A 61,892-nucleotide genomic window follows, 5' to 3' on the forward strand; every position below is an offset into this window, starting at 1 on the left:
CAAATTCCACTGTCGAACAGCTCTTGCTGTCAGGAAGTTCTTCCTAATGTTTAGGTGGTTCAGCTCTCACTTGCATACATCACTACTGGGAAAACCATAGCTTTAACTATACGGACAACCCCATAGTCGCCTTTGAATGGACTTAACCGTCAAGGGGTCCTTTACCTTTACCTTCTCCAAAGTGTCAGGCAGAGAGATGCTCTGCTGCCAAACTGAGGCCCCTGGACTGGATGCCACCATGGAAGGGAGAGTGTGTTCCTGCACTCAGGTCCTACTTGTGGGTTTCCCACAGACATGTGGTTGGCCATGGTGAACCCAGGATTCTGGAATAGGTGCCCACTTGATCTGGCAGGCTCTTAATTGTGTGCTTCAAAGCTGCCTGCCTGCCTGCAGCGAGGGGCTTGCTCCCCTTGTTGCATCAGAACCAAGACTTGGGCATCTGTATCTCTCTTGTGATGTCTCTGCTTTTTTTGAAAAAGCAGAGACATCTCCTTGCCAACAAAGGTCCGTATAGTTAAAGCTATGGTTTTCCCAGTAGTGATGTATGGAAGTGAGAGCTGGACCATCAAGAAGGCTGATCGCCAAAGAATGGATGCTTTTGAATTCTGGTGCTGGAGGAGACTCTTGAGAGTCCCATGGACTGCAAGAAGATCAAACCTCTCCATTCTGAAGGAAATCAGCCCTGAGTGCTCACTGGAAGGACAGATCCTGAAGCTGAGGCTCCAATACTTTGGCCACCTCATGAGAAGAGAAGACTCTCTGGAAAAGACCCTGATGTTGGGAAAGATTGAGGGCACAAGGAGAAGGGGACGACAGAGGACGAGATGGTTGGACAGTGTTCTCGAAGCTACCAGCATGAGTTTGACCGAACTGTGGGAGGCAGTGGAAGACAGGAGTGCCTGGTGTGTTCTGGTCCAGGGGGTCACAAAGACCCGGACACGACTAAACAACAACAATCTCTCCTGTATCTTCATTCCAAATACTGAAGGGGAACATTGCAAGCCGCATCATGTACTCCTGACGGTAGCTACATTTTTCCGGTGGCAAGTTTTCTCTTTGTGGAAGTCGGAACCACAGTCAACTGCACGAAAGCCAAGGGGCGCCTGCTGTCTCTGCGGGCTGCATTAGGCTCAAGGCGAGTTCAGGTATCCTGCAAATCCTGGCCTGCCCCGGCAAACTCTGAGAAGCTGCTCGTGCCTGGGCTGAATAGCTGCGTGGGTGCAGCTCCTGGGTGCTCGCCAGCCTCTGAACAAAGAAACGCAGGGCTTGAGGTACAAGGAAAAACAGACCTTAAGGGAACACGGTCTTCTGTCCTCTGTTGACTTGCTGCAGCTTGCTTCCCACTCTGCCCTTTTGGTACCTGGCAAGGTTGAAGCACCTGGCACACGACACACCCAAACGGCTGGGTGTGTAACAAGGGGAAGCTGTGTGCACAAAGGGAGAGGGAGGCTTGGCTGGGGAGGCACAGGCCCAACACTGCGGGGCTGCAGTTTTTATTTCCCATGAAATAAAAAATTAAGGTCATATATATATATATATATTATAAATGTTCATGGATTTGCCAGGCAAACACATACATAAATGTATAGGTCACATGTCTGAGGCAGCACAGGAGGGCAGTCCTGGAGCCATTTTGGCTCCCAAACTGACCAAATGTTTTCTCTGCAAGGTCAAGGAAAATGGAAAAGCCTCCCCATTGTCTTTTCCTTCACAAATCCTGTCTTAAGGGTATGTCTGTGTATGAATAGGGTGAGCCTGTGATCTGGCTCAGGAACTAAGTATTTGTCACTACAAAAGACCGGCCAGGCTCCCCAGGCAATCCAATCAAGTAAGCATTCACAGGTAACCTGCCACAGGAGATAAACAAGGCACTCAGATTTCTGCTGTAGACCGCCCTTTCTGTGATGTAGGTATGATGTGTCGGGGGGATGGTCTTGGACTCCAGGGTGGGCACAACTGGGTTCTGGGTCGTCGTCCTTTCCTGCATGTGAAGGGGGGCACCCTGTTGCAACAGTTCAATAAAGATCAGGCTTACAAGCTGCTTTGCTTCTCAATATTCTCTGGTTGGCCTCTGTTCTTTTCTCCGACCGATGGAGAACCTACAAAGGACTCTATAAGGGCTCTTGTGTCCCCCATAAGGGAATAAGGGCATATTTTTGTTTATTACTCCCAAGAGAAGAGCCTAGTTAAAGCAAAGGCAGACCTCTGTGCCAGAGCTTGGGAATGATAGGGAACTGCCTTATATTGTCAGCCTGTTGGGTCTATTTAGCTTAGTATTGTCTTCACGGACTGGCAGCAGCTCTGCAGGCAAGGCTCTCCCAACCCTATCTGGGGATACAGAGGATTGAACCTGCATGCAGAACAGTTGCTCTGAGCCATAGGCCTTCCCTTGTTGACAGCCAGACATCAAGAGTGCTGGGCTAGGGGGAATAATGGTTTGACATGATAAACTCCCTGTTTTGTACCCATTTCCTAGATTGTCTGTAGGGGATGATGAGAGCTGGAGTCCAATGGCATTGGGAGGACCATGCTATAAGCTACCCTGAGTGCCGTACAAAGCAAAACAAACACATTCTGGCAATGCATTTATTGTGCCTTTGGCAATTGGGTGACCGTCGCCCAGAAACGGGGCTTAGCTGTTGATTTGTGTTGAAATGCTCAGAAGAAGAACAAAAGCTCACATGGATAGTTTTACATAAACCATAAAACTGATGCAAAATCGGAGAACAATCACATAGGGTTTTGCCTCATTTAAGTGTGGCCCAATCCCATGCGTGTTTGCTCCGAATTATATCCCGCCCCCTGACAGCAAGAGGACTTATTCACAAGCTAAATTAATCCCCCAAACAGCGTTGTGTGGCTTTCCAAAAACAACATTCAGGAATTTATTGCCCTTCCTAGCAGTGACTCACTACAATTTGCCTTGTGTACAGCTGCAATGGGCATAAAGAATTTCACTGATTGAGCTGAAACTCGGCCCCTCTCATTTTAGAAATCTGGAGTCTCATGCAAATTCTGAAGACAAGAACAGCATCGCTGGATCAGGCCAGCGACCCATCTAGGGCAGTATCCTGTTCTCACAGTGGCCAACCAGAGGCCTGTGGAAAGCCTGCAAGCAGGACTCTGATGCAACAGCCCTTCCCCCTTCTGCAGTTTCCAGATACTGATATTCAGAAGCCTAACATCTCCCACTGCTAATGCAAAGCATAACCGTTGTGACTAGTAGCCATTGATAGCAAAAGATCCTCCATGAAATTCTCTAACCCTCCTTTAAAGCCATCCAAGAGGACTTGGGGGACGGGGCGGGCTGATGTGGGGGACTCCCTGGTCCTGAATGGAGTAACTGTGCCCCTGAAGGACCAGTTGCGCAGCCTGGGAGTCATTTTGGACTCACAGCTGTCCATGGAGGCACAGGTCAATTCTGTGTCCAGGGCAGCTGTCTACCAACTCCACCTGGTACACAGGCTGAGACCCTCCCTGCCTGCAGACTGTCTCGCCAGAGTGGTGCATGCTCTGGTTATCTCCCGCTTGGACTACTGCAATGTGCTCTCTGTGGGGATACCTTTGAAGGTGACCGGGAAACTGCAATTAATCCAGAATGCGGCAGCTAGACTGGTGACTGGGAGTGGCCGCCGGGACCACATAACACCTGTCTTGAAAGACCTACATTGGCTCCCAGTATGTTTCCGAGCACAATTCAAAGTGTTGGTGCTGACCTTTAAAGCCCTAAACGGCCTCAAAGGCCCAGTATACCTGAAGGAGCGTCTCCACCCCCATCGTTCTGCCCGGACGCTGAGGTCCAGTGCTAAGGGCCTTCTGGCGGTTCCCTCATTGCGAGAAGCAAAGCTACAGGGAACCAGGCAGAGGGCCTTCTCGGTAGTGGCGCCCGCCCTGAGGAATGCCCTCCCATCAGATGTCAAAGCGGTAAACAACCACCTGACATTCAGAAGACATCTTAAGGCAGCCCTGTTCAGGGAAGTTTTTAATGTGTGACATTTTAGTGTATTTTTGGTCTCTGTCGAAGCCGCCCAGAGTGGCTGGGGGCGGGGTACAAATAATAAATTATTATTATCCAGTTTGGCAGCCATCACTACCTCTTTAACTAGGCATGGAGAGACTTTTTTGTCTGTCCTTAGAATCATAGAATCATAGAGTTGGAATAGACCACAAGGGCCATCGAGTCCAACCCCCTGCCAAGCAGCTAGACTGGTGACTGGGAGTGGCCTTAATCTTAGGCCCATTCAGTGAAACTGGATCTTGCAAGGGTGATGGCAGCTGGCAGGCTGGAAGAGTGGAGGTTTGTAGCTTCAGTGTTTTGGGACACTGTCTTCTAAGGAAGCTTGAGGGCAAGGCTGCTGCTGCCCTCTTCTGGCCAAAACTTCACACAACCTAGCAAAAAGCTGGGCGACAGGTGAGGTAGAGACGCTATCTAGATCAGGGGCAGGCAACCTAAGGCCCGGGGGCTGGATGCGGCCCAATTCCCTTCTCAATCTGGCCCACAGACGGTCCGGGAATCAGCGTGTTTTTACATGAGTAGAATGTGTCCTTTTATTTAAAATGCATCTCTGGGTTATTTGTGGGGCATAGGAATTCGTTCCCCCCCCCCCAAAAAAATATAGTCCGGCCCCCCACATGGTCTGAGGGACGGTAGACCAGCCCATGGCTGAAAAAGGTTGCTGACCCCTGTTCTAGATCAGGCTTCCTCAACCTCGGTCCTCCAGATGTTTTGGACTACAATTCCCATCATCCCTGACCACTGGTCCTGCTAGCTAGGGATCATGGGAGTTGCAAGCCAGAAACATCTGGAGGGCCGAGGTTGAGGAAGGCAGTTCTAGGTCTACCCCCTAACGTTAACTCTGAGCTGTGACGTTTAGCTAAGGATTAGATCCCAGATTGCATTTGTAGAAATCTAGTCCTTGGCTGGAAAGGAACTGCAGCGCTCCCTGCCCATTTTCACTTCCAGCTCAGCGAAAACCCACTTCCTTTTCAGGCCCGTCTGTTTCCTGCAACAGCAATGATGTTTCCTTTCTCACCGGCTTGCTTCTTTCCTTACTGCTGCCTTCCATCTTCTCTGTACACAATTTATGTGGTAAATGCAAGCCACAGATACATTTGCTGAAAGGTAAACTGCCTCTGTATTAAAGGCCAGGCAGGAGCCAGGATTAAAAAACCCCACAACTCTAGGATTATTGAGAGAGGGTAAACTTCAGAGGCGGCAGTAATTGGGAGGGCAGATTATCAGCTGAAATCTCAGGTCCTGGAAAGCAGACATCCGCTTTTGTTTTTCCTGCGTCTGTGGTGCGAAGTGGGAGGGGGAACATCTATGTTGTCTACAGGGGACATTTAATTTCAAAATATCTCTTCCGCTTTCTGAAGAACACTAGGCGAGCATCATTAACATGAATAAACCAAAGGTCCACAAGGCATTGGAGTCTCGTGACGCCAGAATTACCGACACCCAAACGTGTGCAAAAAGAAAATTTGAAAGTGCAGGATTGTCAATACCATAAACTGGGTCTGTAATAGTTTCACTGCCATGGCCCTTCATCCAAGATACCCTGGGAAATCCACTTTGGGGCAGGTAATAATTCTACATTGGAGTTCTCTGTTCCCCTTCTGAATTCAAGTTACACGAAAGGAGATTTCAACTAAGCATCTGGAAGAACTTTCTGACAAGCTGTTCGACAGTATAACAGACTCCCACAAGAAGTGATGGACTCTTCTTCCTTGGAGGTTTTTAAGCAGAGGTTGGTTGGGCGGATAGATGCCTGTCACTGTGATTCCTGCATTGCATGGGTCATGGGTAGGCAAACTAAGGCCCGGGGCCTGGATCCGGCCCAATCGCCTTCTAAATCTGTCCCGCGGAGTGTCTGGGAATCAGCATTTTACATGAGTAGAATGTGCCCTTTTACTTAAAATGCATCTCTGTGTTATTTGTGGGGCGTAGGAATTCGTTCATTTTTATTTTTTTCCAAAATATAGTCCGGCCCCCCTCAAGGTCTAAGGGACAGTGGACTGGCCCCCAGCCGAAAAAGTTTGCTGACCCCTGGCCTAGATGATTCTCGGGGTCCCTTCGCACCCTACAATTATATGATTCCACCCTTTCAACCCCAATCCTCAGTGTTGTTTAGGGAAAAGGTGGAAGAGAAACAGAGGACATAAAGAGGGGCAGAGGCATTTTAAGAATTAAATCTGGGTGCCGTGGGTTCGGGTTGAAAGTGAGTTTGAAAATCTGAAGACTGGCTCTTTCATCTTCGGGGCAGTCAGGATACGGGCTCTTGATTTCATGCCAAAGGTCTGCAATTAGCTACAAAGCCTCTCCTCAAGTGACCCTGGAGATTGAAGGCTGCCAAGCTGTGCATGTGAACTTGTAAATTGTGCTTGTGACGATGCATTCACGGCTATAAGGAAACTGCTTGCAGGGAGGTGAAACAAGGTGACCATTGTCTGCACGACTTTTGGTACACTAGCACACAGCCGGAGAGGGACAATGAAACAGGCACCTTTGCACCCGTACTAAGTGAGACACCTGCCACAGACGCTGCGTGGCCCCAGACAAGCCCACGATTGCTATGGCTATGCTGTGGAAGAGTGGGCTGCGGTCACGTGGGCAGGTGGGGCAGAGAGCCCAAAAGTGTATACCTGAAGGAGCGTCTCCACCCCCATCGTTCTGCCCGGACGCTGAGGTCCAGTGCCGAGGGCCTTCTGGCGGTTCCCTCCCTGCGAGAAGCCAAGTTACAGGGAACCAGGCAGAGGGCCTTCTCGGTAGTGGCGCCCGCCCGGTGGAATGCCCTCCCATCAGATGTCAAAGCGATAAACAACTACCTGACATTCAGAAGACGTCTTAAAGCAGCCCTGTTCAGGGAAGTTTTTAATGTGTGACATTTTAGTGTATTTTTGGTCTTTGTGGAAGCCGACCAGAGTGGCTGGGGAAACCCAGCCAGATGGGAGGGGTACAAATAATAAATTATTATTATTATTATTATTATTATTATTATTATTATTATTATTACCTGACCACCTTCAAAACCGCTAGCCACCCTCCCCAGGCAGTTCAAGCGGGCTAAAACAAAAGCAAAAACACAATGGGATTCTTTATGTTATTTCTCCTTCCTTTAGAGTTTTCCTACATTTCTGGTATTTTCTTTGGCTTAAACCAACAACCCCTGAGGAGGGTTAAATTTTTTTTTAGTTTTTACAATGCAGTTAAATACAAGAAGCAAACCAACAGAAGCATTGCCAAGTTAAATGCGAGTGGCACAAGGTTTGTTTTCTTTTTAAAAATTTAATAACGCTGCAATCATAAAACGCAACCCCGAAGCGAAATTTATGCAACACCCTGCTCCCACCCACCCCAGCCCTGTCAACGACTTTCAGCGAGGGGAAGTGAGGTGTCTGCACAAATGACTGCAGAATGAGTCTTATTTCCTATAGGAGTGGGTGGGTTGCAACTCTGCCACCACCCACCCTGCCAGGCAAGGGTATACAGGCAACCCCCCCCCCCCATTTATGCACGCTCAATATATGTGTGATCACATATATGCGCTGAACGCAGAACTGACCTGAAAACGCCACAAAAACGTCGTGGAAAGGGGCAAGAAGAAAGGGGTACTTGCAGGCTTTTTCAATGTGTTTCGTGTCTTTCGCTCTATAGGATGCACTTTTCCCCCTCCAAAAATTAAGGGGAAATGTGTGTGCGTCCTATGGAGTGAATAAAGGCTCCTTGGCTTCAGCAAAAGCAACGCGAAGCCTCCAAAGCGCAGAGGGAGTGCTCCCTCCGCGCTCCGGAGGCTTCGCGTTGCTTTCGCTGAAGCCTGGAGAGCGAGAGGCGTCGGTGCATACCGACCCCTCTCGCTTTCCAGGCTTCAGGGATAGCCCCCCGAAGCCATCGGAGCTTAGCGCGAGTTCCCGCTGCGTTCTAGAGGCTTCAGGTTCCTTTCGCTGAAGCCGGGAGAGTCTTGCTCTCCCGGCTTCAGCAAAAGGAACCTGAAGCCTGAGGAGCGCAGCGGGAACTTGCGCTGCGCTCGGAAGGCTTCAGGGATAGCCGCGCACAGCCCCTCTGTCAGGGAGAGGTTGCACGCAGCTAAAGAGGAAGCCAAAACAGCGAGCGGGATCCATCCCGCTCGCTGTCTTGGCTTGTGCCATAGCCGCATGCAACCCCTCTGGCAGGGAGAGGCTGCGCGCAGCCTATACGCTGCTCTTTGGGGCTGGGGGGGGGAAAAAGATTTTTTTCCTTGATTTCCCCTCTAAAAGCTAGGTGCGCCCTATGGAGCGAAAAATACGGTACGTGATTTCACTTATTAAAGGCGCGACACCTCAGAACGTAACCCCCACGTAAATGGAGAGTTGCCTTTATGTCTTTGCAACGGCGCCTTGTCTCTAGATTATCTGGCCGCCATTGAAGGCCTGGCAAACCCCATCACCAGAGGCCCTTTAGAAAGCTCCGAAGATGCATCTAGGAGCATAACGAAGATGCCTTATCAGACGACTGGTCCATGTAGCTCAGCCTTGTCCACACTGACTGGCAGCAGCAGGTCTTCTGGGTTTCAGGCAGGGGTCTGAACATGGGACCTTCTGCATGCAAGGCAAGTGCTCTCCCACTAGGCCACGGCCCATCCTCCTTTCCTTGGCCTTCTCTTGAGGGGTTCTTAGCGGACGGAAGGATTTAGCCATATCTTGTCGCCAGATTTTAACATTTGGAGGCCGGTATTTTATAGTGCTTTTATTTATTACAGTGGTTCTGCTCCTTTCTCCTGGGCCGTGTCCAGAAAGTGGTGTTGGGGGATGAGTGTTCAAACCCCATGGCTCTCACTTGTGGATGCCTCAGGGTTCTGTCCTCTCCCCCATGCTTTTTAATATCTATATGAAGCCGCTGGGAGAGATCATCAGGGGGTTTGGGCTGGGTGTCCATCAATATGCAGATTATACCCAGCTCTACCTCTCTTTCAAATCAGAACCAGTGAAGGCGGTGAAGGTCCTGAGTGAGTGCCTGGAGATGGTTGGAGGATGGATGGTGGCTAACAGATTGAGGTTGAATCCTGACAAGACAGAAGGACTGTTTTGGGGGACAGGGGGCGGGCGGGTGTGGGGGACTCCCTGGTCCTGAATGGGGTAACTGTGCCCCTGAAGGACTAGGTGTGCAGCCTGGGAGTCATTTTGGACTCACAGCTGTCCATGGAGGTGCAGGTCCATTCTGTGTCCAGGGCAGCTGTCTGCCAGCTCCATCTAGTACGCAGGCTGAGATCCTACCTACCTGCGGACTGTCTTGTCAGAGTGGTGCATGCTCTGGTTATCTCCTGCTTGGACTACTGCAATGCACTCTACGTGGGGCTACCTTTGAAGGTGACCCAGAAACTACAACTAATCCAGAATGCGGCAGCTAGACTGGTGACTGGGAGTGGCCGCCAGGACCATATAACACCAGTCCAGCGAGATCTGCATTGGCTCCCAGTATGTTTCCGAGCACAATTCAAAGTGTTGGTGCTGACTTTTAAAGCCCTAAACGGCCTCTGTCCTGTATACCTGAAGGAACGTCTCCACCCCCATCGTTCTGCCCGGACACTCAGATCCAGCGCCGACAGCCTTCTAGCAGTTCCCTCATTGCGAGAAGTGAGGTTACAGGGAACCAGGCAGAGGGCCTTCTTGGTAGTGGTGCCCGTCCTGTCGAACGCCCTCCCATCCGATGCCAAGGAAATAAGCAGGTATCCTATTTTTAAAAAAACATCTGAAGGCAGTCTTGTTTAGGGAAGTTTTTAATATTTAATGCTGTTTTGTTTTTGACACTCGATTGGGAGCCGCCCAGAGTGGCTGGGGAAACTCAGCCAGATGGGCGGGGTATAAATAATAAATTATTATTATTATTAAGTATGTTTTGCTGTGTTCTGTTTTGTAAGCTGCTCTGAGGTGGCTTTTCCTCTTCAAGGCGGTTTAAACGTATGTTAGATAAAATCCAATTAATCCATCCAATAAATGATCAGTTTGCAGCAGCAGAACCAAGCAGTGGGAAAAGAGGGATAGCGCCCCACCCAGTTCTGAATTCTACAAGGCAAGATCCTCGCATCTATGCTGCATTTGTCTCCTTGCTGCATTTGCACCAATGGCATCTCTGCAGGAAGGCTGCCAGAGCGCGGCTGCAATCCTCAGCTTACCTCCTTTGGGGTACACCCCGCTGACTTCACTTGAGCATTCAAAACAGTGTGATCTAGTCCCCGACATCCTGTTTGAAATAAAAGTCTACTGGTCCCCCTCAAAACCTGACCCCCTCGTGCTACAGCCAGCCCAGCTTCAGTGAGGAACAGCAGCTGCAGTGAGACAGGCGCTTCCTGCATTCCAATCTACCAGTAAATGGGCAGAAGATGAGAACTTCGAATTTGCAATTCATGACTCTGTGAATGCTTTCTGTCTGACTTCAAAGGGTGTATCACACCAGCAGTGCTAATTCTTTTCCCTTCCTGAAGCCCTGGCCATTTATTTTCTACCTGCTTTCTGCCTGCTTCCCAGAGGGATATTGATGGCCTTGGCCACTGTGGTACAAATAGGATGCAGGGCTCTTCATATACAGTGGTACCTCGGGTTAAGAACTTAATTTGTTCCAGAGGTCCGTTCTTAACCTGAAACTGTTCTTAACCTGAGGTACCAGTTTAGCTAATGGGGCCTCCCGCTCCCGCCGAGATTTCTGTTCTCATCCTGAAGCAAAGTTCTTAACCCAAGGTAGTATTTCTGGGTTAGTGGAGTCTGTAACCTGAAGTGTCTGTAACCTGAAGCATATGTAACTCGAGGTACCACTGTACTCATAGGAGCTGCCTGTCCGATTCTCAGCATCTGACTTTCTCCTGTAGAACCTGCTGCTAATGCTGTTGGTATGATCTCCTTATCAAATTCTTCCTGGACAGTTTTGAGGAAGCAGGACGTTGAATCCTAAGCAGTCTCATTTTTCAGTCACGAAATAACTGACCGCACTGAATTTGCTAGTCCTTGAGGTGCCACAAGACTCATTGGGTTTTTTGCAGCAACAGTCTAACACAGCTACCTCTCTGGAAAATGACTGCTTTGTGAACGCCACTGCAGCTGCTTGCTCTGTTGCGTGACTCTTGCTGAAACAAGCAGCTGTCGACAGCGGGGGGGGGGGATTTTTCCTCCTGGGGTGACGTATTTTGAAAGGCAACGCTGCAACTCACTGCAGCAATGGTCCTCCCTAGCCTTTCCGTTTTCAAAGGGTTCTGTTTGCTATGGCTCAGCAAAATGAAACCTTCAAGCACCAAGGCAGTCTACCTCTGAGTACCTGCTGCTGGGAACCAACAACAGCAAAGAGCCATTACCTTCATGCCCTGACTGTGACCTTCCCAGACGCACCTGTCTGGCTGCCATCGGAAACAGAATGCTGGACTAGATAGGGCTTTGAACTGATCCAGAAAGGCAGAATGTACATTCAGTGCTGCTACCGTGAAACAATTCACTGTTGCAAACATCTCCTCCAGTATGGACAAGACACCGAGGTACCTGTAACGGGCGGGTAAATCACCTGACTGCATAATCATTTGCATGGCATCAAGAGTTCAAGGAAGGAAAGCTCTCAGCTCCGAGATACTCGAGAACCTCTCCTTTTAAGGCTTGGGCCTTCACGAGGGCTCTTTCACTTTCCCTTCTCCATGCTCTTCACAGCTGGGTTTGGATATTCTGGGTTTTCAACCACCCCTTCTCCAAACTTCAGCTCCAGGAAGCTCCAGTAATCATTGGGCGCCATAGCTAGGAAGCCGGCAAACGGGATGGGAACCAAGGGCTTCAGGAAATGCTCCGGGAACTCAATGTCCTGCCGGTGGTCCATCCACGTGTCCTTGGTCATCACGCCGTTCTTGGGGTAGAAGGGCCACAGGTCAACGTGCAAGTGGTTGCGCTCACTGTACTGCACCCGGTAGAAGTCCCCCTCGATGGCTTTCTCCCAGACAAAGCCCTTCTCGTCCACGATGGTGCCGGAATCTGCGCTCCGGAGCAGCTCGCAGTTGGGGATGTCTTCCAGGTAGACGCCCAGATCCACGTCGTAATCCCACGGGATGATGTCTTGGTGGCGGGCGGCTCCGAGGAGCGTCCCCCCTTCCAGCCAGTAGCGCACTCCGGACGCCTCCAGGATGCCGATGACGTACTTGGCCGTCTCCCTCAGGGCTCGGAGGCAGCAAGGCGGCGTCCACCGGTTCTGGTAGAGGTATTCCGGCGTGTCATCGCGGATGGTGCCGAAGCAGCGGGGCGTCTCCTTGCTGCAGCCAAACCACTGCTCCTTGCCGTCCTCCAGGACGACCCGCTTGATGCCAAAGTCGCGGAAGAGCTGCAGGCGGTTGGCCTTGGCCAGGTTGTCGGCCTTCCACTGGTTGTGGGAGGAGGTGAGCAGAGGCTGGTGGAGCGCCGAGAAGGAAACGTCGAGCAGGCGGACAACCCATCCCCGCAGGGAGGCCTGGATGAAGAGCGAAGTCAGCAAGGGCTTGGCCAGGGGCATGGAGAGGTTGAAGAGGTCCCTGGTGCGCAGGAGGACAACGGCCTCGCCTTTCAAGGCCCCACACACCTTGGAGGAAGGCGGAGCTGCTGTGTAGTCGGCCGTCCATTCTTTAAGGTTCACCTTGAGGTTCAGGCACTGGAGGGGAGCTAGCGACTGCACTGGAGCTGCCACCATCTGCACCTGAGCTTGGCTGGCCTTAAACTCCTCCAGCATTCGCTCCAGCTGGGATGCGGAATCCACCCTCACCCCATCCGGCACCAGCGCCACGTATTCCGTCTTCACGTAGGTCTCGGGCCTGGAGACGTGGGCAGGCTGGTCAGGGGACGGCTTGAGAACAACGACCTGGATGTTAGGAGTGCCAGGGAGAACCATAGGAGGATAAGGCAATCGGTCTGCCGCCACCACAACGGGCAGCTCGGGTTTGTGCTTCACGAAGAGACGCACCACGTCGGGGACGTAGTTTTCAAAGTCTTCAAACTCCCTGATGAGGACGGTCACACCTGGCCTCAGCAAGCCACGGGGCTGGTGGGCACTGGGATGCGGGTGGTCCCTGTGGCGGTGCAAGACACGCTGCTGCAGCCTCGAGATGTAGAAAAGGATCAGTAGGTTTATGGTGATGGCAACAGCAAGCACGCCTTGGCAGAAGGTGATGCGCATCTTGCGAGCGCAGGGCAAGTTTGGAAGAGCTCTCGTCTCTGGCCGACGGAGTGTCTCGCAGTTCCAGATTCATCCATCCAAATTTAGTTCACCTGGAAACCAGGGAGAAGAAATAATCAAAAGATCGTACATTTAGGAAATACCATTTTACCATCAGCTATAGTGCTCTGGTCCATGGGGTCACGAAAAGTCGGACATGACTAAACAAATAGATTACTCCAAACTTCTGAGACCAAAAGCAAACTTTTTACCTAAAATGATTTCCTTTTAGAGGGTCTTACTGTCTTCCCGCAGAGAAACCCACCTCTATGTTTCTGCAAGGGTCATGGCACTGGGGCGCATGTCAAGATGGAGACACGTTTAGGGAAGGCTGTTCTGAGAGCAAGTCATTCTGTGGTTCCTCCTTATGAGGCATGACCAATGATCCAATTGCACCTGGTGCATAGCTGAAACAGAATTCTTCTGCACCGTAGAACAAAAAATGTTTGGTAGGAGGCCAGTTAAGAACAACAATTCATGCAGAGAAGCAACGGGCAGCCAACTCTGTGGGTACACAGCACCCTTTCATTACTGAATTATTTAGTTCTCTCTCTCTCTCTCTCTCTCTCTCACACACACACACACACACACACACACACACACACTGTTGCGCCCCAGAATGCAGCGCTCTAGGCAAACCAGACTGTGGCGTGCCACCACCACAAAGAAGAAGTGTTCTTGAATGAAGGATGGGGAACCTGTGGAGCCATTTTATCCAGAAAAACGTAAGAACAACAGAGGACCCTGCTGAATTAGGCCACCATAGTCCAACATTCTGTTCTCACACAGGCCAGCCAGATGCCTATGGGAAGCACATAAGCAGGACCCAAGAATAAAAGCACTCTCCTCTCGTGATGTTTCCAGAAGCATGCTGCCTCCAACAACAGAACATAGCCATTCATAGGAGACAACTTCAGTAGCAGAGCCCATGCTCTGGAAGTCCGAGATTCAAACCCTGGCAACTCCAGTGTGGGAGTTGCCCGAGACTTTGGATTGTTTCTGCTGGCCAGAGCATGCAGCGCTTATCTGGACTCTGGTTTCATACAGTGGTACCTCGGGTTAAGAACTTACCGTATTTTTCGCTCTATAACACGCACCCAACCATAACACGCACATAGTCTTTAGAGGAGGAAAACAAGAAAAAAAATATTCTAAACGAAACAGTGGGTGTATGATTTTTGTGGTTCATGCTGTGGCCACAGACATGTGATCTGACAGTGAGTTTGGGGTAGCCCAATACAAAAATCCTGAGGATCCATGCTTTGTAACCACGTTTTTGCACCACTGCGGCCCCAGGCAACAGTGGGTGCGTGATTTTTTTGGTGCAAGCTGTAGCCATGGACATGCTATGTGATCTGATGGTGAATTTGGGGTGACCCAGTGCAAAAATCCTGAGGATTCATGTGGATCCGTGCTTTGTAACCAGGCTCTCTGTCCCTCTCTTCTCCCCACTCAGTGGCTCTTCTCCCGCTTTGCTGTTTCAAAGCAAGCCACGGAGGACGGAAGGAAGGGGAACCATGGATCCTCTGCTCACGACTGCAGCAGATCCCCCCGCCATCCGTAGGCATTCGCTCCATAACACGCACAGACACTTCCCCTTACTTTCTAGGAGGAAAAAAGTGAGTGTTATGGAGCAAAAAATACGGTATTTCATTTGGGAGGTGTGTTCTTAACCTGTAGAACCACTTTAGCTAATGGGGCCTCCCACTGCCGCTGCACGATTTCTGTTCTCATCCTGAAGCAAAGTTCTTAACCCTAGGTAATATTTCTGGGTTAGTGGAGTCTGTAACCTGAAGTGTGTGTAACCTGAAGCATATGTAACCCGAGGTACCACTGTATATGGATTCAAGTGACCTGGCATGAGATGGAACACATTCAGATCTCATGGATGAGGGCTGGTGAATTCCACAGCCAGTCTTTGCAAATGAATTGCAAGCTGCCCTTCCATAAGAACTGCAAAATGCCAGAAGTAGTATTCACAAGCCGGGTAAATGGCGAGGTGTGTTGGGAACAGCGCCGCCTGGAGAACGGTAGCGCCGCCAGAAAATGCCAACATGCTTTCAGGCGTGTGCAAGCATCAAGGCTCGTGCTGGGCGTGCTGGGCATTAACCACCAGCAGCAGGGAAGCCAACAAAAGAGTAGCGCTAATGAGTGCAACCCCTCAACATATGTCTTTTTTATTTATTTTTAAACCCACTAATCTTCCCGGCGTGGCAGATGGGCCAGGAGAACAGGAGGGGGCTGCCTTATTTAATCTTATTTACATCAAGCTTGCTCATTTCCCTGGAGGGATCAAGGCTTGTGTTTGTAAAGGGACAATCCTTGCTCTGTAACCCTCCTCCCTCTGTAGACCAATGAAGGAGTGGGGGGGTGGGCTAGGACAAGAAAGCTTCCTTTGGGGGAAGGCCGCTTACTCAGGAGGAGAAAAAACACAAACAAAAAAGATCATGTTTCTTTTCTATAACAGCAGAGTTAACACTCATCACCACCTTGCTATGCTGTGCAGAAGGGGGCTTGATTCTCAATGAATAGGGTGCAGGGAACAAATTTGGTCACTGGCCCAATGCTAACCCCAAGAGTATACCCCTTCACTTTCTCCCACATTGGTAAATGATTGCCATTTTATTTTATGTCCTCCAAGGAAATCAAGGGGCAGCAAACATGGTCCTTCCCATCCCCATTTTATCAAGCTCAGGTACTATTCCAGTGTACTGGAAGTGTGTAGTAACTATTTTTTAAAAAGACACACACCTATGAAATTCACATCAGGTTGCACCCTTAGCAAATTGTGGGGTCCCCAGAATAATAGGATCCCCCCACTTGCTTGAGCCCAGCTCCTGTTTTCCATGCAAAGACAGGCAAAGCAGGAAGATAATGTCTCTGAGTATGTGCAGAGTGTCATCACACCCTACTCCCCCAGGCTTCTGGGAGTCGTTCAGGCACACTTGAGTCCCGATAGCTATCATTTTGAAAGCAAACATGGAAAGCATGGAGGGTTTATAGGCACTTTAAAGATGATTTGACAGCAGCCTTTTTCACAAACCATTCTTTAAGAAGGGAACGGGACTTGCAGCACTCATCAATTCACACAGAATTGCAGAGTTGGAAGGGAACCCAAGGGTCATCTAGCCCAACCCTCTGCAAGGCAGGAATCTCAACGAAAGCACCACTTCTGAAGGACGGCTGTTGTCATGTTATGGTGGTGCTGGTGGCGAGTCTAATCGTTGTCACAATGCAATGGAGACCAGAGAGGAAGGGGCAGGAATATGCAATGAATTCAGCCTGAGGGAGCAGGAGACCTTTGGGGCATGTCCCTGCCCTCTTCTAGTCTGCAAAGCACTGTGCGCATGGATGTTGCTTTAAAAGATAACAATAACAAATGGCAATGATGATATTTAATACAGTGGCAACAGCAGAAATAACCACCCCCGGCCACAGGCCCTCCTGAGAGGACACCTTGGCTGAACTTGCACGCCTTCCTCACTCCCCTAACTCCCTTGACAACCCCCTGCTTATTTATTACATTGCTTATTTATTGCAACTGCACCCCAGCTTTCCTCCAAGGTGCTCCCAGTCCTCCTCCTCCCCGTTTCATCCGCACAAGAACCCTGCGAGGTAGGCTGAGAGGGGCACCCCCTCAGTCGCCAGGCCTCTCCCAGGGAACCCTGGTCTCCCAAGCCGCAGCCCGGGTCCTCTAACCACTACACCACACCGTCCCTCTTCTACTTTTCCCTTCACAATCACCCCCCGCACCCCAAATAGGCTTCTGCGTGCCCCCAATGCAATCCCACTCAGGTCCGTCACGTCCTTTTAAATTTAATTTCACTTCATGGGGCGGGGGGGGGGGGGGAGTGTATGGTGCCACCCTGTCTATCCTCCCGAGGAGGAGGAGGAGGGATGACGGCAGCAGCCGGTTGCTAAGGTGCTGGCGGTGGGCGCCCTGCTCGGGGGCGACTTTTCCCGAAGGCCCCGAGGTAGCAGGCCGCGTTGCCATGGTGACCTCGCCCGCTCTCTTTCGAACGGGCGGGCGGTTAGATTCGGGGCCCTGCGCGCGGACGTTGCACGAGGGTGGGGAGCAGCCTGCGCGCGCTCCCCCCACCCTACTCCGGTTACCACGGCAACGCCCCCCCCCCCAATTCTGCGAGAGGAGCAGGAACAGGAGGCGGCGGAGATCAGAGAGAGTGGGGATGCGGCCCACCCCTCCAGTCACCATGGAAACGCCTCCCCTCCCTTCTCTCCCTCCGGCTTCACACTCTTCTGCGGCGTAGTTGCCGCGAGCGCCTCCCGAGCCGACCTAGGCCGCATTTCCTGGCCGGCTCCCTATTTGGCAGGAAGTGGCCCCCGCTCCTCCCTCCCGCACGTCCTCTCTGTCCCCCGCTCTCGCTCTCCTCCTCCGCCTCCTCCCCTCGCAGACCGGGACCCGCTTCCCGCCGCCCGCCCTCCTCCTCCCTCCCCCCGCGCGCGGCGGGCTCACTATGTGGCAGCAGCAGCAACAGCCGCCGCCGCCGCCACCTCCGCCGCCGCCGCCCTCCTCCTCCTCGTCGTCGTCGGCGTGCTCCTCCTCCTCCTCCTCCCCGTCGCCGCCGCCTCCTCAGCCGCAGCCGGCCGGATCCCCGATGGAGGCCGAGCGGGTGGCGGCGCGGGCCCAGCAGCTGCACCAGCAGGCGCTGGCCGCGGCGGCGGGAGACCAGCCGCCTCAGCCGCCCCCTCCGCCGCCGCCTCAGCAAGGCACGGCGGCGGCGGCGGCCTCTCAGGGCGGCCCCGGCCGCGGCGAGCTGAGCCTGCCGGGCATCCTGCACTTCATCCAGCACGAGTGGGCGCGCTTCGAGGCCGAGAAGAGCCGCTGGGAGGCCGAGAGGGCCGAGCTGCAGGTGAGAGGGGCCGGCGGTTACCGGGAGCCGAGGGCGCGGGGGCGGCGGGGACAGCCAAGGGGTCGCCTCTTCTTTCCTCCTCCTCCTCCTCCCGCTGCTGCTGCTCCTGCCACTGCCGTCGCCATCTTGGTGGGAAATGGTGGCCGACGGGACTGGCGGGGGTGGGGGTGGGGGCAGGCGCGGCGCCCCCAAGCTCCGGGGGTCACGGCTGCGGCCACGAAACGGGGGAGTCCCTGCCAGAGGAAGGCACTCTTACCCCCCCCCCCATTGCATAGCCCCGCAAGGGGGCCTGGCAACACCGCCCCCAGCCCCCCCCCAGTGCCCTGCAACATTTCTCCGTTGAAAACAGGGGCGTCCCATCCCATCATAAATATATGTGACCCGCTAGCCCCAACATATATAGAAACACTGAACGTTTAAAAACTTCCCTGTACAGAACTGCCTTCAAATGTCTTCTGAAGGTTGCATAGTTACTAATAAAGGTTGCATACCCTCCAACATTTCTCCCATGAAAAGCGATGAAAAATGGGACATTCCGGGATCAAATCAGAAACTGGGGCAGCTTTTGTAATTCCAGGCCTGTCCCTGGAAATAGGGACACTTGGAGGGTCTGCGCCCCTCAGGAAGGGTGTAGGGATTATTCCCCTAGGTGGATTTGGGGATAACCCCCAAAGAGTGTTTTGGGTTCCTTTCGTGTAGCAGTTAAAATTATGGTTTGGCGGGGAGGGCAAGAGATACTTCCCCTCCTTCCAGAAGGTGTTCATTCTAAGCTTTCCCATCTAATCTCACTCTGGACACCTTCTCAAGTACTACTCAGTGGGGAAGACGGCTGCTTCCACTTCAAGGCCCAGGATGCCAAGGCGGAAGATGTGCTTAAATCAATGGGAACGAGAGACTGTAATTCCAGAAGGACTCTTGTCATCGGTTGCCCAGACAGTATTGAGCTAGATGGTCTGTGTCCGCTTCCTGTGCTCCTGAGGCCTTCCTTTCCATTCTTCAGTCCAACAGGAATATCCCTATGCAAATAGGATGCTTCCCCTACCATATTCTGTTAAAAAGGGAAATCTGAGGGGGCTGGATTCTGCCTCCCTCCCCCAATTTTGCCGCCCTTCTACAGATGCCGTATGTTGTGATGGTGGGCTGATTCCCACAGAAGAGGGCTCAGGAGCTGCTAGTTGTGGATTTTTTTGCATGTAGGAAGTGGACTTATACCATTGGGCCACCATTGGTCCACCCAGCTCAGGCAGTGGTCCTGCAGGGGTCTCTCCCTGCCTTACCTGGGGACACCAGGCATTGAACTTTCCATATGCAAAGCAGGTTCTCCCCTTCTGAACTATGGACTTAAACACACATCCTACGAGGTGAGGGCAGCAGGGAGAATATGTTCAGTGCTGTCTCAGCCACCGTCAATGATGCATAGTCAGTGGGGAAGATACGCATAGGGAGAGTGAGCCTCTGGGGATGGAGTCAGCGAACCCTCAAACCCAAAGCAATTTATGATTATGGTCGAGAATTCTGTTTGTCCCAAAGAACACGAGAGCAGTAGCATCCCCCACTGACTTCAGTGAAACTTGCTTCATTGTTTAGTGTTTAGAGAGATATTAATCACTTCAGGTCAGTGTTATCTGGCTGCCAGAGATTTAGCACAGGAAATGGGAAAAGGGAGATGTATGGCAAATCTCAGTCCAAATAACCCCTTATAGTGCAATGGGTGAAATCTATGAGAGCAGGGAGGCGCATTATTCTAAAGTTGTCTTGGGTGTTGAGTAGGTTTGAGGCTGGGTGTACTAAAGGGGGTGAATAGTTGGTCCCTTCCCCTTGTAGGGATGTGGAAAGAAATGAGTGACCTGGGCAATATATCCGCCTTACCTTAGAAAGGCAAAAGGTTGAAAGTAACTGATGTATTGCCAACTGTGAGTGGAAGCCTGTGAAAGGATTTCATCTCTACCTTCTGTGGTGACAGAGTGGGGGGTGAGTGGGTGGATATTGCTGCCACCTGTTCCATAGCAAATGGGGACATGGGGTGTATATGGGAAGAGGAAGGAGGAAGCTGACACCTATGGCTCCCAGGTGGTTGGGAAGCAGCTGTCCCTACTGCCATAGTAACTGGCACAAAGGGAGATGGAACAGCATATTGTATTTTAACATGGATGCAAAGGCAGTAGAGCAGGGGGCTGAACAGAGGTTGGGTTAAGAGATGGACAGTGTGCTCTTACTTACTTATTTATTTCCTTTACATCCTGCCGCCTTATCCCATAAGCTCAGGGTGCTTTATATGGTTCTCTTTCCCTCATTTAATCTGCACAACTGCCCTGCAAGATAGGTTAGATTGAGAGGTAGTGACTGGCTCCAAGGCCACCCAGTGAGCCAAGTGGGGATTTGAACCTTGGTCTCCTAGGTCCTAGTCCGACCCTCTTAAGAACTGCACCACACTGGCTATCTTTTGAAAGGGCTGTAGCCAGAAGTTACTGCTCATAGTATAAGTGCCCATCCTGCTTTTTCCCTCTGGTGAACCACTGTTTGTTTTGTGCTGAAAACCTGTTTGGCCAGTGGTAGCATGCAGCACCTGAAATCACAGTGTACGTCCCATGGGAAGCTCTGCCTCTCACAAATCATGTTTGGTTTTCTTAAAAACTGAATGGTTATCTGCCACCAGAATGATAAAAAGGTAAAGGTACCCCTGCCCGTACGGGCCAGTCTTGACAGACTCTAGGGTTGTGCGCCCTTCTCACTCAAGAGGCCGGGGGCCAGCGCTGTCCGCAGACACTTCCGGGTCACGTGGCCAGCGTGACAAAGCTGCATCTGGCGAGCCAGCGCAGCACACGGAACGCTGTTTACCTTCCCGCTAGTAAGCGGTCCCTATTTATCTACTTGCACCCGGGGGTGCTTTCGAACTGCTAGGTTGGCAGGCACTGGGACCGAATGACGGGAGCGCACCCCGCCGCGGGGATTCGAACCGGCGATCTTTTGATCGGCAAGCCCTAGGCGCTGAGGCTTTTACCCACAGCGCCACCCGCGTCCCCCACCAGAATGATAAGGGAGCGTAAATCGGAAGCAATTGTTCACTCTTAAAAACTGGCACTTGGGGCCATCTAGTAGAACCAATCGGCAATACAGTGGTGCCTCGCAAGACGAAAAGAATCCGTTCCACGATTCTCTTCGTCTAGCGGTTTTTTCGTCTTGCGAAGCAACCCTATTAGCGGATTAGCGCTATTAGCGGCTTAGCTGCTAAAAGGCTATTAGCGGCTTAGCGGCTTAGAAAAAGGGGGGGGAAGCGGGGGGGAAATCGCAAGACTAGCAAGACGTTTCGTCTTGCGAAGCAAGCCCATAGGGAAATTCGTCTTGCGAAGCAACTCAGAAACGGAAAACCCTTTCGTCTAACGGGTTTTCCGTCTTGCGAGGCATTCGTCTTGCGGGGCACCACTGTATGTTGAAACACTGCGAAATGGAATTACCGTATTTTTCACTCTATAAGACGCACCAGACCACAAGACGCACCTAGTTTTTGGAGGAGGAAAACAAGAAAAAAATATTCTGAATCTCAGAAGCCAGAACAGCAAGAGGGATCGCTGTGCAGTGAAAGCAGCAATCCCTCTTGCTGTTCCGGCTTCTGGGATAGCTGCGCAGCCTGCATTCACTCCATAAGACGCACAAACATTTCCCCTTACTTTTTAGGAGGGAAAAAGTGAATCTTATAGAGCAAAAAATACGGTACATTCAGCTGACCGGCTGGCAGCCAGGATCCCAGTGCACATACCCCCTTGGCTATGCTGCTCAGCCTAACCTACTTCGCAGGATTGGCGTGAGGATAAAACTAGGAGGGAAGAGCCACACATGCTACCTTGAGCTCCTTGGAGGAAAGGCAGAATAGAGATGTAATCATAATAAAGGTAAAAGGTAAAGGTACCCCTGCCCGTACGGCCCAGTCTTGACAGACTCTAGGGTTGTGCGCCCATCTCACTCTAGAGGCCGGGGGCCAGCGCTGTCCGGAGACACTTCCGGGTCACGTGGCCAGCGTGACATCGCTGCTCTGGCGAGCCAGAGCCGCACACAGAAACGCTGTTTACCTTCCCGCTAGTAAGCGGTCCCTATTTATCTACTTGCACCCGGGGGTGCTTTCGAACTGCTAGGTTGGCAGGCGCTGGGACTGAGCGACGGGAGCGCACCCCGCCGCAGGGATTCGAACCGCCGACCTTTCGATCGGCAAGCCCTAGGCGCTGAGGCTTTTACCCACAGTGCCACCCGTGTCCCTGTAATCATAATAGGCAGCTTTAAAGATAGATTAGGCATGTTCACAGAGAGATTTAGGTGGCTAGCCATAATTAGCTTAAAATGGTATTCAGAGGCAGTAAACAGCTGATTTGTAAATGCTGGAGACAAAAGGCAAGAGCCACCCACTGTTGCTCGTTTGTGAGCTTCCCTGGGGTGCACGCAGCTGATCCTGTCAAGGACAAATTTCAGATAATCTGTTCAACAAGAACTGATTCCGTGCGGTTGGGAATTGTGTTAAGGGAAGCTGTTTAAAGTCAGTATGCGACTGTCCTACCAGTGGGGACATTTGACAGTCTTAATATCGCACCTGAGAAACGGAGGCTGAGGATGAGAAATGGACCTTGAGTGAATCGAAGTGTTTTTGCTTCCCATGATGAACACGGTCTCCTCCTGTCTTGCTGCTACCTCTCATCAAACAGGTTTTGCAGGTTTTGGGAACAATACGAAAACTTGCAAAATCTGTTTACCTGCGGGGAAAGTGGGACGAGTTGTGTGTACTGTGGGCAGCGACCAAACCCACTTGAAGTCCTAGTGTTAGGAAAACAGCAGAGAAATGGAAATACTAAAGAGAATCTCCCTTTCAAGCCATCTTCAATTCTGGAAAAGAGCATATTTTTTGTCTCCCATTTGAGGTGTTCTTATTACTGTAGTGGAAACTAGTTGCCCAGTCCAAGCAATATAGTACAGAAGCAAACTCCTGGGAATTTCAGCTGGATGTTTAATTACATACTTAGTGCAGTCCAGCTTTTTCAAAAGCGCTCTGTAAACATGAACTTGTTAAACCTGTGAGGTTGTGGCTGGATCTTCCTGCGGTGCTGTCAATCCATGTACTGATGGAGGCAAGTCAGTGAGCCTTTGACATGGCTTCGTATCATTGAAATGCCCCAATTTGCAACCCGTTACAATTTTCCTACCCTCTCATGACAGATGCCGCTGCTGTTCAGCTAAGACAGAATATCGAACCTGCTTATCGTACCGGGAGTGTGTCTCCTGCAGTTTACAAACCATGTCGCTTTTGCAGCCACATGCAGCTTATCGCGTCAACATTGTAAAGTTGTTATAGCAGTTAAACAGGGCAGCAAGGGCAGGACTTCCGCATATTATTTTGAATTCATGGCCTGCTGAGAGAAAACATGGAATAGGACAGAGTCACGTAGTTCCCAGTCTTTTCCACTTGGTCACTGTTGGGGATGAAGGGAGGATCGGGATTTGGTTTAATAAGGGAGCTGTCATATAAAATCCTGCCCCTCTTCACACTATCAACGCACAGCCCTTGTCCCTAGAGGGTTTTCCTCCCCTTTCTTTTGCCTTCTTATCTGTTTTGTTTCTCAAACCTCCCTGCAGCATGCAGCCCCTCCTGTTCATGGGCCCTTTGTAACCAGATGCCTTTTCCTGTTCCCTTCAAGCTGTTGCAATGACATTTATTAACCCTGTGACCTCAGAGCAGTTCAACCAATGAGACGAGGGAACTCAGCATCAGGGGAAGACTTATTTACATACATCAAGTCGTGTGTGTGTGTGTACTTCTGTTAATATTTTTTGATATGGGTTTTAGCAGGGGTCAGCAACCTTTTTCAGCCATGGGCCGGTCCACCGTCCCTCAGACCATGTGGTGGGCCGGACTATATTTTGGGGGGGGGGGGAATGAACAAATTCCTATGCCCCACAAATAACCCAGAGATGCATTTTAATAAAATGACACATTCTACTCATGTAAAAACACGCTGATTCCCGGACCATCCGTGGGCTGGATTGAGAAGGCAATTGGGCCGCATCCGGCCCACGGGCCTTAGGTTGCCTGCCCCTGGGTTTTAGCCTATAATGCCCTCATAATCCTGGGTTGGGCAGGAACGGGGTTGTTGTGTCCTGTCAGAATTCAGTGCCTCTGACTTCCGGTTCTTAACCCTCCAGGCGCAAGTGGCCTTTCTTCAGGGGGAAAGGAAGGGCCAAGAGAACCTCAAGACAGATCTTGTACGGAGGATAAAGATGCTGGAATACGCTTTGAAGCAGGAGAGGTGAGCCATGCCACACACCAGTGTGCCCCCCTTGTGGTGGCAGAGTGGGCACCTCTGGGTTGCTGCCGCTGCTGGGCTCTCATTTTGGGAGAGGGTGGAGTTTCCCTCATGGTGCAGTGGGGAGAGACAGTCTGGATTCTTCTTTCCGCTCCTGGTATCCTTGTGTGACAGTCGCCTCACTGTTGCATTCTGCACCCATCACCCACTATAAGGAAAATGACACGTGCTCATTTGCTCCCGGTGTTTTGCTCCTAAGGTTTCTTCTGCTTCTTCCAGGTCAAAGTACCACAAGCTGAAATTTGGCACTGAGCTGAACCAGGGGGAAAAGAAACCAGATATGTCAGAACCAGGTATTGTGCTCCCCGCCTCACCCTCGGATGTCTGGGCATCTGCTCACTTGCACCTGTGATGTTCCTTTATCCTTCGCTGAGCCACCTGCCAGGGCCTAAACAGGTGCTTCCACTGTTGTTCCCCTGGAATGGCAATGACATCCTCTCACAACGAGAGACGTCCAGGAACCTGCTCCTGCAGTTGTCTTCCGATGTGTCCACTGCTCTTTTAAGTTCAGGCGGCTGGTGAATGAGAGCAGGGCATTCCTACTTAAGTAGTATCTTACACAGACTCTCTCACCTTCCAGGCATTCCAGGCTATGTCCAGTGAAATCTTACTCTTCCAACTTTTGGAGCTTAGATTACTTCCATTGTTTGTTTGCTGTCTGGAAGTTGCCACAGGTGCCAAAACAAATGGAAGGGCAGCCCATAAGTATTTAAATAAATGTTGAGGCCGGTGCTTCGTTAGCAATTGACTCCCTTTTGCGTTGAGGGGAAGGAGGAAAAGGGCAGGAGGGTAGATTCATACTGAGGGTAGATTCATACTTTGCATACTGAAGTTCACTCCCTGGCTGTCCTCTCAGACTCTGTGCTTCGTGTGCACGGGTAAAGCTATCAATAAATAATGTAATTAAAGCATTTTCTAACCCTCTCTCTAGCCAAAGATAGTCCTACAGTGGCCTTCAGATCAGTTAAGAATACAAGACAATCCCTGCCTTCAGGCTTTCACTGCACAAAATGGCAAAGGGATTGGGAGGAGGAAAATAGTTATTGTTTAAAAGGCATAGCAGGTCTGGGAGAGAAAAACCTCCCTGAGACCCTGCCTGAATGGGGCAAAAGATCAGAGAACCTGGAAGAGGGGAGGAAATTTGCTCTCCTTGACCGCTGGTAGACTTTCCTAGTCCCGCTCTAGGCCGTCCATATGGTTTGAGTTTTTCGGGGGTTTTAAATAGCAAATTCTGGCCTTGCCATTTGCAAGGCTGAGAACATACTACAGAGGCCCGTTCGCAACGTGAAAAGAGCGCAACCCGCAGCGGCACGTCTGTGCACGCGCGGGTTGCAATTTGCTGCTCATGCGCATGGTGTCATTTTGCGCTTGTGCGCATGCGCGAGCAGCGAAACCCGGAAGTAACCTTTTCCGGAACTTCCGGGTCACCGCGGGACGTAACCTGAAAGAACGTAAAATGAAGCAAACGTAACGTGAGGTATGACTGTAGTTTCCTTGTCAGCTGCTGACGGAAAGCTTTTCTCCTTTTGCCCCTAGTCTCCAATGGGCCAGCGGAACCGATCTCATTGGAGAGCAACCAGTTCATGTGGAAGGAAGGGCGCCAACTCCTCCGCCAGTGAGTAGGGAGTAGGGCTGAGCTCCTGGGGGTGAGCGAAGAGGCCCTGCTCTGTTGGCAGCCTCCCTCTAAGGCAGGCTCGTCCCGGGGCCTGCCAAGTTGCTCAGCCCTATACTGAAGGCCCCTTTTGATCGGCCTCCCCAGGTACCTGGAGGAAGTGGGCTACACGGACACCATCCTAGACATGCGATCCAAGCGAGTCCGCTCTCTGCTCGGCCGCTGCTCCATGGAACTGAACGGTGCTGCTGAGCCCAGCGGCCTGGGGACTGGGCCTGCGCCGGGACCTGCTGGGCTGAATGGGGGCGAGTCCCTTCTCGTCAAGCAGATAGAGGAGCAGATCAAAAGGTACGTTATAAGTCACTTTGGCCATGGGGCAGCGAGGAAGAGAAGATTCTCCACGTTCCTTGCCGCACCCCCTGCACAGCAGAGGGCCACCTTGACCCGCTGTCAACCCTCTGGGAGCCACACGCCTAGAGTATGCATGGCCAATTGTAACTTTCCCCCCTTTATAATACAGTTTTTAGTGAGGGAGGGCTTTCACAAAAAACCTTCTGGCACACAGAGGATCTGTGGTCAGCGATTAATTTTTTTAAACGGCACATTTTTCAGGACCACAAAAAACCTTTTGACATTACAGCAGAGGAAATATAAGAGCAGTAAAAAAAAAAAAGTCAATGTTTTTTATTTTTCAAAAGAAGCAGCACATGGGGGACACACACACAAAAAACCTCTGTGATGCGGGGTGGATTTAGCCTTCAAATGAGCCACCCCTGCTGCACTGGGTGTGATTGTTCCATCTGGTGCACATTTTTTCTCTTCTCTTTGGCAAATGTCAAACGAACTGTGGTCCAAGCTCTGGAAGGGCAGGTACAGTCCTGCTGCAGGCCTTACTAGTGTCTTCTGTATTATATCGCAGCTCTGATTGCCAGCACAGGGTACATAGGACTTTCACCATAGAGCTGCAAGGAGGGGGTCGCACCCGTATCTACATTCATTGAGGGTCATGGCCAGTGTTCTTTTTTCACAGTTTGCATTTTTTTCACCAGATGTTCAGGCTCTGCATTACTCTAATATTTTCCTGCTTCCATGGTCTGTGGCTAGCAGTAGGGAATGAAACACCCATGGGATGTACAGAGGAGACCTTTCGAAGAGCAGGTGCCTTAAGGCCAGGGGATGAGACTGGGCTGGCAGAGGCCCCTGTACAGGACAAAGGGTGTAGTGCTGGTGCCTGTGGAAGGGACTTTTCAGTGGTGGCCCCACATCTGTATTCTTTTAAGGAAGCACGTGTAGATTCACCCTTTTTGCCAGGCTTTTGGATGAGGGAAATTTGTCAGACTGCATTTACTAACAGTTTGATGCAGCTGTTTCAATTCTGAGTTGTATTTGTGTCATGTTGTTGTTGTTGTTTGGTAGTTATGTTGTTCAATATGCCGTAAACCTCCCTGTGGCCTCTTGCACAGGTGGGAAATAAATAAAATAAAAATCCTGGTCAGGGAAGGTTGTGCATAGTCTTGCACTGTGGAGGTCCATAAAGTCACAAGTGACTGTGCTGATGGCTGTCAGTTGATCCAGGAATGGATCTACACAAATCAGATTAGAGGAGGGAGTGTGGGATCCCTCAGTGAATATATTTCCAGCCTGTTTTGGAGCTGAGTTCATATTCCCCATACAACAGTTTTCTGCTTCTTTTCTCCTGATAATGAGCATGCTTTTCTGTTTTCACGTGAGGCAACCCTAGACCCCAGTGTCTGTTGTTCTACCTTACCCTTCTTACTTGCAGGAATGCTGGGAAGGAGGCAAAGGACCGGACCGGCGGCTCCGTGATGGAGAAGATCCCCTTCTTGCAGGGCTGCGAGGAAGAAGACGACAGTGATGAGGAGAAGGACTTGGAAAGCCTGCCCCTGGAGACGCAGCGGCAACACAAGAAGCAGCGAGTAAAGGTATCCTCCCCGCCATGAACCTAGCAAAGAGGTGGAGGACTTAGTTTAGCACCATGGAGGCAAGGGGGCTGAGCTTAGGTTTCTTGAAGGGAATTGGTTTTTTTTAGCAATATGGAACCAGAGGGCAGGGAGTCAGAATCATAGAATTACAGAGTTTAGAGGGGCCCATCTTGTCTAACCCCCTGCAATGCAGGAATATGCACCTGTCCCATACGGGGATCGGACCTGCAACCTTAGTGTTATCAGCACCATGCTCTAACCAACTGAGCTATCTGCAGCTGCAAATATTTTATTTATTTATTAAGCTTCTTAGCTTAGTTCTCCAAGTGACTTTCAGCAAGTGTGTGTGTACATATGCACCCACACACCCACAGAGTATAAAAAAGGGGTGTCCTACAATGCCGCAATCTATTGTTTAATATAGCATTCATGGAAACAAACAAGCATTAACTATGCTCTAATAATAAACAGAGAATACTCCCACTCACTAATACCCCCCTTATAACCTAACCCCCACCCAGAAGTCTAGTATCAGGCCAGCTATTCCAAATCAGCATACTCCTCCAGGGATGGTCCGTCATCTCCTCTCCCTTTGTGAGAAGCAGGAGCAAGGCAAAACAGGCGTTTGGACTGTAGCTTCTATCCCCGGCTCTGCCAGATAAGCGAAATCCATTGGTTTTCCCCCTTTAGGCTTGTGGCTCCCATTCACAGTTGAGGTGGTTGCGTTGGCATTTTGCCACACTTTAAATACCATATTTTTCGCTCTATAGGACGTACCTGACCACGCACCTTGTTTTAGAGGGGGAGAACAAGAAAAAATAATTCTCCCCCTCTCTGCTCAGCGCCCCTTCAGCGAAGCGGCAGGAGAAACGGAGCCCCTTCCATTTCTCCTCCCGCTTCGCTGAAGGGGTGCTGCGCAGCTCTTCCTCTCTGCTGAAGCCAGGAGTCTTGCTCTTCCGGCTTCAGCAAAAGGAACCCGAAGCCTTTGGAGCGCAGCGCGAGGTCCCGCTGCGCTCCAAAGGCTTCAGGCGGCTATCCCTGAAGCCTGGAGAGCAAGTGGGGTTGGTGCTCTCCAGGCTTCAGCGAAAGCAATGCATAGCCTCCAGAGCGCGGAGGGAGCGCTCCCTCTGCGCTTTGGAGGCTTCGCGTTGCTTTTGCTGAAGCCAAGGAGCCTGCATTCGCTCCATAGGACGCACACACATTTCCCCTTAATTTTTGGAGGGGAAAAAGTGCGTCCTATAGAGCGAAAAATACGGTACTCTTTTGTTGTATTCAAGTTGAAAAAACAAAGCATAAATCTTCTCCTGCCAGTCTTTGCCCAGTGACATGCTCACAAAGGACTTGTAAGTCCACAGTGGTCTCAGGAATCTCTTCGTTAGGAACGGTGGGCCTGGGGTTTGGGCCTTTTCATGCTGTGCATTCCACCCAGCTACTGTACTGAGGACACAAAGGGACATGGATACCTACAAAACCCACCTGCAGTAGGCCATAAACTGCCCCGGTCATGCTCCTTAGTTTCAGGCGGGGAGGTTCTCTTGTCTGGTTGGTGCTTGCCCATGCAGATGTGGCCACAATGCACATCCAAGCTCTGATTTGCCCCGTCCCTCTCGGCAGCTCACCAACAAGCCCCTGATGCCAGAAGTGGAGGATGAAGACGACGACGAGGACTCCGAGGATGCACTGAGCGAGTTCGACTTCCTCGGCTCAGGGGAGAACGGCGAGGGGTCCGGGGACATGCGGCGAGCTGGAGATGGCAATGAACTTGGTAGTTACAGAGCTGCATCTAAGTTTCCCCCGCATCTCAAATGTCCCCTTGGCTACATGGGGGTTTCCTGATTAATTCCTCCTGATTGTGTCTCAGTCAGCTATTGGGGTAGGGATGGGGGGGGGAAAGGCCTGGGCACTTTTACCGCGATTGACCAAGGTTCAGCAGCTGGGTCATCGCCAGTTTACAGTGGCCAGAGGCTGGCTTGACCGTCCCCTCTCCAACTCCCCCCCCTTCCAGTGTGGTGAGAGCCAGTGTGGTGTAGTGGTTAAGAGCGGTAGTCTCGTAATCTGGGGAACCGGGTTCGCGTCTCCGCTCCTCCACCTGCAGCTGCTGGGTGACCTTGGGCCAGTCACACTTCTCTGAAGTCTCTCAGCCCCACTCACCTCACAGAGTGTTTGTTGTGGGGGAGGAAGGGAAAGGAGAATGTTAGCCGCTTTGAGACTCCTTAAGGGGAGTGAAAGGCGGGATATCAAATCCAAACTCTTCCTCTTCTGCAGAAAGCCGCCGGGTGAAGCTGCAGGGCATGCTAGCTGACCTCCAAGATGTGGATGGGCTTCCCCCGAAACCTTCCATGCCGGCAGCCATCTCCAGTCAAGCCAGATCTCACGAAGGTGCAAAGGCTTGGTTTGTCCCTTATGCCCGCCCCCTTTCCTTTTGGCTTTGTTTTTTGATTTTATTAAATTCGTCCAACATTATCACAACACCATGCAGGTCAAGAAATAACCCACCTCTAACCCAGAAGCTGGTGCTCGGGCAATGCATGCAAAATAACAACCAAACAAGTTATTATCCCAGGCTGCTATTTGTATGGAAAGGAACGAACATTTTAAGTTACCCAGTGAAAGTTTTCTAATGTGTGGGGAAGTCCTCTACTTTCAGTTTTAGCCTTGTGGGTAATAAAGTCATGCCATTCAGTCTGCTTCAAGCCTTGTGCCAATTTTATTTTAATTTCCCCACGAGCGCTGTTTGCCACACTTCCCTGTTGCCTTTTGTGTGGTCACATCCAAAACAACCTACACCCCACCCCGTTTCCTTTGTCCTGTGGCTGGCGCGTTGCCACACTCGTAAGCTTTCCTCTCCTCTCTCCTCCCCGGAACAGGTTCCCTGGGCTTCTCCTCGGATGTTTTTATAATGGACACCATTGGCGGAGGAGAGGTCAGCCTGGGAGACCTCGCGGACCTGACCGTCACCAACGACAATGAGCTAAGCTGCGATGTGAGTTGCGATGCGAGTTCCGAGACTTGGCAGTTTCCATTTCTGCCCCCTGCTGCCTCCTCAAGCCCTCTTCTGCTCCTCTGGCTACTGCCACAGGGGCAGCCTGAGCTGGGAAATACCGTATTTTTCGCTCTATAAGACGCACCAGACCACAAGACGCACCTAGTTTTTGGAGGAGGAAAACAAGAAAAAAAATATTCTGAATCTCAGAAGCCAGAACAGCAAGAGGGATCGCTGCGCAGTGAAAGCAGCAACCCCTCTTGCTGTTCTGGCTTCTGGGATAGCAGTGCAGCCTGCATTCGCTCCATAAGACGCACACACATTTCCCCTTACTTTCTAGGAGGGAAAAAGTGAGTCTTATAGAGCAAAAAATACGGTAATCTTCCATGAGTGGGAGGTGGTGAGGAAGCAGCTCTGTAGCAGCGGGAGAGGTTCGGGATGGGGAGGGGCACCTGGCTAAGCAGCCCCTCTATTCTTTCTCCTCCTCCTCTCCTCCACCCCTGCCTCAGCTCTCGGACAGCAAAGATGCCTTTAAGAAGACGTGGAACCCCAAGTTCACCCTACGGAGTCACTACGATGGCATCCGGGCCTTGGTCTTCCATCACTCCGAGTCCGCGCTGGTCACCGCCTCGGAGGACGGCACGCTGAAGCTGTGGAACCTACAGAAGACGGTGGCCGCCAAAAAGTGAGGACCTCCTGTCTTTAGAGATGGAAAAAAGCACACCAAGAACTCGGGCCAATATAAGTTTCCGTAGTGGGAGCGGTCCCCACTCGCAAATCAATAGCCAATTGTAACAAAAACTAACCCATTCAAAAGTATGTATTCTGACAAGGATTACAAACTCAAATAGAGATTACAAACTCTAACTCATAAGGATATGTATATCCAATTATGGATCAGAAACCAGTAAGTTCATGTTAGTCCATAGTCAGGTTCGACGTGAATGTCTTAGTTTCAGTCATTGAGCAGAAGTCAATTATGGATCAGAAACCATTGACTATTGATTTGCAAGTAGGGACCACTCCCACTATTGAAACTTATATTGGCCTGAGTTCTTGGTGTGCTTTTTTCTTGGTATATTTAATAACAAGAACTCCAACTTATTCAATGTCTTTAGAGCTGGAGCTAGCATAAAAATGGCTCCCTCCCTGGAGAAGGACAAGGTGGCTCACTATGCCTCCAATTGCCAGTTACTGAGGAGCAGCGGAAGGGAAGGGTCCTTGCCCTTGCAGGCTTCCTGTAGTCATCTGGTTGGTGACTGTGGGAAATGCCATGCTGGAGGAGGTCGCTCTGTGGTCCGACCCAGTAGGGCTTGCGTTACGAGGAAGAAACTGCTCTAGGCATTTCTGCGTGCCAGGTGGATGCCCGTTTTTCGTCTCCGCCTGCCATGGCTCCCAGTCAAGGAATGCTGAAGGGCTGTGGAGAGTTGCACAGTCTTGTAACCCTCCGTTCCCAGAGTTCTTGTGGGGATGGGGGAGAGATGGTTCCACAAAGTGGTTTAAACGTAGCGTCCCTGTGGGAGAGATGCAACTTCCAACTGTCTCCGAATCATTACAGTGGTACCTCGGGTTAATTCATTACGGAGGTCTGTTCTTAACCTGAAACTGTTTTTAACCTGAAGCACCACTTTAGCTAATGGGGCCTCCCGCTGCCGCCGCGCTGCCAAAGCACGATTTCTGTTCTCATCCTGAAGCAAAGTTCTTAACCTGAAGCAGTATTTCTGGGCTAGCGGAGTCTGTAACCTGAAGCGTATATAACCTGAAGTGTATGTAACCTGAGATACCACTGTATTATTAATAAAAATTTGTATACCGCCCTTTATCCATAGACCTCAGGGCAGTTCACAACGTCAAAATACAAAATGCATAATAAAAACAAGAACAAAAAGAAAGCAAATAACCCCTAGTGATAGATTCTGTGAATCTGTATGAGGAAAGCATAGAAAAATAACCAATCACAGGTGATGAAAAGAGCTGCGACACAATGAGAGATGGAGTCCCCAACCTTCCCTTGGCTTCAGTTCAACCCCCGAAAGTCGGAAGTCAGTAGTGCTTCCCCAAATCTTTGAAAAGAAACCCCCAGAGCTCTCCCTCCCCCATTCCCTTTGGTTCCGCATCCTTGTCTATCGGACCGTGTGCATTTGCTGTTTTTGCAAAATATGACGCTGCCTTGTAGCAAGTCGGAGCAGTGGTCCATCTCACTTCCTAGTGACTGGCAGCACTTCCCTGGGAAGAGAACCTTGCTCAGCTCTGCTGTGCGAGGCCCTTTGATTGGAGCTGTCAGGACCTCCTGCACCATACCTTGCAGTGGACTCACAGCTGTCCATGGAGGCACAGGTCAAATCTGTGTCCAGGGCAGCTGTTTACCAGCTCCATCTGGTACGCAGGCTGAGACCCTACCTGCCTGCGGACTGCCTCGCCAGAGTGCTGCATGCTCTGGTTATCTCCCGCTTGGACTACTGCAATGCACTCTACGTGGGCCACTTGGAAACTACAGCTAATCCGGAATGCGGCAGCTAGACTGGTGACTGGGGGCGGCCGCCGAGACCATATAACACCGGTCTTGAAAGACCTACATTGGCTCCCAGTACGTTTCCGAGCACAATTCAAAGTGTTGGTGCTGACCTTTAAAGCCCTAAACGGTCTTGGTCCAGTATACCTGAAGGAGCGTCTCCACCCCCATCATTCTGCCCGGACGCTGAGGTCCAGCGCCGAGGACCTTCTGGTGGTTCCCTCATTGCGAGAAGCAAAGCTACAGGGAACCAGGCAGAGGGCCTTCTCGGTAGTGGCACCCGCCCTGTGGAACGCCCTCCCAGCAGATGTCAAAGCGATAAACAACTACCTGACATTCAGAAGACATCTTAAGGCAGCCCTGTTCAGGGAAGTTTTTAACGTGTGATATTTTACTGTATTTTTGGTTTCTATGGAAGCCGCCCAGAGTGGCTGGGGAGGCCCAGCCAGATGGGCGGGGTATAAATAATTTATTATTATTATTATTATTATTATTATTATTATTATTATTGCAGGTATCTTCCGCTCCAATCCCCAAAGTCAGAGGTTTTGAAATAACTACACTAGGGTCCCTACCCCACGCATAGAGCTTAGGGTAGTGAACATGACACTCTCCTGTTTTCATCACTACAGTGGCCTTAAGGTGTGTGTGGGGGGGGCGACCGGGACCACAGCCCTCCATAAGCTGGTAATCTGAAAGGAATGCTACTGAGAGTTGCACGTAAGCTCAGCCTGCAAGTGAGAAAAGCAAAGACGACATGTAGATGTGTAGGCCACCCACCTGACTCTTTTGTCATCCCTCTTTGCTGTTACAGGAACGCAGCGCTCGACGTGGAGCCAGTCTATGCATTCAGGGCACACAGGTGTGTATAGGAGTCGAGCAGGCGCAAGGGGAAGCCATTGATCCCTAGCTAACCTGTCAGCTGCCCTAAAGCAGAACTGCCTGTTGGATTTCCCCAGTGGGTGTCGGGGGAGCATTAGTGGGTACAGCCCCACCCTCGTTCCTTCCGCTCCTTTTCATGCACCTGTTGCTGTTCCCTGCTAGGGGCCCGGTGCTTTCTGTTGCCATGGGCTGCAACAGCGAATATTGCTACAGTGGAGGCGCAGACACGAGGATCCGTTGCTGGAGGATCCCGGAACTCGGCATGGACCCCTACGATGGCTATGGTAGGGACAGGCAGGGGGTGCCCCAAATCTGCCGCATCTTGTCTCCTTGCTTGCATTCTTTGATCTAGGGATGACATTGACAGTGACATTACATGGACAGGATTTGGGGATGCCTCGCCGCACCCTGCAAGTTTAGAATTGGGGACCAGGTTGGGTGGGGTGGCAGTATTGTCAACAGCTGGTTTTCGCAAGGCTGGAGCCTCCACAAACTTATTTGCTGCCGGGTTGCAACGGGAACTGCCTGCATGTTTTGTGTGTTGGAAGGCGGAGCCTTACCTTTCCCGCCCTGACCTGGCCACAGTGATCCATGCGATGGTCACCTCCAGGCTTGACTACTGTAATTCGCTCTACGCGGGGCTGCCCTTGAAGCGCTCCCAGAAACTCCAGCGGGTGCAGAATGCTGCAGTGAGGCTCCTCACAGGGTCTCTGCCATGGAAGCATATGCACCCAGTGCTTTTCCAGCTGCACTGGCTCCTGGTGCAGTACAGGGTCAGATTTAAGGTGCTGGTTTTGACCTTTAAAGCCCTTCACGGCCTAGGACCCTCATACCTACAGGACCACCTCTCCCAGTATGCCCCACGGAGGACCTTAAGGTCCATAAATAATAACACCCTTGTGGTCCCGGGCCCTAAGGAAGTTAGATTAGCCTCAACCAGAGCCAGGGCCTTTTCAACACTGGCTCCGGCCTGGTGGAACGCTCTGCCTCATGAGACCAGGGCCCTGCGGGATCTGATTTCTTTCCGCAGGGCCTGTAAGACAGAGTTGTTCCGCCTGGCCTTTGGCTTGGAGCAAATTTGATTCCCTCCCCCCTTTCTTTTTTCTTTCTCCTCCTATGAAGAGATTGCACCCTAATGTTTTAATTCTGTACCTTAATCTTTTAAATTGTATTTTAATCAACTTGTTTTTATTATTGGTTGTTAGCCACCCTGAGCCCGGTCTTGGGTGGGGAGGGCGGGGTATCAATGAATGAATGAATGAATGAATGAATGAATGAATGAATAAAGAAAGTCTGGCCTTCTCGTGTGCATGGACCAGGAAGCAAAGCTCATGCTCTTCTCTATCCCTTGCCCTCCATTTGGCCAGAGGGCTAAAGCCAATGCGCCTATTGTGGTGACGCACCCAGAGAGAGCTTCCCCAGTTGTGGAGCTCCATCCCAGCGCAGGGAGGCTCACCTGGCGCCTGCTCTGGCACGGGCCTTTAAAGTTCCCAGGCTCTCTCTCTTTTATTCATGTTACTTGGATGTTTGCTGCACGATGCTCCTGTTTTTAAAGTGTCGGGTTCTGTTTGCAGTTCTGTTAGCCTCCCCTAGAAATACACGTGTCGAAGGGGGAAATATTATATGCATGAAATAAATAACTTCGTTTGGGCCTCGGCTCCGAAGTATATGTGATGATCTAGGCCAGGGGTCTGCAACCTTTAAGACAAAAAGAGCCACTTGGACCCGTTTCCGAAGAGAAAAAAAAAACTGGGAGCCGCAAAACCATTGCAACATTTAAAACAAATATAACACTGCATATATTGTTTCTTACCTTAATGTCCGATCTGACAGCAGGCGGGAAGGTGACGTTGGGACGGTGCGTGACTAACGCACGCACCGCCCCCATGCGACGTCACAGCCAGTACAGCGCCCGCCACAGTGGGGAGTGTCGGGGCGCACAATGCGCCTCCTCCCCTCGCTAGTATCCGCCCCGGAGCCGCGGCAAAGGTGTAAAAGAGCCACATGCGGCTCCGGAGCCGCGGGTTGCAGACCCCTGATCTAGGCCATCTGTCACTGCTGTGCGAAGCTTGAAAGGGAGGCAGGCAGCGCTAGGTTTTGCTTTTGTTCTTGTTCCTGTCCCAGACCCAAGTGTGCTCGGCAACGTCTTGGACGGACACACAGACGCCGTTTGGGGCCTGGCCTTCAGCCCCTCGAAGAACCGCCTGGCTTCGTGCTCTGCAGATGGCACGGTGAGGATATGGGACCCCAGCAGCAGCAGCAACTCCTGCCTCAGCACCTACACTGCGGACAGTGGTGAGCCTCTTTGTGACCACACTGGGCCCTTGGATCCTGCTGAAGGGCTTCTCATTCGTTCGTGGTGTGAACTTGCTCTGCCTTTCCCTCTCAAGCTCAGACCCCAGAGTGTTGGTGCTGACCTTTAAAGCCCTAAACGGCCTCGATCCAGTATACCTGAAGGAGCGTCTCCACCTCCATCATTCTACCCGGACACTGAGGTCCAGTGCCGAGGGCCTTCTGACGCTTCCCTCGCTGCAAGAAGCCAAATTACAGGGAACCAGGCAGAGGGCCTTCTCGGTAGTGGCACCCGCCCTGTGGAACGCCCTCCCACCAGATTTCAAAGAGAACAACAACTACCAGACTTTCAGAAGACATCTGAAGGCAGCCCTGTTTAGGGAAGGTTTTAATTTTTAATAGGGAGGGGTGCGGGTGGCACTGTGGGTTAAACCACAGAGCCTAGGGCTTGCCGATCAGAAGGTCAGCGGTTCGAATCCCCGCGACGGGGTGAGCTCCCGTTGCTCGGTCCCTGCTCCTGCCAACCTAGCAGAAGCGGCTTAGTCATGCTGGCCACATGACCCGGAAGCTGTACGCCGGCTCCCTCAGCCAATAAAGCGAGATGAGCACCGCAACCCCAGAGTTGGCCACGACTGGACCTAATGGTCAGAGATTGCTTTACCTTTATTTTAATATTCTGATGGAAGCCGCCCAGAGTGGCTGGAGAAACCCAGCCAGATGGGTGGGGTATAAATAATAAATTATTATTATTATTATTATTATTATTATTATTATTATTATTATTATGCTCAATCTCTTGTAGCAGCTAGAAGTTAATAACATCTGGAGCATTGAAAACCTCACATACCCTCAGCAGATAATTCAGGGCTTCTCCGAAAAGGGAGGGAGGGCTTCTTAAGAGGGATAAAGGTGGAGTGGCTCAGAGAAGTGTCAAAACAAAGGTTAGAGATGTATAAATCCTCAAGGTTAGGTGGAGATTCATCAACTCTGTGCAGTATGGCTTGGGCAGAGCAACTTCCAGTTCTCTCCAAATCCTTCCTTCCGCTGCGGTCACCCTTGGGCCACAGCAAGAACCCAGTGCCCAGATGCTTGTCTCTACCATCTTCTGCAGAGAACGGAATCCCTACCTCCATCACCTTCTCCGGTACCGACCCTGCACACGTCGTGGCAGCCTTCCAGACAGGATGCACGGTTCTCTATGATGTGGAAGCCAACTGCTCTGTCCTGACCCTGGAATCCAGGCCAGCCAGCGGTGAGTTGGGGCTGAGAGTGGGGTGGGGCTAGCAAAAAAAAGTGTAAGCATAACAAAAACAGAGAATAAAGAATGTTAACCATAAAGCATCACAACATGAAAGGACAAAATTACAACAACAACAACCAACAACAACCAACAAGAAGGCATCACAGCTCCAAAGGGATAATAAAGCATTGGCTCATACAAAGATTCCCTTTATAAATAAAAATGATGTAGAAAAATAAAAGTTCTCCATCTGTGAGTTCCTGCCATTATTGAGAATAAAATGCAGAGAATACTTCACAAAACACATACATAAAATTCATCCCTGGACTTGTTTCGATGAATGAATGTCTGCAGGAGACTTTGTGGATACTTAGGTTATAATTAGACAAATCTTAATAATTATTCATAAAGGAAACAGTTTATAAGAAGTAAATAAGGTGGCCAGATAAAGGAAGTCTTTTATTTGGTTGTTTGTATTGTTGTATGTTATGTTCACGTTTAACGAGGGTGGATTTGTGTATTGGGGGGTGGGGTGTTTGTGTTGTGTTGTAAATAAAATTTCAATTAAAATTGGAAGAAAAATTGGAAAAAAGAGAAGAGAATAAAGGTTCTGTTTAGTCTGAAATGAGCCAGATACCTGCATATATTGGTGGCATTTCTGTTCTCTTGCACAAAGTGGGACATTTCCCCAAGCAGGAGTGTCATCCTAGTGCGTTAGATTGGGTTGCTTAGGACCAGGGGTTATGATGATAAACCAGCAACAGCGTTTACAGGTCCCTTGTTTAGAGACTCCCCAAGAGTGGGTTTGCTTCTTGCTAGGGTGTAGTTTTGTGTGTGTGTGTGTGTGTGTGTGTTGTTATCATTGGAATACTGTGTACACAGTTTCAAGGTAACATTACACTTCATTTCCACTTTATCTCACATGGGGTTCGAACCCACAACCCTGAAATTAAGAGGCTCATGCTCTACTGACTAAGCTCTTGCTAGGGTGTAGTTGTGGACAGGACAGAGGTGGGGTAGCCAAGGGGATCTCTGAGGAATCTAGAAGAGGAGAGGGGGGGGAAAACCAAAGTCCCTCGACAAAATTCAGAGAAGATAAAATTTTTGGAATTGGAACTGTGCTATAAGGGGCTTTTGGGCACAAGAATAGAAGGTGCTGGGAGTGAAATGCTGTGAATTTTATTTCTACTGACAAGTGAAATACATAAAGTGATTGTAGCATTGTAGCATTAACTAATGAATGAGTTTGGGTTGGCTAAGTTTACAAATGAGCCGCAGCAAAAAAGATTTTTAGGTGTAATTGTGTGCATAATCTTGGGAACAGCACCCCCTCCTGAGTCATCGAAGGAGGAATGCCTCTGTTACATTGTACTTTTATTTATTTTTTAATTTAGAACTCTGTCCAGTTAATTCCGGGCGCATTTTTATGTCAAGCCAAAATAAATAAATCATTCATACAATGCAGCTTTGTGCTGGCTTAGGCTGATGGGGAATTGTATTCCGAAAACCTCTGGAAGGCCCCAGGTGTGGGAAGGGCTGGTATAATGTTTAGTCTGTTTAAAAACTTGGCAGAAATAAGTCACATACGGCACCTGGCCCTCACATTTTCTTTCAAGGTCTCCCGAGTGCAAATTCAGCAAAAGTTTGAGGCTGCCTCCTTGGAGAAGTTTCTCCTTTTCCACATCTCTGCTCTTATCCAAGCAAAGGTGTGCTTGTCCGAGGACTGTCCTTAAACCCTCCTCTCTTCCTCTCTGAACAGGATCCAGTCAGATCAACCAAGTTGTGAGCCACCCAACCCAGCCGATCACTATCACAGCCCATGACGACCGAGGGATCCGCTTCCTGGACAATCGCACAGGTGGGGCTGTTGTTTGGGGGCCAGAATGCATGAGTTGGCAGAAACCTGTAACCTCTGCCTCCTTCGCAATTACTGGAAGAGCACTTGCTTCTCAAACACAGTTTAAAGTTGGCAGGTTTCCTCTGAACACGATTTTCCAAATAACCCAGGAACGGGAGTTGCGTACATATCTACATTTTGTAACTCGGGGAAAATGTTCTTCTCTCTGTGCAGGGAAAGCTGTGCACTCCATGGTGGCACACCTGGACGCTGTTACCTGTCTCGCTGTAGATCCCAACGGAGTGTTCCTTATATCAGGAAGTAAGTGCTGCCTCCTCCATCTCCATATGTGGTGTTGTTGTTTAGTCATGTCCAACTCTTTGTGACCCCATGGACCAGAGCACACCAGGCACTCCTGTCTTCCACTGCCTCCCGCTGTTTGGTCAAACTCATGCTGGTAGCTTCGAGAACACTGTCCAACCATCTCTGTCGTCCCCTTCTCCTTGTGCCCTCCATCTTTCCCAACATCAGGGTCTTTTCCAGGGAGTCTTCTCTTCTCATGAGCTGGCCAAAGTATTGGAGCCTCAGCTTCAGGATCTGTCCTTCCAGTGAGCACTCAGGGCTGATTTCCTTCAGAATGGATAGGTTTGATCTTCTTGCAGTCCTTTGGACTCTCAAGAGTCTCCTCCAGCACCATAATTCAAAAGCATCAATTCTTCGGCGATCAGTCTTCTTACTGGGAGCTTTCTCTGACATTGAATAAATCCCGTAACCTTACTTAGGCAAAGCTTTTATGTGCACAGTAGAACCCCAGTCTGCAAGGTGGGTCCCCCCCACCCCGGTGGCAGAGCAGAATGTCAGGCTCCTCCCGTGAATGTACTCCGCTTTATTCTAGAAAGTCTTGACCTTGGCATCAGGAACTGGCAGCTGCTGGGTTTTAATCCATCCTTTCGTGAAGGGCGTGAGTTGGCCTTCCAATCTCACCCCTTAAAGGTGCAAATTCAGGGCTATAAATGTCGCGGAGCCAGCCAGTCAGTAAATCACGCCGTTTTCAATGCTGGGGTTAACATTTTATCAGCAAAACATGACCTTCACAGCTTGGACAGACTTTCAGGCCTCATGAGGACAGCAGTTCATGCCCTGTGGGTCTTACTCCATGAAAGCAGTTGCTGAGATTTCCCGCAGCCTATTTCTCCTCCTCCTCAGGGCATCTTTCCAGCAGCCAGAGGCTGTGCCCGCATGCACAGACTGTCTTTGCTCCTCCTTTTTCATACCTCTTTCTGGGAGTCGGGGAGGGGAGGGGAGCCTGCCACATCAGGAGGGGGAGACCAGTGTGACTCTTGACCAGCCTGAACTCCTCTCTGCCTCTTGGCCTCCCTCCTCTGCCTCTGATTCTGGACTGCTTTCTGCCACAGACTCTCCCAGCTCACTAAGCCCGGTCGCCTCTCCAGCTTCCAACACTTCCTCCTCCCAGCCTTCTCCCTCTGATCACCCCACCATCATTCCCCAGGCTCATGAGCCTTCTTCCCTTGGGGGTTGCCCAGCCAGCTCCTACCACCACTCCTCTGTCACCTCCCAGTCCCTGTGGCCCTGGGACTTTGGCAACTGGCCCAGTATGAGTGCTTGTGGGATGGACGGGCCTTTAGTCCGACACCCTATTTCCTCGCCGAAGTGGCTTCGCACCGTCCCCTCCTTCAACAGCTTAGAGGTCTGCCGGTACCCAGAGCTGTTCCACCAGGCCTTTGGTCAGGGCACAGCCTGACTCCCTCCTTTGGCAATCTTCACAGAACTTTGGCCTAATGGTTGCCATCAATTTGATTTGAATTAATTTTATAATGAAATGATTTTAGAATGTTGTACTATTTTATTGTTGTTAGCCGCCATGAGCCCGGCTTTGGCTGGGGAGGGCGGGATATAAATAAATTTTATTATTATTATTATTATTATTATTATTATTATTATTATTATTACCCCTTAACTAAGCCTTGTGCCTGCCTGGGCGTGTGGGCTTCCTTGCTTAACCCCCCCCCGGCCCTTCCGCCTCTCCTAGGCCACGACTGCTCCCTCCGGCTGTGGAACCTCGACAACAAGACCTGCACGCAGGAGATCACAGCTCACCGCAAGAAGCACGAAGAGGCCATCCACGACGTGGCCTTCCATCCCAGCAAGGCCCTGATTGCCAGCGCTGGGGCCGATGCCCTTGCCAAGGTCTTTGTATGAAAAGAGCGCAGGGCCTACAGGTAAGGCAGGCCCGGGAGGGGGTGGGGCAGGAGGAAGCCGTCTTGTGGGGCCCGGCCTTGCACCTCCTTGTCATTCATAGTGCCTCTCTCTTTCTTTCCGCCCCCCAACAGGTGCGTTCCCCAGGAGCCCCCTCTTTTCTCGTTCCCCTTGTTCTCTCTTTCTTTCTCTGGCCCAGCCAGTGGTGCTAACAACTCTTCTCTTCGCCACGGGCCCCTCCTGCCATCCCCACCCAAGCTCAGGACTGACCCCTGCTGGACAGCGGTGGCCGGGGCATTGCAACTGGGGGAAGAGGCAGCTGCTCCCCTGACCTTGGGACTCACCTTCACCAGCACTGAAACAGTTTCCCCGCTCCTTTCAAGGTCGTCTGGTTTTTCTTTCCCAGCGCAGGAAGTGGAAACGTTTTTCCCAGTTGGTTGGGAGCGGGGAGAGGGAGCACAGGCCCGGACTGGGATGCTCTGCTGTGTCTGGGAAGGAGGGCTTTTCTGGCAAGCTCTGCCTCCTGGCCATCTTGGGCAAGGGTTTTCGAAACCTCCCCTCCTGTCCCCTTGGACCTGCGACTTCAACGTCGGAACTCCTTTGGGGAGAAACAACCTCCTGGGGTGTGAAAAGGACACACAGCAGCGTTCCTGGCCAGAGCAGCCCTGGACCAAGCAACTTTCTCTCTCTCCTGGCCAAGATCCCTCGTCCCAAGCCAAAAGAGGAGCGAGACGCAAGCAGAAGGGCACCCACCCACTACTATCGCACCAGCCAGTTGCAGCCACAAAAGGCTTTCACACTGCTTCGCTAACTGTTAAAGACTTCTTGGGGGGGGGGCAAATCACGTGCCAGCTGTGTGTGGTTCAGCAGGTTCTCCCCTCGCCCCTCGTGCTTCCTTCAATTTCACATTTCCCCTGCCCTTTCCTGACTCCAAACGCACAGGCGCCAAGGACTTCCCACCGTTAACACTCCCCACGTAGGCGGACCCAGCAGAGGAGCAATGGGCCAGGAGGGAGGGCAACGTGGGGTCCTTCCTTCTCTGGCCCCTGTTGCTTTCAGATATTGTAGACGCGAGGCCACAGGTAAGAGGAGGGGGGAGAGGCAAAAGGAGACAGAAGGAAAAGACCGCAGGTAAGCAAACAGGGATGGTTGGGCGGGAGTCGTGCCGATTTGGGAAGCCAGCTAGTTGTCGCCCATAGGCCAGACATGGGCCATTGGCACTCGTTCAGGGAAGAGAAACGTGTCTGCGAATGTGGGAGGAGGGTCTGGGGGGGGGGATGCAGGAGCCAGAGAAAGGGGAGCAGAAGGATGAGCTGTGGGGCGGGGGTTAGTTTCCGGTTAAATTAGGAAGTGGGGGGTGGCCAAGGGAGGCCCCCCGCTCTGTGACAACCTTGAATCGCCTTGTTTAAGCTGGGCAGGATTTTTGAGCCTGAGCCTGTGGAGGATCTAACATTCAGATTGCTAACACTCTGAGCGAAAGGTGGATAGGTTCTATTAACCACTCAGTGAAGCAGTGCGGTCTGTTGGATAACTGGCAGTTCCCCAATTCACCCTTTTTTTTTAAAGAAAAAGCCATCAACCCTTAGAAGCCTGTTCATAGATGCTAGCCCTGGGCGGGGTGGAGCTTTCATCTCAGCAATAAGCCCCACAACACTTGGGCTCCCTCTCTTCCCTATTTCCCAGGCGAGACTGAATCACAGCCGTTGTTTCCCTGGGGGATAGGGAGCGAACTAAAAACCAACAGGCACGGCTTTTCTCCCATCACTCTGGCAGGGCTGGTAACGCTTGGGCCAGCGTGGCAGAACGGAGATGGGAAGGTTCTGCCTGGTCCTGCACCCAAGTAGACTCCTCGGAAGCGGGTTTCAAAGGCCAGGCAAGAGAGGGGCTTGCTTGTCAGGTGAAGGGGCCAAATCCAGGAAGGGGACCAAACCTTTAGATCCAGGGGCTTGGAGACCGGACCCTCCTGCACCAGTTGGGCTGCCTGTGGCCTGCAAGGTGTTGCTAAGCTACGACTCCTCCCTCCTGGCCCCGCTGGCTGGGGCTTATGGGAGCTGGAGCCTCTGGGGCGTCTCAAGCTAACCACCCTGCGTCCGGGGGGGGGGGGGCTGCTTCTTTGCTTTTATTTCACTCTTTTTCTTCTTACGTGTGTTGCAACTTGACCCAAGCAGTTGGCAATCCTTACTAAAAAAAGAGAAAAGAAAAAACACTAAAAAAAAAAAAAAGATCCTTGCTGAATTTGGGAATCTGTTGCATGGGAGCTTGGTGAGCGACGCCTTCCTTGGGGCGCTGGTTTTGTTTCTTTTACGTTGCCCCCCCCCTCTCCTAGGAGGGCTCTTTGGGGGAGGGTCTGCTGTGCCCACCCTCATCAGCCAGCTGGGGCAGCTCTTAGCACAAATAGGATCGGGGGCGTGGGGTTTGGGGCTCCACGACACTGTTCCCTGCACCTGATTCTACCTTAGCCGGCTCGCTCTTGCAGCCTTTTAACACTACCGAGGGGGCTTAGGCAAGGAGACTGGGTCAAGCTGCAGCCGCTCAGCTACAGTCGGCTCTCCCTGGCATCTGGCAAGGTGACGACTTCTGGACTCGCCCTCCAGCCTGAATCTGCCAGTCGGAGAGAGCAGGGTTGGTCTCTCTCCTCTTCCACATGGGCTGCCTCTGCCTCCGCCTTCTGGGCCAGCGAGGCCTTTGGGGAGGCTCTGTCCGCATCTACGGCGCCCGCATGTGAGCTGGGTGAGAGGGGGCAAGTCCACGTTGCGCCAGCAGCTGCCTGCACGAGCTCAGCAGCAAACAGGGAGCGGCTGTCCTGGAAAGCAGCGGCAGCTTCCGAACTCCCTTTGGGGTAATTGCATTTTATTTTTGGCAGCTAAGGCTGCGTTGGATCTCCCTGTCTAGCACCTTGCATCCTTCCCCCACCCCAATTCCCCCCCTTTTTTTGTACATTCTGTATAGTATTTGAGAAAAACGAAACCCAAGACATACCCAAAGGGCTGATGCTGAAGTAACCACGATCACGTTATCACTGTGTGATAGTTTCTATGAGCCATGGTCTTCTTTTTTAAAAAACAGTGCGGAATTTGAGCCTAAAGCGAAGGGGGAGAGGGCGAGGAAGGACGCTGTTTTCCAAAAGACTGGTGCTCTCTCCGAATCTCATGAGCATACTGGGTGGCTCACGCCCTGCACCACCGATCACAAGGCACTTCTGAAACTTTGGCCTATTTCTCTCCCTGCCCCACTGAACCCGCCCCCTTTGTCCCCAAACATATCTGTGTGCTGTATTTATCCAGACTTGAGAGCACTCCTGCCTTTTTAAATGCCGGTTAGCTTTTTATTGTATATTTATTTGAACTCCATCTTCTCTTTTTATTTGTAATTTTTTTTTTGTCCTGTTTAATCACAAGACTGAATTGTATGTGGGACAAAAAAAAAAAAACAAACCTGTCTCGGTGGTAATAATAATAATAATAATAAGAATAATAAAAAAATCCTTTGGCATAAATGTGGGTTTCTTGACAAAGTTGAATTAGAACTAGTTATCTTGTGGTTTAAAAAACCAGCAACCGTGAAGTTTTATTTATTTTGAGAATCTGCACGCCACCAGCACTCAGGAGAAAACGGCAGGCTGGGCCGTGAAGAGCATAAAATCAGTTGAGGAAACAAGCATAAAATACAGTAGATCCGCTTAATATAGCAACGATCGCTAGATCACTCGGGAAAAAGCCTGGGTGAACAGGTGAGTCTTGAAGCTTAAGTGCTGGATATGTCAGCTCCAGCCTTGTGTTCACTGGGAATGCATTCCAGTGATCGGGTGCCACCACACAAAAGGCCCTGCTCTTGTTGGATGTATGGCACAAAATGGGAGCGCGCCACTATTAAGGAATGAAGTGACTGGGCAGAAGTGGGCAAGTTTAAGGCGTTGTCGGAGGTAACTCGGTCCCACATTGGCAGCTGCCCCTCACCCAAATTTGCTATGGGGGGGGGTGGTCTTTCAAGGGTACCTCTGAGAAGTGTGTGTATGTGTGCTTGCAGCCTCTTTCACGATCACTGACTGCCTCCAGGCATTAAGGGTGGTGGGAAGAGGAAAGTTTCAAAACCGAACTTCCTCTCTGGGGTGCAACATCCTTAACTTTTGAAGAGAAAGGTACTGAGGCCTGTCCCTGCTATCTGCCTTGAAGGGAGACCCTGCTTCTTCATTCTAAAAGTGTTGGGGACAGGTTGCAGTTGGGCTGCTCCAAGAGCTCAGGGCAGCACTCTGCACAAGCCGTAGGGTGCTTTTTAAAGGGAATGAGGGCAAGGGGAGTAGCAGCAGGCCTGGCGCTAAAAGGTGCCTTTGAAGGGGTGCAGTTGTGGAAGTGGTGCCTGGTTCCACCCGTGGGGCACAGTCCATGGGGAATTTTTTTCCTTTCTCCTAAGTGAGCATCGGTGGGTTAAACCACAGAGCCTAGGACTTGCCGATCAGAAGGTTGGCGGTTCGAATCCCCGCGACGGGGTGAGCTCCCATTGCTCGGTCCCTGCTCCTGCCAACCTAGCAGTTCGAAAGCACGTCAAAGTGCAAGTAGATAAATAGGTACCACTCCGGCAGGAAGGTAAACGGCGTTTCCGTGCGCTGCTCTGGTTCGCCAGAAGCGGCTTAGTCATGCTGGCCACATGACCCGGAAGCTGTACACCGGCTCCCTCAGCCAATAAAGCAAGATGAGCGCCGCAACCCCAGAGTCTGCCACAACTGGACCTAATGGTCAGGGGTCCCTTTACCTTTATCTGAGCATCAGGGGGCCATGCAAGTTATTGGGGACCAATTCTGTCCCTGGATAGGAACTCGGGATTGAGAACCTGCTGGATCTAGTGAATGGCCCAGCCAGTCCAGCAGTTTGTTCCCATAGTGGCCAACCTATGGGGAAAACCGCAAGCGGAGCCCTTTCCCTTCCTGCAGTTTCCAGCAACGGGTATTTGGAAACCTTCCAGCCATGGATACGCCTCCATGAATTTGTCTAATCTTTTAAAGCCCTTTAGGCCGACGGGCATCACTCCTGTGGGAGCAACAGGCTGAATGGACTGGGGAATCAATAATAATAATAATAATAATAATAATAATAATAATAATAATAATAATAATAATAATTTATTATTTATACCCCACCCATCTGGCTGGGTTTCCCCAGCCACTCTGGGCGACTTCCAAAAAAATATTAACATACTGTAATACATCAAACATTAAAAGCTTCCCTAAACAGGGCTGCCTTCAGATGTCTTCTAAAAGTCTGGTAGTTGTTGTTCTCTTTGACATCTGGTGGGAGGGCGTTCCACACAGTGGGTGCCACTACCGAGAAGGCCCTCTGCCTGGTTCCCTGTAACTTGGCTTCTCGCAGTGAGGGAACCACCAGAAGGCCCTCGGCGCTGGACCTCAGCGTCCGGGCAGAACGATGGGGGTGGAGACGCTCCTTCAGGTATACTGGGCCTTTGAGGCCATTTAGGGCTTTCAAGGTCAGCACCAACACTTTGAATTGTGCTCGGAAATGTCCTGGGAGCCAATGTAGGTCTTTCAAGACCGGTGTTACGTGGTCTCAGCGGCCGCTCCCAGTCACCAGTCTAGCTGCCATGTTCTGGATTAGTTGTAGTTTCCAGGTCACCTTCAAAGGTAGCCCCACGTAGAGCGCATTGCAGTAGTCCAAGTGGGAGATAAGTAGAGTGTGCACCACTCTGGCGAGACAGTCTGCGGGCAGGTAGGGTCTCAGCCTACACTACACTGGCTTCCTGTTCCTAAATGCATGCAGAGAAGTGGAACACAGGCTCCACTCTGCAGAGGACTGCCTCCCATCGCCTCTTCCTTCTCGGCCTAGCTCCTTGCTCTTCTTCCTTCTAGACCCCAGGGAGTTGCTCAGTTACAGCGGTGGCCGTTGCCGAGCGAAGTTCTCTGTTTGCACAGGGTTGCGAGTGCGAAGAGAGAGCCCGGAACGAGAAATCGCCTGCCAGGGCCAACACCTGCAGCTTCAGCTTTGAACAAAGCTCCTCTTGTGCCGAGAGACACAACAGGTCTTTTCACCACGGCTGCTCTGTGCTCCAAGGATGTGGGGCAGAGAGAGCCAGGCCCCGCAGCAGTTCTAGGGCACGGGGAGGGGAAGCCCCGGAGCGCAATAGCCGGCCCAGGTGCTACCTTGCTGGACACAGGAACCCAAAGTTCATGCACTCTTCCCACTTTTGGTGGTGGTTTAGCTAGCAGCTGGCCAAGCAACGCCATTTACTTTTACCGATCAAATTATGTTGAAAACGAACTAATCCCAGGGCACGCTTTGTTCTCGCTTCGTCAAAGGGTGGCTTATTCTCCCAAGAAAGTGACATAAACGAGGACGTATTAATCTGCAGCTTCATTTAAAGGGCACTACCATATTTTTACGAGGGAACAGCCTCCTATGCAGCTGCTATTCTTTTTTTTTTAATTTCCTTCCTACAATCTCCTTTTTTAAAAAAAATTAGTGATACAATTAGTGATACAACAAGAAAAGAAGAAAGAGAAAACACAAATACCAAATTACACCCAGGAAAACCATAGACACAATTTTTTTAACAAACGATAAAACATAAAGTTTTAACACTAAAGACCCAACCTCCCATCTATTCCATATTTCGATTTCATATTACTTATTGCCAATACACACTTTTATCTTATTTAAACTTTTTCTTAATATATCTTAATTCTTATATCTACCTTGCAACTATTACTGAAGTTCCTCGAATGCTGCAACAGAGTTTGAACTACTATATATTTCAAATATTCTTTGAAAACCTCCCATTTTGAGACAAATTCTTTTTTTGATTTATTCTTTCTTTTTTCTGATAGACCGTCTAATTCGGCATGTTCTGTCAGTTTTTGGATCCAATCTTGTATAGAGGGGATTTCATTACTCTTCCATTTTCCCATGATAACTCTTGCTGCCGCCTTAGCGTATAAAAAGATACCCACCCTCTTTTGCAGAATATCCAGATCTGTAATTCCCAGTAGGTAGGCCTCTGGTTTTCTATGAAAAGAGATCTTTAGCATTTTTTGCAATTCTGTATGAATAATCTCCCTATGCAGCCGCTATTCAATGCGGCACGAGCCTATGGAATTGGGCTACCTCTGACCATTTTAAAAATTAAGATTTAAGGTTCCATTCCTTACAAGATTGCGAAGGAAAGTCTTTCGCACTTCTCCATAGGTAAAAGAAGCAGGTTTGCAGTATAATAATAATAATAATAATAATAATAATAATAATAATAAATTTATACCCCGCCCATCTGGCTGGGCTTCCCCAGCCACTCTGGGCAGCTTCCAAAAAAATATTAAAATACTATAATACATCAATCCTCTGCACCGTTTGGTGGTAAGCAAATTATATTCGGGACACGGGTGGCGCTGTGGGTTAAAGCCTCAGCTCAGCGCCTAGGACTTGCCGATCGAAAGGTCGGCGGTTCGAATCCCCGCGGCGGGGTGCGCTCCCGTCGTTCGGTCCCAGCGCCTGCCAACCCAGCAGTTCGAAAGCACCCCCTGGTGCAAGTAGATAAATAGGGACCGCTTACTAGCGGGAAGGTAAACGGCATTTCCGTGTGCTGCGCTGGCTCGCCAGATGCAGCTTGTCACGCTGGCCACGTGACCCGGAAGTGTCTGCGGACAGCGCTGGCTCCCGGCCTATAGAGTGAGATGAGCGCACAACCCTAGAGTCTGTCAAGACTGGCCCATACGGGCAGGGGTACCTTTACCTTAAATTATATTCAGTGCAGCTTAATCACAGGCCAGCGTGAAAACTGCCCTGGAGTGGAGACAATTTTTATGTCAGGCGATGATATTTGTTAATAAGTGTTCGAAATAAAAACGTGGTCCTTTGGTTTGGCTGGTCGAGATGATGTGGCACAAAACCTGGGCTTTTGGAGTTAGGGCATTCAAGCACGCTGCTCTGGATCTATTTATGTAAGAGAACTTGCTATTTCCCACACGATCCAGATAAGGAATATAAGGCCTGCTCCTTTGTACGACTTTGCTGTCACCAATTGTTCTTCCTTATCGTGCTGCAGCCTGCTTCCTCTTAAGAGGGACTCTGCTCGGCAGCCCATAAAAACAGCCCCCAACACAAAACGTCCCCAAGTACTCTGGCTTCTCGCCATTCCTCCCATCGAAATTGCATTCCTCCCAATGCAATTCTGGGCTGCATCAATAGGAGTATAGCATCTAGATCAAGGGAAGTAATAGTGCCACTGTATTCTGCTCTGGTCAGACCTCACCTGGAGTACTGTGTCCAGTTCTGGGCACCACAGTTCAAGAAGGACACTGACAAACTGGAACGTGTCCAGAGGAGGGCAACCAAAATGGCCAAAGGCCTGGAAACGATGCCTTATGAGGAACGGCTAAGGGAGCTGGGCATGTTTAGCCTGGAGAAGAGGAGGTTAAGGGGTGATATGATAGCCATGTTCAAATATATAAAAGGATGTCATATAGAGGAGGGAGAAAGGTTGTTTTCTGCTGCTCCAGAGAAGCGGACACGGAGCAATGGATCCAAACTACAAGAAAGAAGATTCCACCTAAACATTAGGAAGAACTTCCTGACAGTAAGAGCTGTTCGACAGTGGAATTTGCTGCCAAGGAGTGTGGTGGAGTCTCCTTCTTTGGAGGTCTTTAAGCAGACAACCATATGTCAGGAGTGCTCTGATGGTGTTTCCTGCTTGGCAGGGGGTTGGACTCGATGGCCCTTGTGGTCTCTTCCAACTCTATGATTCTATGATTCTATTCTATGATTCTATGAAAGGTCAGCCCCCCAAAACATTTGTATGCCCACCTCTCCTCCTTGAAGGTCCATTGATTTCTGATTCTCTTTGGCTAGGCTCCCCCCCCCCCCCAAATGTGGGAAAATTGTAGCTTCTGAGAGTCTTTGCAGGGGCGCAAGGACCTAATTCCCTTTATCTGGTTGCAGTAAATGAGCTTGAGCAAAGCTATGAGGGGCCACCCCCCGGATATAATATATAATATAATTTATTATTTGTACCCCGTCCATCTGGCTGGGTTTCCCCAGCCACTCTGGGTAGCTTCCACAAAGACCAAAAATACACTAAGATGTCATACGTTAAAAACTTCCCTGAACAGGGCTGCCTTAAGATGTCTTCTGAATGTCAGGTAGTTGTTTTATCTCGTTGACATCTGATGGGAGGGCGTTCCACAGCGCGGGTGCCACTACCGAGAAGGCCCTCTGCCTGGTTCCCTGTAGCTTTGCTTCTCGCAATGGGGGAACTGCCAGAAGGCCCTCGGCGCTGGACCTCAGCGTCCGGGCAGAATGATGGGGGTGGACACGCTCCTTCAGGTATACTGGACCAAGGCAGATCACTCACACATGAACCAAGAGATAGGCAAAGGGTGATCCTTTATATGGCACCTTGACTGCTGATTCCTATTTGCTTGAGAGAAGAATTCTGTCTGTTTCTGCTGCTCCCCCTGGGAGGATGCGCATTAGTTTTCCTCCACATTGGCTCATGCAGAAGAAAGTGTTGTGTATGCCAAACTGATCGGGGAAGGGAAATGAATTGAGTGTCCCTAATTTCATAATCAAGCCTCCGCCTTACTGTTATGTCTAAAAATATTTGCATAGGCAATTCATTTAAAAAAAAAAAAAATTCAAAGTGGCTTACAACAGCAAACGCGTGAAAATTTACATGAGATCAACAATTCCAGAAAGACGTCTTAATTGCATAAACTTGGCAGCATAGAAAAGTTTTCGGCAGTTGTTTAAAGGTTAGAAAATAGCTGAGTCGGTAGGGCATGCGACTCTTAATTAAACCCTTACCTTTCCCGCCCCGACCTGGCCACAGTGATCCATGTGACGGTCACCTCCAGGCTTGACTACTGTAATTCGCTCTACGCAGGGCTGCCCTTGAAGCTGTCCCAGAAACTCCAGCAGGTGCAGAATGCTGCAGCGAGGCTCCTCACGGGGTCTCTGCCATGGGAGCATATTCACCCAGTGCTTTTCAAGCTGCACTGGCTCCCGGTGGAGTACAGGGTCAGATTTAAGGTGCTGCTTTTGACCTTTAAAGCCCTTCACGGCCTAGGACCCTCGTACCTACGGGACCGCCTCTCCTGGTATGCCCCACGGAGAGCCTCAAGGTCCATAAACAGCAACACCCTAGAGGTCCCGGGCCCTAAGGAAGTTAGATTAGCTTCAACCAGAGCCAGGGCCTTTTCAAAACTGGCCTGGTGTTGAACGCTCTGCCTCATGAGACCAGGGCCCTGAAGGATCTGATTTCTTTCCGCAGGGCCTGTAAGACAGAGTTGTTCCTCCTGGCCTTTGTCTTGGAGCCAATTTGATTCCCTCCCTCCCTCTCTTTCTTTTTTCTTTTCCTTCTCCTCCTGCGATGAGGCTACATTTTAATGTTCCATTATTTTAATGTTGTATTTTATTTTTGTTTTTAAGTTGTAATCATTCATCTTGTTTTTATTCTTGCTTGTAAGCCGCTCTGAGCCCGGCCTTGGCTGGGGAGGGCGGGGTATAAATAAAAAAATATTATTATTATTATTATTAATTTCAGGATTGTGGGCTTGAGCCCCACATTGGGCCAAAAGATTCCTGCATTGCAGGGGGTTGGTCTAGAGGACCTTCAAGGTCCCAACTCCCTGATTCTAAAACAGAAGGTAGCTGCCGGGGCTGGGATTTAAGGGTTCAGGTGGTCCCTATAAACCTAACTTGTTCAAGGCCTTGCCAATTAACACAAGCACCTTGAACCTGGTTCGGTATCAGGTGGGCAGCCGCTGCAAATGCTTTTAACAGGGGCGCCCCATTTTGCCACCTGGGTCTCGCCAGTTACCTCCTTCCTCCAAGCGCAGTTTGCAATCCATCGGCTTAAGTGCCAGCAGCTCTCTTTCAACAAGCCAAGCCTTTTGCGGCCCAACTTGGCGCAACCTCAGTGTCAACAATGCCCACACCTGCCATCCTGCTCGCTTGGGGATGGGACCAGAAACCAAGCTGTGCCCCAGGGCTCTGGGAGATGGTGGGTGGCACAGCAACTGTTCTGCATGGGCAGCTCGTGGTGAAATGTCGGGCCAGCCAGGTCTTCTCAGCATTGCAGAACTAGGTGGGAGCATGAGGGGCAGGGAAAGGGGGGCATTGCTCTGGCAAGGAGGGCCAAGAGGTGGGCATCTCTGCTGCCCTCCTGTAAAGGAGCCCTCTGGGCAGCAGCCAGGGCCATCTGCCTCCTGCCATCGCTTCTGAAATGAAACTCGCTTCCTGACAATTTTTAAGTATCTGCATCCTGTTTGCCTATCCTACTGGCTCACATGAGCATTTGAAGTTCTAAACAACTTAGAGCCAAATATCTGAAGGAAAGCAATTTTCCGTACAGAGACCTCCTTGGATCTTAAGAACAGCAGAAGGTGTTGGTAGTTTATTTTGCACATTAATAGTTACTGCTGAAGGTAAGGTCCTGAATGGGGTAACTGTGCCCCTGAAGGACCAGGTGCGCAGCCTGGGAGTCATTCTGGGCTCACAGCTGTCCATGGAGGCGCAGGTCAATTCTGTGTCCAGGGCGGCTGTCTACCAGCTCCATCTGGTACGCAGGCTGAGACCCTACCTGCCTGCGGACTGCCTCGCCAGAGTGGTGCATGCTCTGGTTATCTCCCGCTTGGACTACTGCAATGTGCTCTATGTGGGGCTAACTTTAAAGGTGACCCAGAAACTGCAATTAATCCAGAATGCGGCAGCTAGACTGGCGACTGGGAGTGGCCGCCGGGACCACATAACACCGGTCCTGAGAGATCTGCATTGGCTCCCAGTACACTTCCGAGCACAATTCAAAGTGTTGGTGCTGACCTTTAAAGCCCTAAACGGCCTCGGTCCAGTATACCTGAAGGAGCGTCTCCACCCCTATCGTTCAGCCCGGACACTGAGGTCCAGCTCTGAGGGTCTTCTGGTGGTTCCCTCATTGCGAGAAGTGAGTTTACAGGGAACCAGGCAGAGAGCCTTCTTAGTAGTGGCGCCCGCCCTGTGGAACGCCCTCCCTTCAGATGTTAAGGAAATAAGCAGCTATCTTATCTTTAAACGACATCTGAAGGCAGCCCTGTTTAGGGAAGTTTTAAATATTTAATGCTGTATTATTTTTAACACTTGATTGGGAGCCGCCCAGAGTGGCTGGGGAAACTCAGCCAGATGGGCGGGATATAAATAATAAATTATTATTATTAGGTAAAAGACCCCTGGGTGGTTAAGCTAGACTATGGGGTGCAGCGCTCATCCCTGCTTTGAGGCCGAGGGAGCCGGCGTTTGTCCGCAGACAAATTTCAGGGTCATGTGGCCAGCAGGACTAAACCTCTGCTGGCACACACAGAACCGTGATGGAAGCTGGAGTGCCATTTACCTTCCTGCTGCACTGGTACCTATTTATCTACTTGTGCTGGCATGCTTTTGAACTGCTATGTTGGCAGGAGCTGGGACAAAGCAATGGGAGCAAATCCAATAGTCTCAGCGGTTTATACAGTGGTACCTTGGGTTACAGACGCTTCAGGTTAGACTCCGCTAACCCAGAAATAGTACCTTGGGTTAAGAACTTTGCTTCAGGATGAGAACAGAAATTGCACAGCGGTGGCAGCGGGAGGCTCCATTAGCTAAAGTGGTACCTCAGGTTAAGACCAGTTTCTGGTTAAGAACGGACCTCCAGAACGAATTAAGTTCTTAACCCGAGGTAACACTTTATGTGCTACCTGCGTTCTGATTACCTGGTTACTGCTCTCTTCTGCCTTGGTCAAACCACACCTGGAATACTATGTCCAGTTCTGGGCACCACAATCTAAGAAGGATATTGACAAGCTGGAAGGTGGGCAGAGGAGGGCAACCAAGATGATCAGGGGTCTGGAAACCAAGCCTGATGAGGAACGGTTGAGGGAGTTGGGCATGCTTAGCCCGGAAAAGAGGAGAGACTGAGAGGAGATAGGATAGCCACATTCAAATATCTCAAGGGCTGTCACATGGATGATGGAGCAAGTTGGCTTTCTCCTGCTCTGGAGGGTAGGACTCGAACCCATGGCTTCAAGTGACAAGAAAGGAGATTCCGACTCAACATCAGGAACTTTCTGAGAAGAAGAGCTGTTTGACAGTGGACTCGGGAGGTGGTGAACTCTCCTTCATTTGAGGTTTCTAAGCAGAGATGGGATGGCCATCTGTCAGGTATAGTTGAGGTCCCTGCACGGCAGGGGGTTGGACTAGATATCCCTTGTGTTCCTTTCCAACTCTTTGATTCTATCATAAGTAACAATGGTTCCAGCTGAGCCTCCCTGTGGGGAGCATTCCACATGTGGGAAGCCACCACCGAAAAGGCCCTGTTCTCATGTTGCCACTCTCTGGACCTCCCAAGGAAGGGGACACATGTAGAAAGGTCACAGATGACCATTGCACACTCTGGGTCAGTTCACATGGGGAGAGGCTTAGCTTTGTATAGCTTTCTTCAGTTGCTGAAGGCACAACCTGAACCCTGACATAGATTTTTTTTAAGGACCCATTGCAAATTGTTTTAACAATACAGTGGTAGTTCAGGTTACATGCTTCAGGTTACATACGCTTCAGGTTACAGACTCTGCTAACCCAGAAATAGTGCTTCGGGTTAAGAACTTTGCTTCAGGATGAGAACAGAAATTGTGCTCCAGAGGTGCGGCAGCAGCAGGAGGCCCCATTAGCTAAAGTGGTACTTCAGGTTAAGAACAGTTTCAGGTTAAATAAAGACCTCCAGAACGATTTAAGTACTTATCCTGAGGTACCACTGTAATCTTGTATTTTTACATTGCTGTAGCCCACTCTTTATGGTGAAAGCCAGATAAGAAATGTACATAATATTATGGGCTGCCGTGCAGAGAACTGCGGCGACAAATTGAGCGTCATTCCATGGGGCTTACTCCCAGGGAAGTAGTTGCAGCCTTACGGCCATAGTGCTCCCTAGGAATCCACCTTGGTATATCTTCAAATCCTGGATTTTCAGAAACACTGATGGGCCTTGAACTTCTGTAACAAAAGAGGTAGGGCGCCATTGTGACTCTGGCGTGTGAGCAGAATCGGAACTATTCCACCTTCCCTAATTAGATGGGGATTTTTAAGAGAGGCACTGCCTTTCCACAGTAGCTGATTCCTTACGCCGATTCTGGGTCAGCTATGTTTTGCACGCCGACGAGACTCTGCGCTGCCTCCAAACCTCAAGGAAGGGACCTCTGCTGAACCTTTTCAGTTAGGTAAATGTACTTTAATTTCATTCATTAATCAGACAAAAGCCAGGCAGTTAATTAAAAGCTTTTGACAGCCCTGATTAACACAGGCATGGGTATGTTATTAATCACTTCTACAGCGCTGGTACAAATTGCCTTCTGGGTTGCTAACCCATTCATCAACTCTCCAGAAGACCCATCATCCATCAAGTGGAGAAACAGGTTAGTTTGACTAAGTGAGTGACTGCGGGCATTTTGAGACTGCATTTGAGGTGGGGGTACACTAGCCTTCAGCCCCAACACCCCAGTTCTCAGGGCCAGGATACATGAATGAGTAATGGCGGGTAAGATGGCCTCACCACTGAGCCTCTGCTGGCATCCGTCTGTCTCAGGAGGCAAGGAGGCGCAAGGCAGAGACTGATGCAGGAAAGACATGTTTCGTTGCAGCCGGGGCAGAGGAAGGCGTCCGATTGTGCTGCTGCAGATCCACCATGGCATTTCTTCTCTGTGTGCTCCTCCCAGAGGTCATTCCTCCTCTAGTGGCTGCTATGGATGCGCAACCTGACAGTCTGTCTCCGGGCACTGCGGTTATCTGCAAGGGATTCTCACATAGCAGGGTTGATGCTGCCAGCCTTGGCGTCGTGTATGCAGACATCTTTGTAGCTCAGAGTTGGCTGGTGCTGGAAGCCCCACGTCCTCAGGGATCCTAGCTGGTTTTGTATGTCACTTATGAGGAAGCTTTCGCTGAAAGGCAGGGTGTAAATAGAAGTTAATACAGTAATAGACAATAGCTATATGCCTGTTGTCTTTGTCCATGGAGTTTTCTTGGCAGGGATACTGGAGTGACTTGCCAGTTCCTGCTCCAGGTGGATCATGTTTGGTCAAAACTCTCCACTATGACCTGTCCATCTTGGGTGGCACTGCACAGCATAGCTCATAGCTTCTCAAGGCAGTGATCCATGAAGGGGTTTTCCCAGTAGTGATGTATGGAAGTGAGAGCTGGACCATAAAGAAGGCTGATCGCCGAAGAATTGATGCTTTTGAATTATGGTGCTGGAGGAGACTCTTGAGAGTCCCATGGACTGCAAGAAGATCAAACCGATCCATTTTTAGGGAAATCAGCCCTGAGTGCTCACTGGAAGGACAGATCCTGAAGCTGAGGCTCCAATACTTTGGCCACCTCATGAGAAGAGAAGACTCCCTGGAAAAGACCCTGATGTTGGGAAAGATGGAGGGCACAAGGAGAAGGGGATGACAGAGGGTGAGATGGTTGGACAGTGTTTTCGAAGCTACCAGCATGAGTTTGACCAAACTGCGGGAGGCAGGGGAAGACAGGAGTGCCTGGCGTGCTCTGGTCCAGGGGGTCACGAAGAGTCGGACACGACTAAACGACTAAACAACAACAACAACAAATAGCTTTATGGAACCTTCAGGTTCAGAGGCGTTCTACCTGGGAAGAGTAAAGTTACCTGGTTGGTTCTTCACAAAAAGATGCTAAGGCAATGCCCACCTTGGTCCTCTCAACTTAGTGCATCCGTTCAGAATAAGCATTTAATGATCCCTGAGGACTGTGACTCCTGGGCTCTCTATGTGCTTGTGCATCTACACCAAGGGTTAGCAAACCTTTTCAGCAGGGGGCCGGTCCACTGTCCCTTAGACCTTGTGGGGGGCCGGACTATATTCTGAAGGGGGGGGGAGAACGAATTCCTATGCCCCACAAATAACCCAGAGATGCATTTTAAATAAAAGGACACATTCTACTCATGTAAAAACACCAGGCAGGCCCCACAAATAACTCAGAGACACATTTTAGATAAAAGGACACATTCTACTCATGTAAAAACCACGCTGATTCCCGGACCGTACACGGGCCGGATTTAGAAGGCGATTGGGCCGGATCCGGCCCCCGGGCCTGAGTTTGCCTACCCATGGTCTACACCAAGGGGGAAGTTGTGGCTGGCTTATCCTGGAGTGCCTTTCCCTTCCAACAGGATGTTTCTGCAAGGCGCAAGCAACAGGAAGGCGGGAGCGAATCGGCCCCTCCTAGGGGAGCCGTGAGAGGATATGCTTCTTGCAACTCCACCTGCTTTCTGCATTCTTGCCAGCCGAGGTAGGGGAGAGGAATGCAGCTCAGAGAGGGCTGGAGTGCTGGAACACCTGGTTTGCATGCCAGAGGTTCCAAGGTCAAACCCGCTCATCGCTCCAGCACAGCTGGAAGAAAGACTTTCATGCCTGAAACCCTGGAGAGCTGTTACTGTTGTTGTTTAGTTGTTTAGTCGTGTCCGACTCTTCGTGACCCCCTGGACCAGAGCACGCCAGGCACTCCTGTCTTCCACTGCCTCCCGCAGTTTAGTCAAACTCATGCTGGTAGCTTCAAGAACACTGTCCCACCATCTCGTCCTTTGTCGTCCCCTTCTCCTTGTGCCCTCCATCTTTCCCAACATCAGGGTCTTTTCCAGGGAGTCTTCTCTTCTCATGAGGTGGCCAAAGTATTGGAGCCTCAGCTTCAGGATCTGTCCTTCCAGTGAGCACTCAGGGCTGATTTCCTTCAGAATGGAGAGGTTTGATCTTCTTGCAGTCCACGGGAGTCTCTCGAGTCTCCTCCAGCACCAGAATTCACAACCATCCATTCTTCGGCGATCAGCCTTCTTTATGGTCCAGCTCTCACTTCCATACATCACTACTGGGAAAACCATAGCTTGAACTATACGGACCGTTGTCGGCCAGGTGATGTCTCTGCTTTTTAAGATGCTGTCTAGGTTTGTCATTGCTTTTCTCCCAAGAAGCAGGCGTCTTTTAATTTCGTGGCTACTGTCACCATCTGCGGTGATCATGGAGCCCAAGAAAGTAAACTAGACGAGTGCAAATACACAGCAGCAAGCTCAATAGTAGGTTGGTGCCAAATCCAAAAGTGCAGGGTTCCTTTAGGACAGTCGCAGCCACGCTGTTTTCTAAGATAACACCATAGTGATCTTTCTCTGAGTTTTATTTATTTATTAAAGTTCTTATATTACATCGGTAAACATTATCATATTACATCACAAGGCTTATTATACTATAATTTTCAACATGTATACAAAGTTTATATACTAAAAGGAAAAAAGGAGAAAAAACTATTCCAAAATCATATATGTACCAACACTTTGGACTTTCTGTCTATCCGGTTGTATATTCCTTTTTTTTTTTTTTTACAAATGAATGTACTCTTAGTATTGTATACAGTGGTGCCTCGCAAGACGAAATTGATTCGTTCCGCGAGTTTTGTCGTCTTGCGATTTTTTTCGTCTTGCGAAGCACGGTGTCGGGAAAGTTTTGGAAAAGCTTCGAAAATCACCAAAGTCTTTAAAAACCTCAAAAAAGGCTACCACACCGCGTGCTATGAGTTGCTCCTCGAAGTCAAGTCGCAACTGTATTAACGGTGTTAAGAAAAAGGAAACAAACTTGCAAGACGTTTCCGTCTTGCAAAGCAAGCCCCTAGGGAAAATCGTCTTGCAAAGCAGCTCAAAAAACAAAAAACCCTTTCGTCTAGCGAGTTTTTTGTCTTACGAGGCATTCGTCTTGCGAGGTACCACTGCATTTCTTTACATTTTATCTAATACATTCCTGTATCAATATGTACCCTTGGTATTATATTTCAACTCAGTCTCTCTCCAACGTCAATCAAATGCTAGCATAGATAGCGAACCTTTACTGTCTTTTGGAACATATATCTATCCCATTTTTCCATAAATTTTTGTTTTGAATTGCCTCTCAGGCTATTTGTCAACTGCGCCATTTCAACAAATTCTTGTAGCTTGTTCTGCCAATCCGTTATTGTCGGGACTTCTTCTTCCTTCCACCCCTTCGCCACCAAAGTCCGAGCTGCAGCCGTTGCATAGAAAAATACCTCTTTCTCTGAAGCCAAGCAGTCTAAAACCCTGGAGACGGCATGGAAATCCACACAGACACACTGCAAAAGCGGCAATTTAATTAATTAATTAATTAACAAGGGTTGTCAACTTATTAAGTAATTTTCAATTGCTTAAATGTCTGCCACCAGATTAACTCAGGCTTGTAAATAGCCGCTAGCCTGGTCGCCGCTGGGTGGGTGGCAAGCGTTGCCTGCCAGGCCGCTAGGCAAAGAAGTGGAAGAGAGTTGGGTGTGGATTGTTGTCTTTCCCCCGCAAGTGGATAACTGAGATCCACGGGGACATCTGGCCCACTCAATGCTTTTGAGGGCGAGTTCCTTGTAGACTTATTTGGGAAAAAATGGAGGTTGCAATCCTTTAGTGAGCTTCAGATGGGAGGTAAGCCCCATCAGGAATATAACACCCATGGAAGTGGCTTGCTGAAGGAGCGTCTCCACCCCCACCGTTCTACCCGGACACTGAGGTCCAGCGCCGAGGGCCTTCTAGCGGTTCACTCACTGCGAGAAGCCAAGTTACAGGGAACCAGGCAGAGGGCCTTCTTGGTGGTGGCACCCGCCCTGTGGAACGCCCTCCCACCAGATGTCAAAGAGAACAACAACTACTAGACTTTTAGAAGACATCTGAAGGCAGCCCTGTTTAGGGAAGCTTTTAATGTTTGAGGCATTATTGTATTTTAATATTGTGTTGGAAGCCACCCAGAGTGGCTGGGGAAACCCAGCCAGATGGGTGGGGTACAAATAATAAATAATAATTATTATTCTGGCAAGGGAGCCCCTCCGCTGGGATCCTCTTCAGCTAGAGCCGCCAAGGGACTGAAACCAAGAGTCTCCTGCATGCAGAATATGTACTCTGCTTCCGCAGCCCTTCCTTAAAGCAGTGGGGGAAATAATTAGGATTGTGCCCCATGTTACTCATACACGAAGTGGATTCAGCAAAATGAACAGGCACAACTAGCTTAGTACGGGTTTCGTTCGGTCTACTCTAAGCATGACTAACGTTGGATAAATCCCTTTGTGCTTCCGAGTTCCTCGATGTGGCAGCCACAAGCCTGGGCTGTACTGTGTGTGAGAGTGTCATTATCCCCATTTTGCAGATCCGGGAGAGGAAGAGCCTGTCTGAAGGGAATTCCAGGCTTTCCAAATCACGGCAGGCTCCTAGCCCCTACACCACACCAGCCTCCTGAATAACTCTGCCAGTTTTTAAGGAAAAGGAGAGGGGAGGAGGAGGAGGAAGAGGAGGAGGAGGAGGAGGAAAAAGCCAAGAAGCGAGAGAGTAAAAGAGGTCGCCATCGGGGTGAAATAAAAAAATGTAAGGTCTTATATATATATAATAAATGTTCATAAAGGTACCAAGCAAACACGTACATAAATATATAAACCACATGTCCGAAGCAGCACAGGAAAACAGCCCTGAAACCATTTTGACTCCCAAACTGACCAAATGTTTTCTCTGCAAGGTCAAGGAAAATGGAAAAGCCTCCCCATTGTCTTTTCATTCATAAAAGCTGTCTTAAGGGTATGTCTGTGTATGAATAGGGTGAGCCTGTGTCCTAGCTCAGGAACTAAGTATTTATCATTACAAAAGACTGGCCAGGCTCCCCAGGGTATCCAATCAAGTAAGCATTAACAGGTAACCTGCCAGACAGGAGGTAAACAACGCACTCAGATTTCTGTTGTAGACCGCCTTTTCTGTGATGTAGGTGTGATATGTCTGGGGGGTTGCCTTGAGCTACACTCCTTCTGTGATGTATGTATGATGTTTCTGGGGATGGTCTTGGACTCCAGGGTGGGCAATTTAAAATGTCTATATAAGGGCGGGCACACCTTGGTTCTGGGTCCCCCTCCTTCTCCTGCGTGTGAAGGGGGCACCCTGTTGTA

At 50.3% G+C, this 61,892-nt stretch overlaps 2 protein-coding genes across 4 annotated transcripts; one reads left to right on the forward strand and one right to left on the reverse strand.

The window, feature by feature from the left end:
- Positions 1–9,736: 9,736 nt before the first annotated feature.
- On the reverse strand, positions 9,737–18,185 carry FKRP (fukutin related protein). 3 transcript variants are annotated; one of them, XM_028742148.2, is made up of 2 exons: positions 18,076–18,185; positions 9,737–13,236 (listed from the first exon to the last, which is right to left on the reverse strand). In XM_028742148.2, exon 2 carries the CDS (start codon positions 13,142–13,144, stop codon positions 11,633–11,635), a length of 1,512 nt encoding a protein of 503 aa, XP_028597981.2. In that variant the 5' UTR covers positions 13,145–13,236; positions 18,076–18,185; the 3' UTR covers positions 9,737–11,632. The 3 variants fall into 3 exon arrangements, with proteins under 3 accessions (XP_028597981.2, XP_077788407.1, XP_077788406.1); XM_077932281.1 differs by lacking the exon at positions 18,076–18,185 and adding an exon at positions 17,658–17,747; XM_077932280.1 differs by lacking the exon at positions 18,076–18,185 and adding an exon at positions 17,394–17,481.
- On the forward strand, positions 17,644–43,129 carry STRN4 (striatin 4). The gene is made up of 18 exons (XM_028742147.2): positions 17,644–18,054; positions 24,238–24,341; positions 24,618–24,691; positions 25,935–26,013; positions 26,158–26,358; positions 27,794–27,953; positions 29,568–29,718; positions 30,219–30,332; positions 30,821–30,936; positions 31,446–31,621; positions 34,263–34,310; positions 34,493–34,614; positions 36,455–36,625; positions 37,734–37,874; positions 39,622–39,720; positions 39,934–40,020; positions 41,750–41,939; positions 42,051–43,129. Exons 1-17 carry the CDS (start codon positions 17,659–17,661, stop codon positions 41,917–41,919), a joined length of 2,409 nt encoding a protein of 802 aa, XP_028597980.2. The 5' UTR covers positions 17,644–17,658; the 3' UTR covers positions 41,920–41,939; positions 42,051–43,129.
- Positions 43,130–61,892: the final 18,763 nt, after the last annotated feature.

The sequence above is a fragment of the Podarcis muralis genome, chromosome 7 (genome assembly GCF_964188315.1).
Source record: "Podarcis muralis chromosome 7, rPodMur119.hap1.1, whole genome shotgun sequence".
Taxonomy (NCBI): domain Eukaryota; kingdom Metazoa; phylum Chordata; class Lepidosauria; order Squamata; family Lacertidae; genus Podarcis; species Podarcis muralis.

What these genes read in the sequence shown, in the direction of transcription:
- STRN4 (XM_028742147.2), top strand. Translation starts at nt 17,659, where the DNA reads ATGTGGCAGCAGCAGCAACAGCCGCCGCCGCCGCCACCTCCGCCGCCG. An exon ending in TCAAGCCAGATCTCACGAAG is followed by an intron (nt 30,333 to 30,820) that starts GTGCAAAGGCTT and finishes TCCCCGGAACAG; the next exon opens with GTTCCCTGGGCTTCTCCTCG. An exon ending in GGAATCCAGGCCAGCCAGCG is followed by an intron (nt 37,875 to 39,621) that starts GTGAGTTGGGGC and finishes CTCTCTGAACAG; the next exon opens with GATCCAGTCAGATCAACCAA.
- FKRP (XM_028742148.2), bottom strand. Translation starts at nt 13,144, where the DNA reads ATGCGCATCACCTTCTGCCAAGGCGTGCTTGCTGTTGCCATCACCATA.